The 72,089-nt window shown below is 41.4% G+C and overlaps 2 protein-coding genes across 2 annotated transcripts; both read right to left on the reverse strand.

Annotated features, from left to right (window-relative positions):
- Window positions 1–246: 246 nt before the first annotated feature.
- LOC135489967 (mucin-2-like) lies at window positions 247–33,003 on the reverse strand. Its single transcript, XM_064775606.1, has 2 exons — window positions 30,964–33,003; window positions 247–302 (listed from the first exon to the last, which is right to left on the reverse strand). Exons 1-2 carry the CDS (start codon window positions 32,996–32,998, stop codon window positions 247–249), a joined length of 2,091 nt encoding a protein of 696 aa, XP_064631676.1. The 5' UTR covers window positions 32,999–33,003.
- A 24,168-nt stretch (window positions 33,004–57,171) lies between these two features.
- On the reverse strand, window positions 57,172–59,692 carry LOC135489968 (uncharacterized). Its single transcript, XM_064775607.1, has 3 exons — window positions 59,657–59,692; window positions 59,316–59,481; window positions 57,172–59,181 (listed from the first exon to the last, which is right to left on the reverse strand). Exons 2-3 carry the CDS (start codon window positions 59,469–59,471, stop codon window positions 57,172–57,174), a joined length of 2,166 nt encoding a protein of 721 aa, XP_064631677.1. The 5' UTR covers window positions 59,472–59,481; window positions 59,657–59,692.
- Window positions 59,693–72,089: the final 12,397 nt, after the last annotated feature.

Consider the following 72,089-nt stretch of genomic DNA (forward strand, 5'->3'; position numbering starts at 1 on the left):
CACGCATGGTCGATTAATGCTATAACATCCGAAAATGTTGATAAAGTAATGTTAACTGGCATGTATTTAGGGAGCCAATAACCCACTAATATTAGCTGGCAAGGCACACCTCCAACCAGAGCAGAAATCAATAGAATTTCTGACGGGTGATCTTGGTTTGGAGGGTCTGAAGTTTATGGGACATTGTTTACTCAATCTGTTCGCCACGATTCAGGGCTTAGGTTCGCGTGTGATGTTTGGAAAATGTTATGGCAGTGGATGTTTAATTGAAAATGTCTTAAAATCTTCTGGTGGCGTGTAGCCTGCAATCACAATATGATGAGGTTTAAACGAGATTTGATGCCTTTACTGGCAACAATTCCTGAAAGAGAAACCCCATTCCATTGCGCTATTTCATCAACTGATGGCTCTCAGCTTGAGAAGTAGGCAAAAGGGGCAATCAGCAGCCTTCCTTACAAATGCGGAAACAATCACGGATGATTACTAAGGGATCCACCTGGATAAACCTGTGGGAAGAATACGCCTTCCGGGGTGCCATTAGATTATTTCTCGCCACGGATTGTTAATCGTTTTGACTATTGACGTGTTGACGGGTTGCTGAAGACCAATACTGATTAATGAGTAATCACTGGTATGTGTTTTCAGTAAAAGCACACCTGTGGAAATCGGTGTTCGATGTTCACTTCACTTGCCCTGGAGAGTGACGGAAGGAAGCGATGGCGCGTGCGCAGTCAGGGAGGGCAGCGAGTGTAAGAACGCCTGAATTCCTTAGGATGGATTAACCAGATTCGGCAGGATCTTCTTGACTATGAATTATAATCGTATCCAGCTCTTGAAGTGATGTGATTTGCTATAATAACTTCTGTATGTTCGATGTCATTCCTAGTGTATCGCAGTTTCCCTTACGTTGACACTCTGTTGATGCACTAGCAAGAGTAGGTCGGTACTGATTGTCGTGATCGGAAATGTTTGATAGCAATGTGGTGTATCGCTGGTCCAAGAAGAAATGTATAATCGACTTGTATGTCCTAGGAATCATTCCTCCTAATGTCATGGCTATTGAAAAAAATGGACAAATTTACATCATAGAAACTTATTGTTTCCCTCGAAGATGATCGTGCTGGGTTGACAGTCTTTCTTTAACACTATTTCTCACCTCATCATACGGAACAATAATGCGTGGCTGACAATAATTGGAACGCTGTTCAAAAAGAAACGTCGACTTAAGCAGCTTGATCAAGATAAACCAGGTTCGTGTTGGACTGGTCGCCTTACCAATAGCGAGCATTAAGGACCGTGTGACATTGAAAGGCAACTTCATTTGACTGTGCTAATCTTTTCCATGGTCAAGCCAAAACACTGGCCCGTTCACCAGTGTATTACAATCACGGAGAATAGTGGCTCACAACAAGAGGGGAAAATAAAGATTTGGTTCCAGCGGGAGGATTTAGATAGTGTCAGCAAAATACTGTCCACTGTATATATTTACCAAAGCGCTATAGTAGACGACAGCAAAAAATTAGCACAAGCAGATTCAACCCCGAATATTTCCAGTTCTATGGCACTCGACGTGGATTTGCTGGTTGGTATTTCTCGATGATAGTTTAAATGCATCTGTATATTTAGGTTTATATTGATGAAGCTGTCCTGAATAAGTTTTGAAATCAGTGTTTTTGTCGCCCTACGCCTACATGTAACTAAGGGCACAAATTGTGCTTATATCTACCAAATCTGCTTGAATTGTGATGATTATTGCTCGGGCTGTGTTGTGTAGCATGTACACTAGAAGAGGAAGATGTGACAACAAGCACTTGGCTCAAGGAGTTTCATAACGTGACTTAAAATCCAATGATAAGAGGCAGAATGTCCGCTGTGGTTGCATGTAGACACTGTCATGACTTTCTGCTATGATTATGGTGAAACCATAGCGGACAGTCGTGACAGTGTACTGATTTCACTACGTATTCCATTGTATTCAGGACAGCTACATCAATATGAGTTAACATCTGGCAATACCAACCAGCAAAGTTATTTGATTCTTTTATAAAATCAAAACCTCTGTACGGTTCTGAAGTTTGGGGTGTTTATCTTTGTCGTAAGCCCACAGTTGACCCAATTAGAAAGCAGGTTTATGGTGGGCGTTTTGTCCATGAATTGGTTCATATGAGGTTTTGTAAGTCAGCCCTAGGAGTCCGGCGTCAAATGTGTAATGTTGCTGTTCTTGCTGAGTTGGGACGTCTTCCTTTATCTTATACTATTTTTGTATCAGTTGTAAATTTTATACATCATACTACATCAAAGAATAATGAGTTAGCTCAGTTAGCTATGAGAGCTGAGTTTAAGAATTTGCAATGTGGAATATCCAGTTATTTTGACTTTCCAACTAGAATACTTACAGTTAATAGGGGTTGACTTGGTAGATTTAGATTTAAATGCAATCAACACTTCGTTTGTGGGGAAAATGAGGTTGAAGATTAGGGACTCGTTAGAACGTACTTTGATTGGTGAACTTAAATGCAAAAGTAAGTTGGAGTTATATTCTTCTCTTAAGGTCAATTTCGGAAGAGAACGGTATTTAGATTCAGTGGTTAACGCTAACTTTAGGAGGTTCGTGTATCAGATCATAACTTTGATATTGAGTCTGGGAGGAGGAAGATATCCCCATGGAAAAACGGGTATGTTCATTGTGTACCTCAGGTGCGATAGGGTCGGAGTTTCATGTAATAATTGAATGTGACAGGCATGATATGAAAGAAATTCGAGCTAAAGCTCAGGAGGAAAATTAATCGTATTTTTCGGGGGGGGGGGGTTGACAGTAAACAGATCTTTACATACTGTTTACTGGGTCATGACGTGAGTATGAGTCATATCCTAGGGGCCTTTCTGTGGAAAATTGTGAAATTAACAAAAATGGGGGGGGGGGGTATTTTGAATCTATTATCACAAGAAGTTATTTGGTTGTTTGATTTTTAAATGCATTTGATTTAGATATTTTTCTGATTAATTCATTGATGTTTAGCTTAGTATTGCCTGTTTCATGTATTTACATTGTGCTATCATACTTTATATGTCATGTACCTATGTAAAATAATTCTTACATCTTGACTAATAAAGTTCATTTTAATTTGAATTTAAATTTGAATTTGAAATTCACGTCGAGTGCCATAGAACGGAAAATATTCACTCTTAAATCTGCCAGTGTTTTCAAATTCTTCTTGTCGTCTGCTAGCGCTTTGGTAACCATAGTGGACAGTGCCTTGCTGACACTGTCCGAATCCCTTCACTGTTCACTAGGCCTATACTGAGAGGAACAATCGCCGGCATCGTCTGTTCGATGTCTGACGATCCTCATGTCCCCTTTGTAATGACAATTCAGAACCGCATTTTGTAAATGTCCAGGAAATCGATTGACTGCAGCGGGGAGAGATGATACATGCAGCTGTGACGGTTTCAAGTCGCAGCTGGTTATATCATTACGGTCAAAAATGCGGTGGAGTACAACCAGCAACGTGTAATGAAAAGAAGACTGCAATATCCATCACCATTAACTAATGACTTGATATACTTAAATCAATGCTCCGTGCCGACCCTCCACCTGCTAGTTCACTTGGGATAAACATCGGAAATGGTTTCATGTGACGCCATCAACTAATGGTATTGTCTGTTGCCAATTACTGCGTCTCGCCAATTAGGTGAGCTCAGAGAGGGTAGCAGTGGGGAAGAGAGAGCATGTAATCGATTTGAGCTGTTGTGTGTGTCTGAAATCCCGCTTCGGTTCATAAGACTGTCCTCGGGGGGGGGGGGGGGGGGGGGTACTGTGCCATGACCATTGATGGTACCGGTTTTTACCTCACTCTTACTGGTAGGCAGAAAGGGTTAATGTTAGTATCTTAAGATAATCATTGTGATCTTGAACATTTGCGTTATTTGTATCACGACATTGGTGAGCGTGTTTGCGTCATATGATTGTCAATTGTCAATGAACAAAGACCTTTAATGAGACATTTCAAAGGGGGCGTTATCTGTATGCAATTGGTGCGTGTAACAGGTTTCCCATTCGCTGCACTTTAATTCAGCGTAGGTGTGTGTTTACCATATGAGAATACTTCAATTATATATCACAAATCTGTCAAAAACAAGCAAACGGCAATTTTTCTCTAGTATCAGCGGGCCGGGGAGTCGTGTGTGTCATTTTTATTGAAACGACCACGAAACGAACGGCGTTAGCCATGTCAAATGACGGTAGGGTGTACGTTTAAGAGTAGGCCAAAGTCGTTGGCTATGTTTTCCAGCCATGGCTTTGCATTGGGAGATGAAATAAAAGTCAACCATGCGGCAAGCTCATGCACGCCTGCACTGCTCGAAACGTAATTGTTTTTGAAAATTGCAATTGTTTCGTGCCTGGGTACCCCGGTTGATACAAAGGTCATGGATGATGTTATGAATGTAGCAAACGATTTCTCACGGACTATAGCCAAGTTTCCATCAATGAAGCCAACAATGTAACAAAAAGTACATATTTGAGAGTCCAATTCTCCCAGGCTGAAAAATGGTAAATATTGGGCGACTGCCCGATCTACATGCACCAGCTACGTATCGTACCCGCCTGTTCCTCGGTCTCGCATTGACGATTAAAAAAACGGGGTCACAATTCATCTCGTGAGATAAAAGGCATCCCTCGGGCCGAATTAACTGGTGCAGTTCATTAGCGGTAATGGACCTGGGGAGCACACGTGAGAAGCAAATTTGATGGCCGATCTCAATGGGTTGACCAGCTAGGTCATTGATTGTTGGGAACAAGGATTATATCCTTGGCGCAATTAATCCACCGTGATATTTATACTTCTTGCTCAGCTTCAGCTGGCGATGTTTTACATATAGGGGTGGGGGCGCGGTTCTTGTACTGCTTCCTATGATGTGGATCATCCATGGACGCTGGGTAGTAGGATCAATATATTTATCATATTTCGCCCTGGCAAACGTCATTCTGTCTACCGCAGCCTGGTCCTCCCTTAGTAGTAAAATGCTCGCAATTAATCGCGATTTCCGTTTCTTATTCGCAAGTGTGATATTCACACGGTTTCTAGAAGGAGCAAATAATACTACCACGATCAAGCGAACATGCGCGATTTTAACATTTTTGATATGTAACATATCTGTCAAGGAGTTGCGCGTTGGTAACGCTACGCCAGACAGACATAACGGAGTTTTGATTGGCCACGCTTTTATATAGAATCATGTACATTGTATATTGATCGGTAGAGCAGAGTGGTTGAAGGAGAAAGTAACCAAGATTACGTCCGGACATCGTCCTATCACTCTGTTCATTCCATTGATGCTCCCAATGTCGTGATTGCTATCGAGCGCGCATGATCGGTAAATGGCCTAGTAATAATGACTCAAAGGCAGATGGTGAATGAATGGTGTTGAAAGCTGTAGTTGTCGAATCGCTGATTGTGACTGTGTTCGTTTATTTGTGAATGTACTGATGTTTGGCGAGTAGTGTGAACGAGTGCGCGTTTGTTTCCAATTTTATGATGTTGTTGTCATAAAATTATAGTTATATCGGGTTATTCAATAAAAACGTCCCATGATCTACCTAGTATTTGGCTAATTTTGGGAAGAGGTAAAGATGCATAACCATTATGAATTTCAGCGTGGTAGCTATTTTGACTATACCATAGTCAATAGTAAATAAAATGTATATGTATGTCAAAGGTTGATAACTGGGATGCCGTTTAATGCTCGAATATTACAGAGATATAACTTGACATAATTGTCTAAAGAAATCAGAGAAATTCGAAGTCAATAGGCTTTACTATAAGGACGACAGTCCATGTCTATTTGGTTGTTTATAGCTGGCTTACATGCACTTCTTTCTCATTGGCTGTCAAGACACCCGTAACGTGTAACTAAGAATTGGGCCGCCTACATGATGTCTTCCCATCACATCAGCTTCTGCTGGTCACAATGGGTGAGGTCAAGTATTGGGTTTAACCAGATTTTAAAACCGGCTTTAAGAAAGTTTTAAGCTAAAACTGGTATTTGACCTCCCAACATGTTTTTGGTTAAAACTGTCTTTAGACTGATTTAAGACAAGTTTTAAAACTCTGATAAAACTTTGGAAGTTTTAATCTGAAGAGAGAGCTAAAAGTTTTGCAAAATGCACTACCAAATGTACATTGTCGGTTTTAAGTCCTAGGATTTAAGACTGTGCTGAGGTCAAATATCAGGAAAAAAAACAACAGTCATGTTTGAATTGCTCTACCTGTAATAGTTGCTGTTGCTCAGCAAAGAGGGGACAACTTAGTAAGTAAGCCTGCCGTCAGCGGAGAAACAATAGAGAGGCATTTGAGACTAAACCAGCACATTATGCATGAGAACTGATTCAGCGAATCCTTGAGTTTTAGCCTGGTATTATCTTAGTTATATCTAAGGTTTTATCTCGGTTTCAATCTGGTCTTAATCCTAGGGCAGTTTTATGTAGTCTAATTAGGACCGAGAGTTGGTTTTAAAACGAGATAAACTTGGTTTTAACTCGGTTTTGTCTAAAACCCAATACTTGACCTCACCCAATGTGAACTTGTATGCCTTCTCGGAACACCGGGGTGAAAATGGGTGCGAACGGCGGTTTGAACAGATCTAGACTTCAAGCATGTTTAGTCAGAAAAACTGTCCGTTATTCAAGGACCTTTTTCCGCTGTGATGACGTAATTTTTAAGGATATCTAATCAGATGTCGGCTTAATTCTTTGTCTTAAATACCTCATTTGTCACCGCTGATACACTACACAACAATCAGCATCAATAAGTGTTCAATAAATAACCCCTGTACGTGATCGATACGCTGTGCCCTCAAGATGAAAATACGAAGCATAAAAAGATGATTTTTTTATACTGACATTTTGTGACAGGCAACTGTACAAAATTAATGTCAAATAACTATGCTGAAATTTACATAACATCTTTACGTTATCCATGGTGAGAGATGAAGCATAATCCTTGGTGCATGAGTCTCTGAAAGTTTGGAACGTTTTCACTGAACAACATTATCATCATTAAATAAGACTAAAATTAGAAAAATGCGTTGCTAGCTAGTGTCTGCATCATTTGAAGAACGTTTGAGCGCATGACCGTGTGTGAATGTCTCCCCTCCCCGAACCACATCACTTTACCACATCCAATCTGTCGCTTTCCTTACTTATATCACGGCCACAAATGAAACAATTATGGGTATGAGTAATGACGGCTTCAAATAGCCGTGGTATTTGCATTAGCCAAGAAAGCATTTGTGTCGTGCAGATATCCCGTTTGGTTGTTTCACTTGGCAAAATATATAAATCCGAGAACCAATCATGCTAGGATTACGCCAAATGATGACCCTATTAATACATGTACTTTGATATTTGATGGTAATCTTCAACAGGTGTGTTGGATTTATGCTTCCTTGCCATATATTGTATTATGTGGACCCTTGTGATTGTAACCATAAACTTAATGTTTCAGCACATGCGCTACGACCTTGCTCACCTCTTCCTCAGAGGAAGTCGGCTTTTGGTTTAGTCAGGGCTTCTTATTAAGTGATTCTGCTGACATTTAAAATGTAAAACCTAATATCACAAAAGTTGGTTTGTCATCAGTGCAATTAAAATGCTCTCATATCGACTACTTGCCCGGCTACTTACGAAAAGTTGGTTTTGTCTCCTGTCCGAATATCTCGCCAAGGGATGTATTGTTTTTACTATATATTTTTGTTGACGGATGAAATTATCATATGCAGGTTGAAACAGATGATATCCCAGGGAAAAGAAGAAGCATAAACATTAGCGAGTTCACAGTTAATTAAGGCCACACATTTTTAATAAGTTGGATTACGAAACTTCAGACCCAAAGCATATGTGGGTGAGGCGGGAATAAAATAAAAATATGCTTATTTTTTAATCAATTCTTGCCTCAAATCAAACAAGGGGCACCCAAAAAATAAAAATTAGTTGAAATTGGCCGTCGGGAAAAATACTTTTCATTTCTCTCTATTTTATGGTCGGGAGAACAAAACGTGTGTCAAAAACGGTCGTCGGGATTTATCCAACAAAGAAAAGTGGCCAAAGTTGATAGTTAAATTTTACGCATAGGCAAAATAAGCGGCATTTAGCCAAGCGACACGCTATGCCAGGTAATCAGGGTAAGACTGCTGAACTTTTTGAACCCGGTTCAGGTACTTTAGGCGAAATGTTGTGGTCAATGCGAAGAAGGTGTTTTATAAAACAGGTGTAATTTACAATCCAAGATCGGAGAAGACGTAGTTTGATCGACAAGGTTTGATGAAAGTGTGTTTCTTATGTAATTTTGAAGTTCCTACGTCATAGATACATCAATAATTTATGTAACTCCTCCGAAGCTTGAGAATTGATTACGCCTCTGACTTGATGTTAATAGGGAGGTTGAGAACAGCGACTCTGAAGAACTCTGAAGAAAAAAGATTAATTTTGTATACATTTCGATCCGTATACATAAGGATCTGAGATAAGTCACTTGTCTCAACCTCCATATTGCGAATGGCTTGATTGGCGTAAGCGGTAGGACTGGTTTATGAACCGGGCGACCCTGATCAGATTCGATACTCGACAAACTTTTTTCGTGATTTGTGTTTTTCGTCAAATTAATATTGATATCTATTAATATCATTAAAATCAGCGTACACTGTTTTGTAACTTAATGCAACATATCAAAACAGGTCACATTTTAAGGTTGTACTCCATGATTTTTCGACCACTGTCGTGTCAGTATGCCAACCTGACTATAAATCTACAAATCCCAAGATGCATGTACTCTCGCCAATTTAGGAGGGAACAGTTCTTACCAGCCCATTTATTATCTAACTCTGCAACGCCTCCCCACATAACCATCAACTTTGTTAATTTGATGATCAACCTTTCATTAGTATGTTATTCTCCTCATGAACTTTGACGTACAATGTACTCATATGATTAAACTCTGAAATTAAGAAATTTCATAGTGCGTTTTCCGGGGTATGCTGCCGATCAGTAACAATAAGGGAAAATACGAAATTCAAAATGCCAAGTTGTTTAACTATGATCTAGTTATCACATCCTATTATGTGATTTTATCATATACCCTAAAAATGAAGTGATCCGGCAGACCAGACCACGAAAACCTCCCAAAAATGCCCCAAAAGGCATTTCAACTTCACACAAAATTACGGACAGTGCTCCAGGGGCCGACTTTTATAAGACAACAAAAACCCCACTGCTCTTCATAACTTTGCAGGCTATCTTTTGAGAGAAATGTGCGAACGATGCATGAAACATTTATCGCATGACCTGAGCGTGCAATACAAACGTTCCAATAAAAATATTTTATTCGAGAACATTTCTCGTGCAATCCAGACTCTGAATGTTGAAAGACCGTCGACTTTTACGGTAACCGGAAAAACGCCGACCGACCGACCGACCGACCGACCGACTGACCGACCGACCTTCCGACCTACCAAGGAGTTTCGTAGTTGAGTCACAGGTCTCATAAGTCAATGTGATATATCCAATCCACGATAGCAGGTCACGTGAAATGAAATTGTAAACAAGCGCACGTGCGCTGGTCAAATGACAACAAATGCATGTTGCGCGTTGCAGTTCATGCATTGCATCGGTCGAGACACTCGAGTAGAAAAACTACAGTGCATAGATTAGGCCCAAATCATGTTTTTATATCCACCGACCATGTAGACAAAGCATATCTTTAGAGTATCGTTATCAGTTCCTTACCGCGTGAACTCGTTTTCCCGGTATAATTGACTGGAGATGCTGCTGTCAGACACGTCGGACTCCATCACGTCCATTGCGCTGGGCACTAAACAGATACATGTGCTATAGAGAAGCGAAAGGGATACTGCACTATGACGGTAGGTTGGCAGGTCAGTCGGTCGGTCGGTCGGTCGGTCGGCGTTTTTCCGGTTACCGGGCTACGAGGCGCGAATGGGATGCCGTAAGTGAGTCAGAGTCGGCGAGTAGGTCGGTCGGTCGGTCGGTCGGTCGGTCGGCGTTTTTCCGGTTACCGACTTTTACGTCATTTTCATTCTCAGCCTTTTTTACATTATTGCGTTGGAATTCAGCCAAGTAGCGAAGTCACGACGATGTCATGAGTTTGTGACGTCGTCAACTCAAGCGTACAATCATGTGCGTTTTCTTCGACTTTGTCACGTCATGAGGGATTCGGGTCAACAATAACAAAACTTGCCTTTTTACCTTCATTTTCTTGCTATATTATGGCGATATTTGTGGTATATGATAAACAAAAAACTGCACTCGTTTCTGATCCTGATCGCATTCCATGATTTTCCTTGGCCTGAAAGCTCTCGACCTGCGCTCGGTTGAGAGTTTTCAGGCCAAGGAAAATAATCTCGTGCAATCTGGTTACGAGGATCAGCCACTCGTGCAGTTTTTTATTTTATTTGACCAATCACATAGCGTATAATTACAATATTCCAGTTGCAGTTTGCTTCGGCAGTGATGTAAACAGATTGGTGATCGGTTTTATATCGGTGTTAAGATTTGGGAATTTCGAGTTTTGGAATTTGTAATGTCGCATTTGGAACTTGGAATTCTGTAATTTGAAATAGCTTATTATAAACCGCAAGATGAGGAATGCGAAATCGCGAGGTGACAACAACGTTGAGAGTACCATGCGCCACAGGATGTATTGCAAATATGGAACCTGAAAAGGCAAACATTCATGAAACCAAATCTATAGTAGGGGGCTATCCTTGTTTTGATTTGCCCATTGAAATAGACTCCGCTGTGCAATGTGTGGAATTTTACCTAATTTATAGCCTAGTTTTGATGGTCAGGCTATCCCGCTCTATTTTTAGGGATGACCAGACGTTCACCAAGTGCATGCCCTGTGTTATCGGTCAATCATGTGTAGGCCTATATATGTACCGCCATGTGTTACGGGAAAATAATCTTGATACATGCAGTATCCTGAACCTCGTGGTATTATACTCACAGTATATCTTGATAAGTTGCAAAAACCTTTGTGGTCAAGATGAACATGCAGTTGCATGTAGCCTTTGTATTGTCTTCCCCCTACTATCATTGAATGGAGAAGTAGACAGCAGCATCAGAAATGGTGATTGTCATTGTCCTTGGAAGTAGAAAATCTTGTGGCAGAAAATAATGATTACTTATCTCGTGTTTATCATCTCGGGGTTTATAATAAGCCATTTGAAATGAGTGTTTATCCGGCCCAGGCATTAGATAGATTATTTGACTATCTAAATTCTGATTTGTTCACATCGAGGGGAATGCACGTTGGCAATTTGATTGGTAAGACCTGAATTTCGCATTTGGAATTTGGAATTTGGAATGAGCCTTCTCGGCTTTCGTAGAACAACTTCCTTAGTAAACAAACGTGTAAATGTCGGGACATTCGATAAGGTTTTTCTGGACTTTACGCAAAGAAAGCAACGCAACGCAACTACGAGCGCAACGGTCCCTATAATACACAGCCTGGTCACCCTAGGATCGTGGTTACATGGGGAATTATCATTGCAAAAGTAGGCCAAACGCAAGCTGGAGTCGATCCTAGCACGTACAAGCCATGACATAGAACTCTAGTACATAAGGTTTTATAATATGGACTGGCAGCCGAAGCGATGGAATACTATTTTTAGTTACAGGTGATTCACTAGCAGTTAAAGTGACTATAGCATTCCGCGAAGATGACGTCACTGCAGCTGCTGCCCTCTATTTCCCCATCGCTGAATTACAGGCAATGTCGGACAAACATGCGGTTTCGTAATGGATTCAGGCTTTCTAACTAGGGCAGTTAGATTCAATCTGGCACATGTCCGAGTGTTGGAAATACTACATAATTGTTCAGAATATTTCTCTCTCTGACTCTATGGTATCATTCATGCTAAAAACAATGCAGGGTCAAAGATAATTGACTTTGAAATAAGCTAAAATGCGTAGAAATAAGTGTCGATGTGCGACTGTCACGTGACTAAAACGTCATCAATATCTTATGCAAATGACCTTGTGAGCTATAAATAGTGACTTCGCGGAATGCTATTATCTTGTCATATTAGGTTAGTTTGGAATATGAGTTTGGCTAAGTACATGGTGATGGATAGGTGGCACCAGTATCTAACCGAGCATGTATTTGTCTTAATGGTCATAGAGGACGCTACCGGTGGAAATCACTGGCAGTTAAAGGTAGTTTGTGACATTAGGGTAGTTAGGAATATCAATTTTGGCTGGTTCATGGGGATTGATAGGTGGCGCCAGCATCTAACTGTGCATGTAGTTGCTGTTATGGTCATAAATAGAGGAGCTACAAGTGCAAATCACTGAGACTATTATCTTGTGACATGGGGCAAGATAGGTGGCACCAGCGCGACGAATGGAAGGTATGTTACATATTGAGGTAAACAGGGGGCTGAGACCCGCACCACACCAAAGAGTAAATCTCAAAATGGAACCCATGACTGAAGCACTACGCCACCCCGTTGAAGAAAATATCTCAAAAATCAAACCCATGACCGAAGCACTACACACCCCTATTGAGAAGTAAGAGGTGTAACTATGACCAACGCATTACACCATCCCATTGAGGAGTAAATATCCAGATTCATGGCTTACGTACTTGAGGAGTTAACCCCAAGAATCGAACCCATGACTAAGCATTACACCCTCCACAATATGGAGGTACGGCTATTCTGTGGCCGTGTTAGCCCCAAGCTTATTTTAGGATGGCACAATGGCGGGGTCAAAAATAATAGTCGCTCCCCCCATTACGCTCGTTGCTTTCTTTGCGCAAAATCCACTAAGCCTTCGGAGAGACAGTTGTGATAACGACTGCACGAGCCTGAGTATTGCAACATGCACCGAATTTCTACCAATAGGCTACACTACAGTACAGCATGCAATCAGCTACAATCCAGGCGGTGGAGATACATGAGTCACAATCAAGTGAATCCAGCAGTCCAGTGATCCAGCGCTTTCTAATGGTAGTTGATAAAACTTGGAATCAGTGAAACCATGTTACCTGTGCTAAACAATGGAATCAGTCCTAAAAATGCATAAAAACATGAAATAATGCCATTGGAACCTAAGGTGGTTACGAATCAATATTTGGAGCTTATTTTTACATGATCAGATCGGAATTTGACGGTAGTTTAGAAATCTGTCGCATTTCCGATTCAACAATCTATATTTTAGAACAACCCAGTCATACCTCGCCTCCAGTGTACATTACTAATCTCCCAAATATGGGCATGCACGTCACGACACGCCCACCACACACCCATAATATGGACAAATCAGCGCTCCGCTTACTACGCCACCACATGGGGCCTATTTGAACTACGGAGCGGTGTGATCAGGGTGATACAGAGAAGATTGACTACATCATGCAGTACCGGCTGGCACTTATCCGTACATCATCTTAAACATAACAAGAAACGTATAAGAAGATTTATTACCGAAGGTTTTAGCCGGGTTTGGAGATGAAAAATGAGAACGAATTCCTTCACGGTGAGCGATTTCGTACATTTTCATGTACACATCGAGGGATGTAGAGATATTTTCGTGATGTCACCAGTTCTAAGCGGACACATTTTTTTAGTGATTCCCGTGTACATGTTTGTCCTATCTACCAAGCTTAATCAGAGCATTATATATACAAAATGATTCTTCTAATAAAAACGTTTTATTTTAGTATATGGAATACAAAACAATCACAAAACCTTTCTTTTGCTTTCATTGAAAAGAAATCATTAGATATTTGCAATTGCGGCCCGTCGTGAATATAAGTTTATTTTTAACGACAACAACGCATTTCAAATGCATTCCATGATGACGTCATCCTCCACAAAAAGGTGGTTTCTGGAACTACTGGCAAATTGCTATCAATAAAGTCAGCTGGGACGAGATTGGCAGTTGGAAGGGTATAAATTGTGGAAGGAACGCACCCGATTTCACGCGGTACTTGCACAGTGATTCCACGGTTTAATACTGACTATTCCATGGTTTAGCACAGGTTACCTGGTTTCACTGATTCCAAGTTTTATCAACTACCCTTTCTAATACCCAGGCTAGTGTGCAGTGGACAGTGGACATCGTACATCGTAGGCTACACTCAACAATGTACAGTGTAGTTTACAGTACTACAGTGTTGAGTGTACAGTATATAGTATGTAGTGTAGGCTACGCGGCAATTACATCGAATGTGTATCCATGATTCTTTTTGCCATGGTAATTTACCACAAGAAACATGTTTTGTGTAGAATGTATACAGTATTTCCATCTAGTTATAACTTGTATAAACTTCTGTATTCTCCGTTCTTTATTGTGCATACTTGCGCTGTAGTCGATGTGTAGTTTCAGTAATAGTCAACTCAGAAAAGCCTAGCACACAGGCCGATCTCCTGCAAGACATTGACATTTAACGGGGTATTGGTAAACAGAGAACTCCACAAATGAAGAACTAGAGAACTCAAATGATCGATTAGTTTTGCCTATAGTTCCACTATCGGCTGTAAGGCGGCGCTGTACTTAAGAACAACTTGTAAATTTTTAACTTGTTGTCCTTTCCTTTTGTAGTCCATGCAATGATGCAGAGTCCCTTCACTATCATGATCGGTGTGTAAGGAGATGTAGTCCCAGTGAAGCAGAGTCCCTTCACTATCATGATTGATGTGTAGGCTAAATAGCATTGTAGTTTCAAAATAGTAGAATAAATATTGTAACTTCAGTAAAATTATTTATTTGGAAGTAAAGGTATGAATATAGAAAAGTGCAAAATATCAGTATGCACCATTTCAATCAAATTCACATACATGTAATAACAAAACTTTAATTACAGTGTCAGATCAAAGTCATTGAGCAATCATATTTATTCAAACAGAACAAAACTTTATGATTAAATGTTACCCGGTATAAAATTTAACAACAGCTGACAATATGCAACACTGTCTTTTGACTTCGATGATTAATCTTGTCCAGCAAGTAATTGACAAATTTAGATTTATGTACAGTGATTAAAATCATTGGGCAATCATATTCGGAACCAACATTACAATTTAGGCAAAACTAATCGATCATTTGGGTTTTCTAGTTCTTCATTTGTTGAGTTCTCTGTTTACCAATACCCCATTTAACGTGTGTCATGGCTGTGTTAACGACCGATGCTTTGGAAGATGATCAGATCGAAGAGGAATTTTGTGTTTGGGCATGAGGCCAGCTTTGAGAAGATACACAAGTCTACTGTTATAGGCCTAAAACCCAGGCATGTAATGTACATTTTAAGTCCGCTGTGTGAACTGGATGTTATGTATTCCAACCTACTGTGATACATATAATTCTACCCGGATTGTATTGTTGTTAACTGTCATTTTTAAATTATGAACATTTGAATTATGTTCAGTGGAGGACCTTAACAAATCGGGGCTTAAGGCGACTACAAGCATTTTGACCAGGTACCATCGATAAGCTTAAAGGTGGACGCCATTCCGTTCATTTTATTAGCTCACCTCTTAGCAGATGTGAGCTTATCCCATACCGTGGCGTCCGTCGTCCGTCGTCGTCGTCGTCGTCGTCGTCGTCGTCGTCGTCCGTCGTCCGTTAGCAGGGCACGTTTCGTAACTGTTAGAGCTATTGAGTTGAAACTTGGTACACATGTACCCTTATGTAATGACACCTTGGAGACCAAAGTTCAGTCCGATTCGTTTCATGGTTTGGCCACCAGGGGGCCAAACGTTAAAAGTGAAAATATGCAATATCTCCCTTAATAGTAGTCGGGAAATTTTGAAAAAAATATGGTAGGTACTTCTAGCAAAGGTGCATCATATATCCTCCGGGTTTTTGATTTGACCTCCTTTTCAAGGTCACAGAGGTCAAATGGTGTAAATTGGCCGTTAGGATGTAACGATGGCACGTTTCTAAACTGCAATGACTATTGATACCAAATTTGGTACACATTTACCCCTTAGTCAGGTGATCTCAGGGACCGAAGTTTGGTCCAATATGATTCACCACTTGACCACCAGGGGGCAAAATCCAAAAACCTTAAAAATGTGATTATTCCTTAACTTCTTGCCTGATTGCCACCAATTTGATATCATGGGTACATCTAACCACCATACAGTATATGTCACACAGGTTTTTAATTTGACCTTCTTGTCAAGGTCACAGAGGTCAAATGGCGTAAATTCGCCGTCAGGCCGTAACTATGGCACGTTTCTTAACTGCAATGACTATTGATCACAAATTAAGTACACATGTACCCCTTGGTCAGGTGATCTCAGGTACCGAAGTTTGGTGCGATCTGATTTGCCGTTTGGCCTGCAGGGAGGGGGCCAAATCCTAAATTCTTCAAAAATGCCATTATTCCTAGTAATGACTTGCCCGATTGGCACCAATTTTATATCATAGGTACATCTAATTCTAACAACCATTCAATGTGTCACCCGGGTCTTCTTTGATTTGACCTACTTTTCAAGGTCACAGAGGTCGAATGTACTGTAAATTGGCCATTTTGGGGAAATTGTAATTGCTTGGACCTACATCAAACCTAACACTACATGACACAATACCATGCTCTTTGTCCATCTTTCCTCCACATGAGGTGAGCACAATGGCCCTGGCCATTTCATTGAACATGCATTTTCATGTAGCTCAGGTAGATATGAATTTACACTGCAATAAAGCAGTCTAATCAACTCAAATTTGTTGAAACGTGGCATTTATAGTATTTGTACATCAGTCTATTATACAATCACATTGTTGATTTTAAATTCAGCACGTATTTTACACATTTGACTTTTTTTAATTCAAGTTCAATTGTCAAATTTCTGAACGAACGGGGAAGGCCTTGAATCATGTAAACATAGTAAATACATGTAAATTACCTTGAATTACCTATTATTTATCATACAACTGTATGTGGACAAGCGTGTCACAAGCATATGCCTGTACCGTGCCAACTCTGAAATCGTTCCAACTGTGAAAATAGCGTGCCAACTATGGTATGCCAACTATGAAATATGGATTCTAAAACGAATTAATTGGCCCTACTGTTAATTAACCGACTTTCATGCTCTCGGCAAGGGAGTGTAATTTCACCGATCGGAACTCCGCAAGAATTTATTCACAAATTTGGATTGGTTCCACACATATATACCCCCAGAGAGTTTTAATCGACACGCAGCCTCCCCATCAAGTGCAGAAACCCAGCGGAGAAGTTGACTATCTCTGTTCCTATTGGCCCTAGCTTTGACGAGAGACATCAAGTGGCAATAATAACGCATATAACCTCAATTGTGCTCTTCCAGAGTTGGCATACCATAGTTGGCACGTTATTTTCACAGTTGGAAAGTTTTTAGAGTTGGCACGGTACATACGTCGCTATACAGACAAAACAAAAGTCCTACGTCCTTTTTTATTCAGCGTGAACAAGAAATCTATACTATAATGCGCGTTGTGGCCGCTATTTAGGAGGTAATGTTTGTTTCAAAATTGGGCCTTGGAAATGCGTCGAATTCTTGCAACCTTTGGCTTCGTAGGTCTGGATCATACGTAAGAGTGTCACTGAGGGTGTCATGCGTCGAATATCTTCGTGGTTTTAGAATAAATAACAACTTTTCAGAGAGCACGTCGACTGGAGAGCTCCGCTCATTCTCAAAAGCATACACAAACTTCACGCATATTCTCCCTGCCACATCAGTATTAGCTTCCAGCACGTATGTAGTGCTATACAACCTGGTCCATGGTGCAGGGTATTAGCAGGGAGATTAATGATTAGCCTGTTCTATTTTAGTTCTATTCGAGAAACACTGACCTGAGTGATAAGGCAAATTCTGCAGAGTGGCCTACCGGAACATGCAGTCAGGGTATCAATAAACAGTTATGCCAGGATGGACAAAATATGTACAGTGGCCAGCGCTTGCTCTTTGCTTTATTCTTTACTGACTGATGTTGTCAGTTTGAATTGCGTTCTGCATCTCTGCATGCACCTGGCTTTGGTCCGACATTGGCATTGGGTACGGGAGTGGGTAGGTGATATGCCTAATATGTGAGGGCCTTATTTGGAACAGGACCTGCTGTCACTGGTCTCAATGCATTGTGCAAAATAGCGTACTCCAATCAATCTATTGGGGGTTGCATTTAGATAGCAGCAATAAGTCCCTAAATGCAGTTAATTTTGTGTTTAACCTTTAATAAAACTTCAGTACGTTAGAAATTTAATGTAGCTCAATCATCGTGCCCATTTAACTAATGTATATATGCTAGAACCACCGCACCAGTTGATAGAACTGTATGTTCTGGTGACCACACGAGGCTTATACTGACGTACTGTACTGTTGGAGATATTCCGCCACCTTATGACAGACGTGTACCATGCTAAAATGGCAAGGGTTAAAATGGCAATAATGACACAAATCAATGTAAAAGAGATTACCTTGTTCAATAAAATTATATTTTCGTCACTTTTTGCCGTAGATTTTTTGGGTTTTTTCATTCCATTTCCAAGATAACCTGTCGCGAGCCTAATCCAAAAAGGGACTTAGGGCATAGTACAATTAAGGTGCTTACTTTACCAGGCCGACACACGCACTCCAATCCAGTGAGTGCCTTCAACGCCATCATTCTTACCAATTTATTGGGCCGTGCTCACGTTTTCAGAAACTCCGTATGACATGTTACAACTTGCAGTGCGAGATATAATGACGGGAACATGAAAATTGTTTAGGAACTACGGTTAGGTGTTGCAGGGCGGATGAATACACGGAAACACTTTAAAGACACCTAAACTATATAAAATGATTTAGTTCTTTACTCGCCTTCCAGGTGGCAATACTTTTTAAAGCAAATATTGCCACCTAAGAGTGAAGTGCTGAACTCAAACAACCACTCTTCGAATTGCATATTCTCATGTTTTTCGTGCAACTATTGTTGTTGGAACTTTTCGATGACAAAAATGTGATGTTATCACCTAATTCATCATTTTTACTTTTACTTTGCCCCCGACAACATTTTGGATTTGGCCCACCGCCTAATCTGCTACAACAGGAGCGTCATAAAGCACGAGTTCGTTCGTGCATTTAATAGTACGTGAGCCGCAAAAGGAAATAAAACACATATTGGCAAGTATCAATTATGTTGTTATATAGGGTAGACACAGTGTAAGATGTCGAACATTACATTCATGTACCCAGGTCAATTTTTATGGAACAGCCTCTATATGCAAAATTAGTTATATGGCTTGCCACAGGTGGTGTGGCAAGCTGTCGGCCATCTTGGAATTTCTAAATCTACACACGTTCTAAATTCTCTCCTAAAAAACTAAAACTTTCCAATTTTAAAACAAGACTAACCAGACCATCGGGCTGCAACCTTCCCTTCGTAACTGTGGACCATATGCTAAGTTTATAAGTATATCCCAAGTTAACTCAGTAATTTTAGAGTGGGCCAGCTTGCGGGCCTTGTTTGATAGTATAGTCTGCATGTATAGAAATTCTGCATGCATGTACTGCAGGCGATTTATTTAGTGAAATTATTGTGACGTACATGTAAAGGCAAGACCACCATTGATTTTTTAAGCCTTTTAGCAGTTCAATTGTCAATGTTTGACCGCGACGCGTCAAACACTGCGTGGTGTTTTGTGAATCTGAAATTTTGATATGATGTTCCGGACAGTCGGGCAAGTAAATGGTGAAAAGTAAACTGGTAGTTGACCACGGAAAATTTTTGATAATCGACAAATTAGACAGACATTGATATTTCTACTCTTTTCAGCCAACTGGCAGAAAAATCTCAAAACACGCCCCCTATTACCAAATTAGCAAAATTCGAAATTGATTTTTTCATCAAATAATTTATTTATATCTGCAGACTTGCCACAGCAAATATATTTTCAATACCTCTCCAAATTTGTACTTGATAGTTAAAAACATGCACTCGTCTAATTGATAGGCCTGGACCCTCCAACATATGAATATTCATTGGTGGTATTGTCTCCAATGCTACTGCTGTCATGGAGACCGCCATTGTTGCCGATTATTGTACCTCCAGTCAGAAGCAGACGTTGGATATTCATATTGAGCCGCCTTACGGCGGCATGATTAACGCACTATCCTCGATCAAGTTCAAAGCCAGTTCCATGAACGCGCACCGTGTGAATATATATATATATATACCCACCCTAATTATAATGGCTACATTCAGTACCTACACACTTGTATTAACAAAAATATATAAGGCATTTTTGAAATACACATTATTAGAAATTCTTAAATTTAATTCCGAATTCTAAACGAACTGCTGCTGCTGCTTCGCGTGCACATTTCGAAAGCGTCCTTTTCTACTTCGAAGACCAGTGCATACATAAAATTGCCTGGATAAAATTGCCTGGTCACGCGTACAGAATTATAACTCCATATTTCATCTTCTTATCAAGCATACTACAGTTGCAAATATATTATGGAATGATGAGCTTGGTCTTAAGTCCTAAACTCCTTGACCCATCCTCCATCGTTCCTCCGTAAAAACGGCTCTCTGTGGCATACCTGCATCTCGTGCCAAGCCGATGTTTGCATTCGGATAAAACAGTCTGTGTCAGCTGGTGACATGTTGACAGCGTTTCAGCACCATGGATCTCATAAGATATCAACTATAAGCCGCGGACTATAAAATAGGAACCCCCATCCAGTAGACGGAATTAAGGAAAGAAATTTTGCTCGTGTTTCTAATACTATGAAATACGGACCAGTGTTTACAAAGAACTCAAGATCTGAATACCTAAGTATACGCTGAATTGAATATTTAATACAAGGGGGAAGGTTTTCCCACAGTACGGCATCTGTGAATTCAGAACTCTAGGAACACGGAATTGCTTTTGATTCTTCAAGGTAAAGTTCTTACTTGGCGATATACAGATCAATCTCATCCTCTGCACAAAAGTGTCATAAGTAAAAGCCTCGTCTCTTGATATGATAACGAACCAGATTTATCACAATCTGTGACACAGATCTGTCGTGTCGTTCAGTCCGGATGGCTCCTTGGCGAGTTTGTAGCGTCACTTTTTTATTCTCGAGTTTCTCACTCCACCTGCTACTTCGAAGTTAACAAGATGAAATTGATTGTGGAGTGCCGCAAAGTTCGATTTACTCTTGAATGACGGTGTGACATCTCTATTTGACATGAGGGTTTCAACGTTATGTAAGCGTAGATTACTTTTTCGAAATCATATTGTATTATGAGCCCTGGCTGTGGATAAAGCTCTGTACACACTGACAACATTTTGGGAAACATGTTGGCCAACATGTTGTCCAGGTGCGATGTTATCGAAAATTTGGCCCTGTATACACATGACAACATTCGACAACATGTTGGGCAACTTGTTGTCGAATGTTTCCGAGAAATGAGGATTTTTGAGGGAATATTTTAGAGGGAAATTCATAAACAATGGAAGATTCCAGAGAAGAAGATGTATTGTCGGTGGCTCTGCCATAATTTTACGTATCCTGATTGAAAGACGGCGAAGAAAACGTAAAGATGAGAAAAGAGTGTGGACAAGACCATGGATTTATATGAGACACCAGCATGGGGCAAATTTTGTAGCTATTTCTAGAATAGCAGCTTTCTTTTTGTTCTTGTCTTTATATTCCCTGGATGTTACATCCCATAAACAGGCACAACTTTCCCATACTGCAATAAGTTGTTCAACTTCACTCAGTAACCATTCCTTGCTTGAGGCTGCCATTTTGACTACATCACATGGCTTAAGGTAGATCATGTGATTTGTGGCCTATTTCTGATTGGATAAAACTCGACAACATCATTAGCATCTCGGCAACAAAATTGATTTTGTATTATTTCGACAACATTTGAGCAACATTTGGCCAACATGTTACCGAATGTTTCCGAATGTTTCCGAACTGTACACACTGCCAACATTTTCGATAAAGCTCTGTACACACTGACAACATTTTGGGAAACATGTTGGCCAACATGTTGTCCAGGTGCGATGTTATCGAAAATTTGGCCCTGTATACACATGACAACATTCGACAACATGTTGGGCAACTTGTTGTCGAATGTTTCCGAGAAATGAGGATTTTTGAGGGAATATTTTGGAGGGAAATTCATAAACAATGGAAGATTCCAAGAGAAGAAGATATATTTTCGGTGGCTCTGCCATAATTTGACGTATCCTGATTGAATGAAAGACGGCGAAGAAGACGTAAAGATGAGAAAAGAGTGTTGACAAGACCATGGATTTATATGAGACACCAGCATGGGGCAAATTTTGTAGCTATTTCTAGAATAGCAGCTTTCTTTTTGTTCTTGTCTTTATATTCCCTGGATGTTACATCCCATAAACAGGCACAACTTTCCCATACTGCAATAAGTTGTTCAACTTCACTCAGTAACCATTCCTTGCTTGAGGCTGCCATTTTGACTACATCACATGGCTTAAGGTAGATCATGTGATTTGTGGCCTATTTCTGATTGGATAAAACTCGACAACATCATTAGCATCTCGGCAACAAAATTGATTTTGTATTATTTCGACAACATTTGAGCAACATTTGGCCAACATGTTACCGAATGTTTCCGAACTGTACACACTGCCAACATTTTCGATAACATCGCACCTGGACAACATGTTGGCCAACATGTTTCCCAAAATGTTGTCAGTGTGTAAAGAGCTTAATCGAGTCCCAAAGGCAGCAATGTCGCCATACCCTGAATGCTCCGCCATTTTCATGTCGTCATTATGGTTTGTTTTTTAAAGACCTACTTAGATTTTGTAGTTAGTTCTGATGTTTGGTTTGTATCTGACTGTATCTTTACCGGTGAACCACATAAAGCGCGTAAATCATGTACAAATCGTTTGATGCTGGTAAAAATCGTCGACCTTAAGTCATTTCTGACTCACTGATCAAAGACCGTTTCTGGGGATGCAAGCCAAGCCCTCATAGATATTGTGCGAATTGTCGTTGGATGCCATTCGACATTATACAATCTGGATGGACAAAGGATAGGCGACACCGATTTGTCCAATGATTATTTAAAGCTAAACAGAATAAAATTGAGGCTAGATTCCTTGGGACACCCTAATATAAGAGCAAAGAGCCAAGAGCCAAGAGCCAAGAGCCAATACTCTTTTAAGAGCCAAGTGCCGCCAGGAAAGCCACGAGCAAAGGGAAAATATAGGCAAATGAATATAATTATTATCTTCGGGAGCCCGAGGCCCACAGGTGCTAATGAATAAAGTTTTTTTGTAACCGTTTATGACGTTGTAAGACATCGCCGCCTGGATAGGGGTTGTCTGCAGCCTGGATTTTTTTATCGTACTATCGTTACGCCGTCTGTACAATACGGGTGTACATTGTGCCTGCACTTCATACACTTTGTACAGTCACACGTGTTTGTCATTCGGGCCGTCAAAAATAGATCCGGATGGGGATGCCAACTCCCCAGCAAAAATCGCCGGGGCCCGTATTCATAAAGCTACTTAAGTCAAAGTGGGGCACCTAAAATGCATCTTAAGTTTAAGTGAGGTACTTACTTAAAATAAGTCATATTCATAAATATGCTTAAGTCAGGTGGCCCACTCAAATAGAATCTTAGATTTGAGACACCACCGGGGCAGTCTTAACACTAAGTGGACTGGTTCTTTCAGTTCATTTTTAGCACGGCGCTCATCGGAGATGAGTTTGTTGATGATGGCTTGGCAACATGAAATTGCACACAGGCGTGCAGTTCGCAGGGAAAGGGTTTTTCGTGATCGCCTCCATCCACAGGACTTCTAAAACGACTTATAATTATATCAGCGATATCATTTTGATCGGCAAACATTACTCTTGTGAGGGATGACCACGAATCGGAAACTAGGAGGAATTACGCTGCCTCCTGAGTTAAAGGGCTGTTTCCACCGAACGCGGTTATCGCAGCGATTTGCGATCCGTTTGTCGTTGCGACGGTCGCAGAGGATCACTTTCATGGATTACCCAATAACAGTTTCCATGCACCAGTACAGGGCGATTCAGTCAAATTGCGTCAGCCGCTCCGATCATCGCTGGAAATCACTTTCAGACTGATTTTAATACCAATTAGAATGTTCGTTATACCGCCTTATAATAGTTTGTAAGCCATGCAGAGGCCTTTCTCTTTCTTTGCGTTGGCGAGACACGTCCAAGAGGTAAATATGGCAGCAGTAGACATGAAAGAAAATCTGATTTTGTTGGTAGAGAAAAAGCCAATGCTCTACGACAAACAGTTGAAAGACTCTTTCAATTTCTTGTCCTGGTATATACAAGGCCAAAATCTCATCTAATTCAACGTCTGTTTCTTGCATGTCAGCCATTTGCAAAAACACTTCGGATGTCTCGTTGCGATTACTCGCGAGATTTCCCGTATTCGGTGGGAACTGTAAAGGGCTGTTTCCACCGAACGCGGTTATCGCAGCGATTTGCGATCCGTTTGTCGTTGCGACGGTCGCAGAGGATCACTTTCACGGATTACCCATATTACAGTTTCCACGGGTACCAATCAGAATGTTCGTTCTTTCTTTCGGTGTTATAGCTTCTCGATAGTTCGTATCTTCTTTCATCAAGTCTCCCTCTATCAAGTTCAGGATCTCTCCAAACTGACGTGTACTCATACGGAAATATTGGTGAAACTTGTCTTCGTACGAATAAAGTTCTCTCACAAGCTGATGATACTCCCCGTGTTTCTTTCTCTTCTGAAATATATCATGAACCCATATTCCATGCTGCCTCTTTCGATTTCTTGTCCTGGTATAAAGATACAAGGCCAAAATCTCATCTAATTCAACGTCTGTTTCTTGCATGTCAGCCATTTGCAAAAACACTTCGGATGTCTCGTTGCGATTACTCGCGAGATTTCCCGTATTCGGTGGGAACTGTTAAGGCCTGTTTCCACCAAAACCGCTGCGACCGACGGAGCGATCATCGCGAAGATTTTGTCGATTTACAGCTCCCACCGAATACGGGAAATCTCGCGAGTAATCGCAACGAGACATCCGAAGTGTTTTTGCAGATGGCTGTGTCGTGGCCAGTTGCCGCGAAGACAAGACTAGTATTACGGCGGAGACGGAATTAGGTCAGCGACAGTAACAACGCTCGGTTTTAAGAAGAAAACTTCGTGTTTTCCGTAGAAATTGGTTGAAATCCTCGGGCCAAGAGCAAGGGCTAGAGGAATCTACGTAAATTTTAACAGCTCGCAGACTCGCTGTGCTTATGAACACTGAAACTGGCAAAAACGACTTGTGTACAACTCGTAAATGCAACTGTGAAGTGAAGAGGACGCGAAGTGCTGTGAAAAGACGTAAGGTGAAGGTCAAGGCTCCGTCTCCGATCCGTACCATTTCAAGTTCCGTAATCAACGTGTGTAATCTTTGTACCAGTGTTTCAAACATTAAAGAGATGTTTGTTAATAAAGTCGAGTTGTCGAAAAACGTATAATTTCTAGCCCACCCAGGGTGAACTTCTGACGATAAGGATCGTCAGGCTGAAATGCAAGAAACAGACGTTGAATTAGATGAGATTTTGGCCTTGTATCTTTATACCAGGACAAGAAATCGAAAGAGGCAGCATGGAATATGGGTTCATGATATATCCCAGAAGAGAAAGAAATACGGGGAGTATCATCAGCTTGTGAGAGAACTTTATTCGTACGAAGACAAGTTTCACCAGTATTTCCGTATGAGTACACGTCAGTTTGGAGAGATCCTGAACTTGATAGAGGGAGACTTGATGAAAGAAGATACGAACTATCAACTATGAACTACCAACAAAATCCGATTTTCTTTCATGTCTACTGTTGCCATATTGACCTCTTGGACGTGTCTCGCCAACGCAAAGAAAGATAAAGGCATATGCATGGCTTTATAAGGCTTAGTTTGGCCGTACAAACTATTTTTAGGCGGTATAACGAACATTCTGATTGTTACCCGTGCGGGTAATCGCATTAAAATCAGTCTGAAAGTGATTTCCAGCGATGATCGGAGCGGCTGACGCAATTTGACTGAATCGCACTGTACTGGTGGAAACTGTTATTGGGTAATCCATGAAAGTGATCCTCTGCGACCATCGCAAAGACAAACGGGTTGCAAATCGCTGCGATAACCGCGTTCGGTGGAAACAGCCCTTAAATCGACAAAATCGTCGCGATGATCGCTTCGTCGGTCGCAGCGGTTTTGGTGGAAACAGGCCTGCTTGCGACTCTCCGGTTTACACCTTTTATGCTTGCGGATCATTCCAACAGGTTGTACTGGTGAAACTGTCAACATTTCCCAACCAACCACGAGTCGAGTAATTACGGAGGTAACAACCTCACTGAACCAAATTTCTGAAACAAGATGACACTCCTCAATTATCTGTTTTTATCATCATATTCTTCCATTTCACGGTGTCATCGGTGTGGTCGATCGAATGCATACAGTATTTGGATTCTATGACCTTCGTTTCACGAGTGGAGATATCATAAGACATTGGGAAGGGGATGAGGTCATCCTTAGGGGTATCCATTGCGGCCTCAGCTTGTGACGCCATTTTTGAACCCTAACATTCCCAGGTAACGATGGTACAATTGTGTACAGAAAAATTATTTGTAATTTGCACTATTGAATACCCACGATCAAGGAATAATGAAATAATTTATAGACAGAAATCAACAAGAAATATGACACGGGTACCTGATGTGTCTTTTGAAGAAGATAAGTGTGACACTCAAACTTTTAGCGATTTTACGTGAAAACAAGTAAGTGTTCGATAGCATTTGGTAGGCCTACCGTCGTCGGCAAAACATGAAAGAGTTTATATTATATGACTGGTGGTTGCCTGATCATACGGCTCTTGGTCGATCAGATCACCTACATAAATTTCAAAGATCACATGACCTGCTATCGCGTATTGGATATAACATTGACCAGTATGACCGTCTAGATGGCGCAGTGATAGGTAAGTATGTACGCCTATCTGTCCAGTAAAAGGTGATCGTGGCTCTTGGCTCTTGGCTCTCAGTTAAGGGTATCCCAGATTCTTTTTGGATATGCTAATTTATTCAACTTGCAAAATCTTGAGCATTTTTATCTGCACATTGACATTCGCACAAAGTACAAACAAAATAAAAAAGAGCAATGACAGGTCACCTTTCAGTCCCACGACCTGGGATTCTCCTGTCCACAGTCTATTGAACTTCTGACTAATCACACGGTCCTCTATTCCTTCGTATTCTCCTTTGCTGTGACTCCTGGTCTGTTTAAAGGCACATTGAAATATATTGAAAACCCTCACAAAATCCCATGTATTGTAAATTGGATATCTGATGATGAATCTGGAATGTCTTTTAACCGACGGTCTTGTCTCGCAAGAGATCAAGACGCAAGTGATCGATTGCCTTTGCTCCCCAGCTAAATGTCTTAGACCATGCGGAAATGACTCTACAATTTCCTAGAAACTGTAACTGGCAGAGGCAGGATAAGTTAACTTCCTGTGCAAGCTCTCTCTCTAGCTGATCATGCCATAGGCTTCAACACCTACACATCACTTCTAAAGCTGTTACCAACTGATACCAATCTGGAGTTTCTTAGAAGTTTTAAGAATAAATGATAGCTTGGGTCCAGTTGGGATGGTTGTTTGTGATAAAAATATCCTGACATGTTGGTAAAAAGTGAACTCACTAACTGTTAAGTTTCATTTAACTGATATTAAACTCACTGCAATATTAGATAAGGTGATTTGAACATGAATATTGGATGATAATGGACACATTCGTTAATTGTGCCCCGTCACATATGCATTTCGCCTATACATCAATTTCATAGTAAGAGTTCAGGATAGGCCCGGAAGGGTTTCACTTTATTTACAATACGATTTCTTTTATCGAAGCTACATCGTCAATTGATCTAGGCTAATAGACAGGAAAATTTATCAACCACACCAAAAGCATTGATAGAAATAGTGGTTAGGTAACAAGTGATCAGGTCAATCCTAACATCGAAACGTTCTAGCCAATCACAATGAAGGAACCTTGGCCTGCTCGATGCATATTATATAATACTGGGGGCGGTCATGCCTCAAGTTACTGAACCGGACCTATATGCATAAAACATCTTCGCCTTTAACTTAGTTTTTCACTTAAGGTCGCCTAAGATTTCCTAGCAAAGGAAATTACGTAAGTGGGAGGCATTATAACCTATTTAAGGTAATACTTATGAAATAATTTATCATTAGGCTCAAGTTTTTTCCTTTTCTCCAAACGTGGTCAGTTGCACGATGATACCTTTTATGCAATAGCTCCCAACCAGTAGAAATTGCTGTCTCAAATCAATGTTGGCTAAATTAAGGCAGGGTTCTTGCATAATGATGTATGAAGAGGTCATCAATACAAAAATTGTCCTAGTAGTATTCTTTAAGGATCATTCACTACCGTGAGTTGAATCTGTACAGGCTAATACAGCTAGGAGCATGGCTTTTCTCAAAAAGAATTGCGCCAGGCAACCGAATTCAAATTTGCTGGGTACCTTACGGAAGGGTAGGATTAAAGGAAAATACTTAATTATTTCCCAAGTTAAGATGTATTATGCATATCACTTAAGATAAGGAGCCTCTTAAGGTTAAAACTTACATTTAAGGAAATTTTCACACTTAATATGCGCGCTTTATGCATACGGACCGAGGTCATAGATCGGTGAGTGTAGAGTATATTATAAGCCTATAAATAAAAATCCGGGAAAAATATATCCCTGTCAAAGTACTCGACGCCATATTTCAAAAGAGTGGTTGAGTCCGCAAGTACGGGCCGTCGGTCTACAGATGACAACGTGCCAGGCCAACTGTTGCACTGGCAAGGCAACAGCGCAACAATTGCAAGATCATTCTACTCTTTGCCAGTGCCTCCTCCGCCAACCCAAATCTGACAATAGAGGAACACATTTTTAGAGTATGCACACTTATATAAATAAATGATAATTGTCACCGTACGTTTGGTTTTCGAACTCGTTCTGTGGTCCTCTTGTGTTCATTTCGGACATTTGCATCCCTCCACCGACTTCGTTAAAATAGTTACTGCCCATGAGCGCCTTTTGGTCGATGTTGCGTCCTTCGACTAAACCGGCCTCGTCGTCAACACATTTGGGAGAATTTCTGTTGAAAAGCAAACAATAACAAATTCAATTAGCCTTGTGACGTACGATCATGTTAGGTCTTAACGACCTGCACTGGGCCTACTCATTTTGTCATTATTGCCTATGCTCACAAATAAGTTAAGCCTTCTAATGGTTTAAGACTGCTAATACGAGCAATGCATTAAGTCCGCTACTGATAGCGTGATTGGGAATATATATGTAATGTATAATTTTACTGCTTAAGTGAGATATCAAGGTTACATAATACTTTAGATATTTGGTGAGTATATTTAATCCAGGAATATCTTATAAACAACTTTTGATATAGATGTTATGTTTAAAAGCTATGGTATAACAGAATTAATGTGGCCAGTTGACCATTCGAACAAGGCAAAGTCGCATTCAAAATCGCCTAAATCTAAAGTCCTCAGCACGTTGCCTGATCTCTTACCCAGTTCAGAATAATGGGCAAAATCGATGATTAAGTTATACACGTTTTTCTGATTTAGTTACTGCTTTTGGTAACAGTTGGCAAATAAAGAGGCCAGGCTGGAGATTACAGTGGTTAGTCCTCTGTATCTTTTTTTCAGTTGCAAAAAGAATGGTTTCCATCTCCGGTGAGAACAGCTTTCACCTCCGGTAAGAGTATTTTCATCGGCGATGAGGAATCGAAAAATGACTAAACCTATTACCAAAAAATATATGATACTACTTACGAGCCCCCGTGGGAGATATACCAATACCGTCAGCAAATGCATTAATGGGGCAAATGGTGGAATGATGAAGTCATCGTGAGATAATACACGCGTTAGCAAAAGAAGACTGAGATCCTGTCAGCAAGTAAATGCTGAGCAAAATACACGGCAAATAATAGATGGAGATACTGTCAAATTTTCTCTCTCATCAGCTAAGTAACTTGTAACTCTTCTATTTACCCCGAACTCTTCCTTTTCACAGCGATAATGGTAAGGGTGATGAGAAGAAAAAGAGCAAGACATCCTCCAGCTATTCCAAAAGTCAGTTTGTCTATAAAGTAAAATGTAGTTAACAGATAAGAAAGACAATGGAAACAGGCTTTACAACTATAGTCGGCTTCGGAAGGAAATTTCTATGTTCTTTAAATTTCGGCCGCTGTGCAAAAACTGCTCAGCCAATTATGAGTGCGGTTTTTATGATTCCAAGAAGATTTTCACATTTCAGTAACCAAAGTTACAAAATAGAAAGTTTGGCCGAAATCTTCAGTTCATTTTCTTCCTTGTATTTCTCCAAGCGTTTGGTTTAATTAAAAATACCAATGTCTATGGACTCTCATTATTGTTGTGGATGGCAAGTTACCCATAACTACTTCAGATCTTTGGCGCTGTGTTATGCAGACTATGAGGTGTATACATGTAAAATGATTTTGACTGCCTCTTAAGATTTATCACTGCTTTGTACATTAGTGTATGTTTATGTCGCAACTTTATAGCTTTGCAAAAGAGACTGTGGCAATAAGTCTCCTTCAAGCAGAAGGCCAGATTCCGGTATACCGGCTACGTATAAGCACCAGCACCTAGAGAGACTAGCACTCAATCCATATGTATGCTTCCTGCCAGTGGACTTAGCGACCCATAGCTAGAGCACATTCTGCATGACTGTCTTTATAGATGGAGATAAGGTAGTGCTTTTCGACGGAGCTATAACCTCTGGGAAGAAGAGATCGAAAATGATCGGTCCAACAAGAAGCTGATTTCGTCACAGGCACCTGAAGATACAATAACTAGTGGCCGAAAAAGATAAAAGCTCTTACTTTGTTCCAGAAACGTTGCAGCTTCTGATCCTCCGGTTTCTGCAGGTTCCAGACCTGTTTGATTTGTCGTACCAGAGGTTGCCATCGATGTCATATTTTGAGCTGTATTCATAGTTACAGAAGAAGACAGTCCATTTGTAAGAGTTGTCGAGGATTCGACAGTTGTTGTAGTTGTTGGCATCGATGTAGTTGTGGACACCGTCGTAGTTGTGGGCATCCGTGTAGTTGTTGGAATCGTAGTAGTTGATGGCATCGGGGTAGCTATTGGCATCGTTGTAGTTGTTGGCATCGTAGTAGTTGCTGGCATTGTTGTAGTTGTTGGCATCGTTGTAGTTGTTGACATCGTTGTAGTTGTTGGCATCGTTGCAGTTATTGGCATCGTAGTAGTTGCTGGCATTGTTGTAGTTGTTGGCATCGTTGTAGTTGTTGACATCGTTGTAGTTGTTGGCATCGTTGCAGTTGTTGGCATCGTAGTAGTTTTTGACATCGTTGTAGTTGTTGGCATCGTTGCAGTTGTTGGCGTCGTTGTAGTTGTTGGTATCGATTGAGTTGTGGGTATCGTTGTGATTGTTGGCATCGTAGTAGTTGTTGGCATCGTTGTAGTTGTTGGCATCGTTGCAGTTGTCGGCGTCGTTGTAGTTGTTGGTATCGATTTAGTTGTGGGTATCGTTGTGGTTGTTGGCATCGCTGTAGTTGTTGGCATCGTTGCAGTTGTCGGCGTCGTTGTAGTTGTTGGTATCGATTTAGTTGTGGGTATCGTTGTGATTGTTGGCATCCTGGTAGTTGTTGGCATCGTTGTAGTTGTGGGCATCGTTGTAGTTGTGGGCATAGTTGTAGTTGTTGGCATCGTAGTAGTTGTTGGCATCGTAGTAGTTGTTGGCATAGTTGTAGTTGTTGGCATAGTTGTAGTTATTGGCATAATTGTAGTTGTTGGCATCGTTGCAGTTGTTGGCATCGTTGTAGTTGTTGGCATAGTTGTAGTTATTGGCATAATTGTAGTTGTGGGCATCGATTTAGTTGTGGGTATCGTTGTGGTTGTTGGCATCCTGGTAGTTGTTGGCATCGTTGTAGTTGTGGGCATAGTTGTAGTTTTTGGCATCGTAGTAGTTGTTGGCATTGTTGTAGTTGTTGGCATCGTTGCAGTTGTCGGCGTTGTTGTAGTTGTTGGTATCGATTTAGTTGTGGGTATCGTTGTGATTGTTGGCATCCTGGTAGTTGTTGGCATCGTTGAAGTTGTGGGCATCGTTGTAGTTGTGGGCATAGTTGTAGTTGTTGGCATCGTAGTAGTTGTTGGCATCGTAGTAGTTGTTGGCATAGTTGTAGTTGTTGGCATAGTTGTAGTTATTGGCATAATTGTAGTTGTTGGCATCGTTGCAGTTGTTGGCATCGTTGTAGTTGTTGGCATAGTTGTAGTTATTGGCATAATTGTAGTTATGGGCATCGATTTAGTTGTGGGTATCGTTGTGGTTGTTGGCATCGTTGTAGTTGTTGGCATCGTTGCAGTTGTCGGCGTCGTTGTAGTTGTTGGTATCGATTTAGTTGTGGGTATCGTTGTGATTGTTGGCATCCTGGTAGTTGTTGGCATCGTTGTAGTTGTGGGCATCGTTGTAGTTGTGGGCATCGTTGTAGTTGTTGGCATCGTTGTAGTTGTTGGCATAGTTGTAGTTATTGGCATAATTTTAGTTGTGGGCATCGATTTAGTTGTGGGTATCGTTGTGGTTGTTGGCATCCTGGTAGTTGTTGGCATCGTTTTAGTTGTGGGCATCCGTGTAGTTGTTGGCATCGTAGTAGTTGATTGCATCGGGGTAGCTATTGGCATCGCTGTAGTTGTTGGCATCGTAGTAGTTGCTGGCATTGTTGTAGTTGTTGGCATCGTTTTAGTTGTTGACATCGTTGTAGTTGTTGGCATCGTTGTAGTTGTTGACATCGTTGTAGTTGTTGGCATCGTTGCTGTTGTTGGCATCGTTGAAGTTGTTGACATCGTTGTAGTTGTTGGCATCGTTGCAGTTGTTGGCATCGTAGTAGTTTTTGACATCGTTGTTGTTGTTGGCATCGTTGCAGTTGTTGGCGTCGTTGTAGTTGTTGGTATCGATTGAGTTGTGGGTATCGTTGTGACTGTTGGCATCCTGGTAGTTGTAGGCATCGTTGTAGTTGTGGGCATAGTTGTAGTTGTTGGCATCGTAGTAGTTGTTGGCATCGTAGTAGTTGTTGGCATAGTTGTAGTTGTTGGCATAGTTGTAGTTATTGGCATAATTGTAGTTGTTGGCATCGTTGCAGTTGTTGGCATCGTTGCAGTTGTTGGCATCATTGTAGTTGTGGGCATCGATTTAGTTGTGGGTATCGTTGTGATTGTTGGCATCCTGGTAGTTGTTGGCATCGTTTTAGTTGTGGGCATAGCAGTAGTTGTTGTAGGAATCATTGTAGTTAATGGAATAGATGTAGTTGAGGGAATCAATGTAGTTGATTGAGTTGTTTGCGCTGATGGAATTTTTGTAGTTGAAGGTGTCTTCGTAGTTGACAAAATGGTTGTAGCTGATGGAGTCTTTATTGGAGATGGAGTCGTTGTGGTTGAAGAGGTTGATGGAATGGTTGTGGTTAACGGAATCCTTGTGGCTGATGAAATCCTTGTTGTTGATAGAGTCGATGTGATTGATAGAATCGTCGTACTTGACGGAACTTCTGTAGTTGACGGAGTCGTTGTAGTCGATTGAGTCATTGTGTGTGATGAAATAGTCGTAGCTGATTGGGTTATTGTAGTTGATGGAGTCGATGCGGTTGATGTGGTTGATGGAATTGCCGTAGTTGATGGAATTGTTGTGGTTGATGGAATCGATGTAGCTGATGGAATTGTTGTGGTTGACGGCTTCGTTGTCGTTAATGGAATCGTTGTAGTTGATGGAATCGTTGTAATAGGTCGCATCGGTGTGGTTGTCGGCGCTGTTGTAGTTGTAGGCAATGCAAATGTTGTAAAAATTCTTGTCGATGTAGCCAATGATGTAGTTGTACTTGTAGGCAATAATGCAACTGTTGGTGTTGTAGTTGCCATAGTAGTTACCCCGCAAACCGTGTCAGTGACCGTTATGTCATCAAGTGCAGTATCACCCCGAATGCTGGTGCCTCTCACTGCTTCAAATATAATTTGTGTAACAGTATCTCCAAGATCGATTTCTTGACATTTCCATGAGTTTCCTTGATCCCCTATGAAAAGAAATACAGGTGATACGAGTAATTAATTTAAAAGGTTACACTAGAAGGAGGCTTTTTCCGACTCATTAACGGTATCTCTAACTTTTTCCTAATTCATCCGACTTTGTCAAAAAGATAGGATTTCCAGAAAACCTGTGAAATAATACTAGGGCTTCCCAAAAAACAGGCCATTAAAGATCAAAGGCCTTAGTTGAATAGGTTCGATCAGGTGTGATGCAAACACACCCAGAGTGACCCTAACTGTAAATAGTAATTAGCTCATCTCTATGAACCATTTGCATGTCGCACATGAGTACATCTTGGTTGGCCCATTCCATGTTCAAGCAGGGGAGGCTTTTACAAAATAGGCCTAATTTGATATGGTAAGAAACAATGACAACACTGAGTTTATATACATTGTATATATATATTTGGTTTTACGTATATAAGAACAATTGGTTATATTAAATCATAATCTGGAACATTCAGAAGTTATATTTAAGATGCACTGTCTCTAAAGATCAGGCAATATGGAAAAAAAATTTCCATGGCATTCTCGGACTTGGACTTTTTTGGCGCCAATCATTTGGTTCATGAATAAATAAATCCATAATATTCATCCGTAAAGGTTTCATGCCAGTGGCTCAAGGAGAATTGGTTATTAAGTGAAAATGGGAAGTGCTAATATATACACAATTGACCGTCGTTTGGTTTAGTTCGGAAATTTCCGCTGATTGCCGAAGTCATTGATCAATGAGAGGGTTTCTTTTTATTTACATCAAACACGTGGCCTAGAAATCACGCGTTTGGGAATCAAGTTGTAATTAATCAATTAAATTAAGTTTTTTGAAGCGAGAACACGCAGCAGGTTGCCCCACCCCCATCACCGTCCCTAAAAACCGGTGCCTATTTGAGATCCCGGATAATTAGACAGTTAATGTTACTTGCCCATAATGCAGTAATAAAGAGATATAATAAATCGGTAATTATAATCTGTAGTAATGATTGCAGGCTTATTATTAACTGCGAGATGCGGAATGCGAAATTGCGAGATGCCAACCTCGGTGAGAGAACCATGCTCCACAGCATGTTTTGCCAATATGGAACCTGAAAAGGCGAACATTCATGAGACCGAGGCTGTAGTAGTGAGCTATCCTTGTTTTGATTAGCCCATTGAAATAGACTCCGCTTTGCGATGTGGATTTTAACCTAATTTTGGTCAGACTATGCCAGTGCTATTTTTAGGGATGACCATACGTTCACCTGATGCATGCCCTGTGTTATCGGTCAATCATGTGTATGGTGACTTGTGCCGCCAGGCGTAACGTAAAAATAATTGCTACAGGCAGCATCCTGAACCTTACGGTATTATACTCCAATTAACATAACCGGAGTATATCTTGATAAGATGCAAAACCTTTGTGATCAAGATGAACATGCAGTTCCATGTAGCCTTTGTATTGTTTATGATCGGCTCTAATATCATTGAATGGAGAAGTGGACTGCAGCATCAGGAATTGTTATTGTCATGGTCCAGGGAAGTAGAAAATCTTGTGGCAGAAAATAATGATTACTCAACTCGCGATTTCACTATTTCTCATCTCGCGATTTATCAAAAAGCCGTGATTGCACACCACATCCTTCCATTCCCCCCACCACGGGTACTAACCAGGTGGGTTAACCTAACTCTCTTATTCATGACCACATCTTGCGCAGTAGAAATTATTCCCGCCAAAAAACTGGAAATTTCTCGTCCAGCAGCCTAGTTTGTCTCAGCACCGATAGTGGCGCTCCTCGGTTCCGAAGTTGCATTATGATGATGAGCCAAGCCAAACGACGAGCAATTACCACTTCCCAAAAACTAGCGTGGCGTAGCCGATTGTCACCACTTGGCCCCTTTGCTGATCTACGATATGGTGCTTATTCTTAAACCACACAACGGGACAATGCCAGTATGCGCTATTACGATTAAAATTATTGACTGTCACCTTATGTACTCCAGCATTTCAATAATCTTAGAATATGTATATGCCACTGTCACAACAAAAAATAGCACCATGCTTGATAGGCAGCTGATGGCCTAGAAGATGTGCAGATGCCATAGCAAATTCAACCTTAAAACTTTTGACCGGGAATGGAACACCGTCGCATGATCATGAACAACATGCGGGGATCCTAACCACGCTGCCTGCGAAATACCTGTAGTCGCGTTGTACAGTTGTATGATATTTACCTTTTATACTCCATTTTTCTTTCCCAAAGCCTATACTATTTTCGTACACATTCAAACGTTTCGAGTTATCGTTTCCATACATGTGGTAACAGAACGTTAAGCACCGAGCACTGGTAGTGACAGGGATGGCGATCCTAACCTTCCTACCAAACCGCGCCCCCGGGTATGAGGCATCAAAGTATATGTAGTAACCTATAAGATATAAAAAGACATTGAGATGCCATATAGATGAACAGACATACAAGTCAATACGATCCTGTACTGACTACTACACTCATTCACAGAATTTTCGAAATTTTCGTCGGGTCAAGTCTGTCTAAACATGCTAGACTATAGCCATGAACATGGACAAATTGACAACTTTTACCATCAAAAAGGTATCGTATGAACGCGCTAAATGGATGTAAAGGTGACTGCATTTGCTGCCATGATATGCCACGCCTAAATCAAGGTTGGTCGAAGCCTATTCAAAGCGAATGCGTATCTGTGATTCCGAGCGCTGAAATGGTATTCGATAAGGATGAAAAACAAAACCCACAACCGGTATCTAGGATGGCGCACGCCGGTTTGCATTGACAGGGAGTATATGTCTTACCGCTTCCAGAAGTATGATCCGATGGAACTCCATAATCTGGTTTAGATGTACCAGTCGATATGCCTGTTTTCACGGTCCAATCGTAGTCATCATCTGTTGCTTGCACCATCCCACAGATGTTGTTGGCGTCAAAATTACATGAGAATAAGATGGACCTTTGTTGCATTGGTCCCGACGCTGCTATGGAACCAATGCACCACACAGCTGAAGGAACAACGGAATATACCGCTCACAGAAAAAAAGATCTTACAAAAATATAGTAGAAAGACTCGCTTTCATAAAGAGGCCTCATTGTCGAGAAGAGCATTGTTAGTAAAGCGTCGTTGATTATAACTGGTTTGAATAAAACTTGGATTTTATCACATTTTGTTCCATCCTTTTAAACATGTTTTAGCATCTCGACCTTTTACCTTCGTCTGACGTCCTCATATGTGTACAATCATTAAATCGTATGATTTAATGATTCTCTTTCAGGCTTGACAGTATTAACATCTCGAAAGAGTAAGTCCCAAAGAAGCCCTTTCATATAGCCTGCAGGACACATTTGTCGGGGGTGTTGTTATCGGGTGGCGGGGGGGGGGGGGGGCAAGTGGCCATGATTTTCGACGAAACATTTCAAAAAGTGACTCTGTCTGTGCATATTTAATCCACATCTATATGTAATGATAAATTGCACACCAGTCATTAAAGCATTTTGATGTCTTCGCCTGTACTCGCTGGCGGTAATCGTGAAAGTCCGGAAAGCCGAAAATACAGGCTTGACAGTATAATGGATACGCCGTAAGCTCGTGCGTATCTTAGTCACCGAATTACTAGTATGCTCCATTCAATGCATTGTGGGTACGTATAGTTCGCGCAAAATATATAAGTTATCAGATGCTTAATCTATAAAGTAATATTTCTATCGTCTTAGGATTGGGTTAGAAATTTTCTTTTTCGCCTAACTCTGTGGCAGGAAATCTCATTCAAACGTTCGAAAGAGTAGACTTATGCATGGCAGATTCTCCTTCAAGCAAAAAATATCACCTGACAAAACTCGTAACTTATGCCACGGAGAGTGTCATTGGATGTGTCGATGGTAATAGGGTCATGGTATTATGGTGATGAAGTCGTAATAGTGTTGTCAATGATATAAATCCACATATGAATTATTTTTGAGTTCTTTTCATTGATGAGTATTGCCACTGGACTAAAACCTGTTGTCAGTTAAGGGGGAATGAGGAATAACATATGGATAGAACTAACAAGTCATAGCAATTAAACAACATAGTTTAGATGTACAAGTTATTTTTTTCTGGGATGTATGTTAAAAAAACTTTTTTTCCGACCCTCAAAATTTGTATAGGTGGCGCCACCCGTTTTTGGGGGTCGCGGCATGTCGCGACTCATTTTTTAGATTTTCCAGCCTATTTTCTTTATCTTTCCATAGAACTTTATGAAATAAACAGCAAAAATCAGTCTGTATGAGCTGAACAGATTGATTGGAATGGATTATTCTTATCATTCCTGAGCAATTAATGAAAAATAGAAACTCAAAAAGTTTCTGACCCTCCTCCAGAAACACCCCCCTACACCCCTTGAGGTCATAATTTTGAAAAATCCATTCCATTCAATCTGTCTCAAGCAACATACTGAACATTTTGAGACTGGTTGGGCCAATTTCTATGGTGTAGTTCTCACAATATTCTGGATTGAAATGCAGGATGCTGTAATGTCAAGGCTTTTGAGAAGGAATTGTCATACCTTAGAATGCACCAGCTGCATATGTTTTACCCTCTTTAGCTTTGTTCTTTTCGTTTTTCTTCATTCTTTTCCTTCTCTTCTTGGCTCTTTCTATCTTGTACTCCTCACTACCTTTGAATGCTGCTTGATACACCCTTTTTCTGTCCTTTTTGACCATGGTGTCCTTGGAATACAGTATCATGCCCATGTACATGTCCACTTGTACTAGCACTAGCGGTTAGCCCAGTTTCATTAGCTACACTAACTGCACCAGTTCTCACATTTGGTTCATCAGCAGGGGCTGCAGTACTAGTCACTACATTTGTACTTGCCTTCTGCTTGCTCGAAAGATTGTTCTGAAACCCCCTCCTTTTGCTTTTCTTGACACTTTTCTTGTCTCCCATCTCAACTTACTTTCTGGTTGAGATGGCTAGCATGTGCCATGGTAGTTGCCCCGCCAGTCAGAAGATGGCAACACTGCGTCTGGACACTGGTATTGAAGCTCTGTCAAGGAGGGTACAAGCTTATACAAGCTTAGGGTTTCTTAGGGATTCGTTTCTAAGGTTGCTGGGAGTCAAGGGATCATTTCCTTCAATTTCCGCATGTCGCGAGGGTGTCGCGGGGTGACGAAAACAATTTTTTTGAGGATTCAGTGTGTTTCCAGCCACAAATAGTGCTAGAATGCTTTACCTAACATCATTCCTCAATGGAATATGGCAGTTTCTTTTAATTTTAATTTTTTTAATTTAAAAAAAATGTATTCCTCATTCCCCCTTAATTTCTCCTTTTCAGAGTGAGGATGACCATAACAATTTTGATGAGACCATGACAAGTTTTCGCAAGATGTTCCTGAATTGGCTTGACACTCCGCAATACCAAGTGTTGTCCACATATAAAATAATTATTTCAAGTTAAGTAGTTTCCTGGAGAAAAAAAGGGTCAGATTTGTCTTATGTTCACCCCCAAATAGTCCATTCAAATGGTCTTTTGGATTGTTAATTCTCAAAAATCTGTTTGAAGCACTGAAGGGTTACCTATAAACGGAGGTGAGAAGCATTGACCTACGTTTTATAAGGTACAATTCACGATGGAAATAAATCTCTCTTATGATGGATTCTGTCATTCCAAGCATGCCTCCCCAAACCATCTTGCGCGCGGTAGTGTAGTGACTCGGATCTCTGACTAGCGGTCACTGGTTCGATCTCCACTGCCGGCCCTCCAGAGCGGCCTTATTGCCTTACATGCCTAACTCCATCCAGGTGTATAAAAGTGCACAAGTCGCAAATGCTGAAGTTGTAGCCCTGGTTGGAGCAGCTTATCTGTTTTCTACTGAAAGTTTCAGTTAGACTGGAGAAACCGGTAAATGTAAAGCGCTTTGAGAATGTTCATGAAGCGCTATATAGGAACTTGCATTTACTTATTACTTTATTTATCTATCTAGGCCATAACTGACCTGAACTACAAAAGAGAGGCAAAAAACATCGCCCAAGACATGCTAGAGTGAACGAGCTGGCCAACATGACCAATAAAGTTAGCAGGAGAGGCACCTACCTACGAATAATAACATTTTATCCATCCTCGCTTCGCTGATTCAAAAACACCTTTTACTAAAATGATTTATGGTAAACAAAAGGCAACATTTCCATTGAGCGAATTCATTAAAAATTAATTTGCCTAAAACTGATAAATAAAGGCGTTGTAGAACTTATTTCCTGGTTCACGCTATACACGCCTATCACATCTATCAGATATGAATGAGGTCGTTGAAGGTCCAGGTCTATCGTACCGCTCCTTTGGTCATTGGAATACAACCTGACTATCTAATCAATCTAATCATGATGATCAAAATGCAAAATGATATTTATCATATTTACAACTGCCCACCCATATTTTATGCAACAATGATAATGTTGAAATGATATTACAATGTATGTTCAATCATGATCAGAGCCACAGTTTATGAGCTTTTGAAAATCTGCCAACACAAATATCCACCCAGTAGAGGTTTTTCAGGAAAGTGAAAAGCCATCACACGTTGTAACAAGCTCAAAAACCAATCGGGATTTTTCATTTTACCGCAAAAAATCGGTATGTGGTGCATAATTATACTCTCTTTTACACATAAAGAGGTCAGTCCTTATAAACCTGGTTATACCAAACACTATTCATGTTGGAAGGTCAAATATTCCAATAAAAGCCCTATATTAAGCCTGGTTGGTCAGAAATTCATGTACATGTCCATAAGATCAATCAAAAGATAAATAACTACCTGTAGTAATAACCACATTTGGAAATGTACAATTCTAGCAGCCAATTTAACATAGAATTGGGCTGTGTTACCTGTTAATCATGTTTTCTGTACACTCTTGGGACTGATATCTTAATGTGCGAAAGAGACTATGTTTAAAGGTTTTCAAATACTCATAAAAAAACCTCAGTAATAAGAGTGCACAACTTGGCTCCTACTGGTTGTATTAAAATGAACACTTGAACCTCGCGATCAATATAATGATACCGGCGACACAAAAACATTATCAACTTTCGATTTTAAATAACACCCAAAACATGTTTCGATGTTTTACCAAATTTCTACCACATATAGCTGAAATCAACACTTTTAGTTTTCAGTTAGTTTGGTCACCATACCTTTGTACGTGTGCGCAACTACATGTACCGTATGGCATTTACATTTTCAATGCTTTTGAGCGTACCGCGATACGCAAATACGGACGGAATATACTGTCTTCTCCCACTTAACCGAGCGCGGCTGAATCGTAAAATGACGAAGTCCAAATGAATAGGTATATTTTACTGGTGGCAGGCGAACATCAGAAAGAACAGCCACAGCTGATTATTGACTCCCTTTTCGTGGGCAATGCCAATGCCTTCCACGTAAGTGGATAAAAGACATGAGTATTGACATGGGGTAGTCCTGCACTGAATGAATAACATACAATACAACTAGCGTCCTCATTTTATGCCTATAATGTTGGTTGACCAGAAATTTCTAATCTGGCGTCTATGATTAAGCCGGCTTCATGGGTCTGCAGAATGTCCCAATAAAGAAGTCTTGCTGTCAACGAATAAATTAAGGAAGAAGATCACAGATTTGCTTATCAATTTACCAATCAATTTTATTATCCAAACGGGGTTTATACGTCATCATCAATAACATCATCATCCGCTTCGCCTTCCGAAAACTCAATCCCCTCAACAAACTGCTCAAGCTGATCATTTACCATCTCTGTTGTGTGACCCTTTCCCAGCCGAGGCTGATCATGATCATCCCGACCACTTCCCGCCTGGTGATCCGCTCACAATGTCCTTGATCATCGGTGTGGCAGATTTTCCACACTTTCCAAATGGTCCTCATGTAACACTTGAAGCTCCTGTTAACGGTCAAGCAGCGAAGTACATCGTCCTGGGATAAAAGTGTCTGTCCCATTATCTGCGGTGATTGCATCACGAAACTGCTGATTTCGATGCGCCGGATACCTGTCTAAAAGTAACAGGAACGTGGCCCCTGCTACAAATGGCACAATCAGGGCCTGCAACAACTCGATTAGCGATTGGTGTCGTGCCCAACCCTGTGGACTACCAGTTACCTGGAAAAGCAAACAGTCAACAAGCATGAACATTTACAGTACTTTTCTGAACAGTAAGACACGCACAATATTTTGGTTGCATTCATGACAAACCTACAACAATTTTAGTCATAGAAGTTCTGATTTTCCTAAAATATACTACCATTAACTAGAATGTCTCACCGTCAACGACAACACTGATGACGTCAGGTACATATCCTGTACTACAACCACGGACTTGTATTCTAAGCCAATACTCACTCGCACATTGTCTGGAGCACCCGCCTGAAGCTGCCGAATGACGTCACCATCTGGTGCCAAGCCTCTGAAGTTGACCTCGGCGTCCTTTTCGTCCGTCTGTCGTAACTACTAGAGTCACCGTGCATCCAAGGTTTGGGTTGCCTTGAGATGATCTAATGCCAACATTCTGAAACCCAGTCGCTTCCATTGTTGATCGTGGCACCATATCAAACAACACGAACGTCTCATTCATGTTCATGATGACATCAAAATCGGCGTCTCTGATGAGGTCGGCAAACTCCCCCAGGTAGTCTGCAACCAACACCTGGGCATTGTCAGGTAACCCCCTTGAATCTTTGGTCTTCCTTGGATAGCTGATTTGTTTCCTGAAATGGAATTTGCATATTATTAAAATGCATCGAATACAATCCATTCCGTACGTTAAGGCCGATCCATGCAACAGAGGAATAAAGCTCACCTTTCCATAAAGTTGCTAAGCCAATGTGCAGATGCATGGAAAAGGTATCGCAGGGGTCTCTGTTCTTGTCTTTCGGTCTTCGTTTCGTTCGGAAGCTCTGCCCACCATTGCCGAAATTCTCTTCCAGCTTGCCCTTTCATATCCTCACCGGAAGGGAAACCAAGTCTTCGGCGCTTAAGGAACCAGCTGTTCAAATTGTTTTCACTTTCGGGCCTGTATGCTGAGATAAAAAAGCTAACACGTTTAACATCTTAGGAAATATTGATTGGCGATGACCACAGGTATGAACGAAATGTTAGTCCTAGGAATAAAGATCCCAGGAACAATAATACTGATATTGTTAAAGGAATGGTCAGGGTCAATCGCTTTGATGTATCATGCGACTTATTCTTCCGTCCATGACACAGAAGCGGAATTATTCCAGTCGGTGTAGGTCAACAAAGAAGGAAATTCATTTAGCGAGGAATAGATTGCAGTTGCCGTTGTCTCCTCCGACTTTTATGGTCTTGAGTTGATCTATCTCTGATGGCAAACAAGTCATCATGTGTGCTTATCCATCGTCTAAATGTCTGCGGTGCTATGCGGTGGTGTCTAGCAAAGGATGTCGCAGTTTCAGCATGACGTAATCCTATAGCATGCTCCAATCGGTATGTCTCGAGAAGGTCAATCTTCTGATCGAGACTGTAGCTTTTCTGGTGCGTCGTCGTCGTCGTCGTCGTCGTCGTCGTCGTCATCATCATCATCATCAGTAGTATCAGGGTCAGGGCTGACAACATCATCTCCATGTTCCATTTCATACGTTAAGATCATCAAGGTGCCTGCTAGGCCTACCCACAAAATCCATCGGATTGCGTGCATCATACCAGAATAACGTGGTCAAAGCAAGATGGCAGACAACAATTATGAAATTTGACCCGAAAGTGTATGGCATGATATATGTTGCAATATTCAATAAAAATATTTTTCATGCAATATTGATTTTTGTTCATTCATCGTTTCATTTTTGATGCAATATTACACTTTTTTATGCAATGTTAAAATTTCCATTCAATGTGTGTTTATATTTGATGCAATGTTACATTTCTTTATGCAATGTTTACTCGATAATTGTTCATTCAATATTTCATATTTGATGCAATAATTCACTTTTTTCATGCAATATTCAAATTTTCATTTGATGATTGCCCGGATAATTGTTCATTCATCGTTTTATTTTTGATGCAAACTTACACTTTTTTCATGCAATGTTCAAATTTTCATTCGATAATATGCATTTAAAATTTCATTATTGCATGAAAAAAGTGAATTATTGCATCAAATATGAAATATTGAATGAACAATTATCGAGTAAACATTGCATAAAGAAATGTAACATTGCATCAAATATGAACACACATTGAATGGAAATTTTAACATTGCATAAAAAAGTGTAACATTGCATCAAAAATGAAACGATGAATGAACAAAAATCAATATTGCATGAAAAATATTTTTATTGAATATTGCAACATATATCATGCCATAAAAGTGCCCTTTATTGGATTTCCCCCAAAAGAAAACGAGTCCGTCATCGATTAGATAAAATAAATTCATTTGAAAGACTCTGGATTGGTCAATCATTTACATGGACTTGTAATAGACTTACGTAACTTCAATAATCATCACTCTGACTGCAGGGATCACTGGCCCTGGCCGCGACCAGGCGTTATCAAATTGACAACATTGACAAGGTTGTCTTGCTATAACCATTGGTCACTATAATTGGCCGTCATATTGAATGTTTGCAGCCCACCGGTAAAAAGCTACAGACTGCCATGTTTCTGGACTGAGTCTTTTTCGAGCCATTTTCCTGGCGCTTGGTTGAGTCGGAGAAGACAGTATAATCTGTTTCCTCACGTATACCGTCTTTGGGCGCCATATTAAAGAGGCCCTACTTGCAGCCCACTACCATTGGTCGTTGGATTTAAGATGAATTGAATGGGTTGTATTACCAGACAATCGTGTTTGGGCTTTATTCATGGCGCGACCGAGGCGGAGCAAATGGACAATTCCCACTCATCATGTGGGCAAAGAAAAATCACCCTGCATGTGGTGAACCCTATTGCGTACCCCACCCAATGTATGAACACTGTTATTTTGTATTAGCGGTATAGGAAGACGGTATACGTGAGGAAACAGAGTATATTCTAAAACCTTAGATACAAGGAATGAGGCTCCGCCCCCAATCATTACAATGGAGGAGGGATTCTAAAACCCAAAAATCAATTCTAAAGAAACGACACAATAGGGCCTGATATAACTAGTGATGTTGATTTCGTTTCACTGTCAATGTCAGCCAAGATCAGAGTAAGATTATAACCCATGCGACTTCATTGGCCCATGCAATTGATAAAATAATAATACCTGACTTATTGGCCCAAGCCCATTCAAACCATTGTAATGATTGGGGCGGAGCCTCATTCCTTGTATTCGAGGTTTTAGAGTATACAGAAGGCTACCCGTTTCTGTCCAAGACATCAAAGAAAAGGCGATGACCGTATATGAGTCGAGGCCTGGTGGAATCAGCTGCCGGAAGAACGGATGAGGAAAGAATTAATCCAGTCTAGACCTCATCAGCACGAGTTTCACGCATCTGTTGGATGGGTTGAACGGTTTATGGTCAGAGAGAAAATCTCCCTCCGAAAGGTGAACAAGAATAGTACGACTGTACCCGCCGATGCCGCAAACCGCGTCCAAGTCTTTCGGGACAAAGTAATGCAAACCATCGAACAGTTTGACCTTGCCATGAGGTTCCTCTTCAACATGGACCAGACGTTTTCAATTTTCGAGTTTCGCCCGATGTACACAGCTAACGACAGAGGGGCAGGTTCGATTGATGTTCGCACATCCAGATCAAATACAAAATTGGGCTTCACAGCTATTCTGGCTATCACTGCGACAGGAGGGAAATTAGCTGCAGACGTTATGTTTCAACGGAAAGGTTTCATCCGTCAGCTGCCGCGCTGCAGGAAGAGGAACTGCCGGCCAACGTGGTCGTTACGTCATCAGCCGCAGGTTGGATGAAAGATAAAAAAGGGACAGCTCGGCATTGGTTAGACAAAGTCTTCCATCCTTACCTGACCACAGAGCATGCAGATCTCTTTCTTTTCATCGTTGACCAGTATCGTGTACATCGTACAGAAAACTTCGGCATGGCAGTTACACAGATGGAAGGGATGCTAGATTTTATCCCTGCAGGCTGCACATCCCTTGTGCAACCCCTAGATCTGACCGTGAGGATCAAGGTATTTTAGAACAACCTGAGGAAAAGGTGGAAGTCGTGGAACAGACAGCACACCGGCGAGGAAGGGAGTTGTGAACGTATCGGTCTGCGTAACGTACTTGACATAATCAACAAGGCATGGGATGACGTACTTCCAGAGGTTGTTGAAAAAGGATTCGAACTGGCCTTCAGGGCTGCCCCCGTTGAGGAAGGGCCACATCAGCAACTGAATGATGAGGAGGAACCGGGACTGGAGTTTATGAAAGTTGGTGACGATGAAATGGAAGTAGAATTGGAGTAAATGTGCCCTGTGTTGGGATGGACGTGGTCTCGATAGAAAACCTGCACTAGCTGACTAATCTGTGAGAACTTTAGATAAAACATCTAGAATCCTATATGGAAGTAGAGATGGACTAACTGGTGTTGTGATGGACTTGGTCTCAATAGAAAACGTGCAATTGTTTACTAATCTGTGAGAACTGTATTTAAATAGAACATCCAGAATAATAATCGCTGCTTTTTCATTTTCTTGCATGATGAGTCATCATAGTCTACAGTGTTCATTGTTTTCCCGACATTATCCCGTCATTCTGATGTCGCGTCACATGCGAATATGCATGGGCATGCCGCAGTTAGCAGGACTCGACGCTACAATACTTAGTCCGGCTCTATCATCAAGTCTCGAAAACAATGACAAATTTCGGCGTGCAACGCTTATAAACCATCCTGTACAGTGCCACCTCATGGCGTTCCCGTCATGACGAAGCACTGCAAGGATCAATTACATGTACTCATGGTCTGATCAGTTAGGCCTTCAACTGGCTATCAACTAAATCCATTATTCTCCCCGGCCGGTCTCAGCATAGGCCTGCCAAATGCATTTTACGAAGGAGGCGCCGGCCTCGCCACTTTATAATGAAGGTGTGTTAGAAAAAAAGAAATTAGAGTATGTATTGTTATCTAATCGTGTTGTCCACTCGTCGTATTGGCCATAACTATAGGGGGAGACCAATCTTTACCTTTCCGTCCATCCTGGGGAAACTAACTCTCTGGGATCGTAAGGAGAAACTTCCACACGAGAAGTAGATACGATACGTACTTTCGTTTATTTGACTCCTACTTGACTATCCGAAATCATAATAATAATCGTATTTCCACCTTCAAGGAAAGGGCATATATACAGGAACCAACCAATCAGGGTGCCGAATAGGGGCTGCAATACGCCACTGCAATGCAGCATAAAGCGTCATCGCTGCGTCACACAGGTAGGCCCGCAATGCGCCCGGGCAATGCGCCACTGACTGGAACATTTTGCAGCCAATGAAGGGCTAGCATTATGGCGCATTGCGGCGGGGGTATCGCACCTGAAACTACCTGTAGACTATTTCGGTCCTGCATACATGCTACCTGTTCCTTAAAGGTACGATAAGCAATGACAACAACCTTTGTACACAATACGATTACAGTATGTTTGTTTATTTCGTACACAATAGGACATCTACAAATATTGTGTAAAGTACATGAACATCAAACCTTAAGTGCAGCAATATTACAGCTTACAATAATTTTCTAAATTAATAAAAACGTGGTGCAGCAAGTTTTTTCAACGGCAATTACAAGGACAGGAGCCCAGGATGTGTGTCAAGGATGTCGGAAAACCTCAAACTTCCACCACTGGAGTCCAGACGGAAACAAAACCGCCTTTGTCTAATGTACAAAGTAGCGGGGGGGGGGGGGGGCGATGATACCTGCACTACCGTCCGAACAGTTCCTCACCGAGATCAGAGGGAAACGGAAAATCATCCCCAAGAAAACCGGAGATTTCGCCACATCAAATCCCATAACGAGGCACTGCAGGCATAATTCTAGAGCGTACGCTTTATCTAAATCCTCTACTGACCAATATAAACATTCATTCTTCGTCGGAACCGTAGCTAACTGGAACCTGCTACCCGAAGAAACGGTAAATTCGGAAACCCCAGAGGTATTCCGCTCGAGGCTTCCCACCACGGAGGGAAGTCACTAGCGCACGCTCTCTCTCACCCCGTCCATACAAAAGCCAGAATTGTTCGCTTTGGGCGTAATTGACAGTAAACAGTAAAGAGTAATTCGTGCAGAGAAAATCTGTAATATGTCCTACTTCTTCCTTTGATAGTAAATGATCACCAGACTCCCTCAATGTTAGTAACTCTCGGATTTGCTGTGTGGTTCGATATGCGGCAGTGTTCACATCAACTCTTTTTACAATAAGATACGACTAATTTATGCGGTCCACGTCATATTTACAAAATCCGTATTACCGGCGAATTTGGAGAGACTCACATAATGTCCCCCTTGTTTAGCTTACAGTATGAGCCCTAAAATTATACATAAGCATGCCGTATAGTAAATCTGAATTATAGCAAAAATGAGATCGATCGACCTTATACATCAAACTATTTGTTAATATTACAATACAATGGATCCTTAATTAAATATGAACTCGTCCAAATTAAGAATTGTTCCTGTTGTTCACTTTGTTCCATGTGCTTTGTACCGTGTACACATAATGTTCTAGTAAAATGTTGCACTATTGTTCAACTGTCCAGGAACCCCATTTTACTGTTTGACATATTGTTTCAGTAGTACTGAACCATATACTGTAGTTTCATGAAAATAACACCACTTCGGGATATTCAAGGCCCGGCCTCTTCTCTCGAGCCTATTCACCAGAGGTAACCAATGAGTGACTTCGCTGGCCCTTGTGATGGCTCAGCCGAGCTGTCACGGTTGCGCTAAACCACTTATTACCGCAGCCCTATTGCTTCGAAGTGTTGTGGGCCTACTGGTCGATGAGTGCGCATGTGGAATGACGTAAATGGTAAGGCCACTCGCCGACCGTTTATACAGGTTGTCTCATAAAACTGAAGCACCTTTTAGATTGATCCAAACCCCCCAAAACAAAAAAAGTCCTTATTGAAACTCTGAAGAAAAATCTACAAATGCTTGCATTAGTAAAGCAAAGTGATATTCAGGCAATGATAGTAGTCACGAAATTCCGAAGAAAAACGAGGAGCTCATCCTCTGTTCTACAACCCTCTTTTTTGATTTAGACTCCCTAGGCCTACGTGGGAGAAAACAGAATCGAAGTTTCTAGGATGTGTGGTTTTCTTGAGGAATTCTAGTGCCTCCTAGGCCTATAAATGAAGCCCCACTGAGGGTACCCACATTGCAGACAACCTGTGCGACAATGGATGCTGTAGAGCTGCTGAGAAAACGACGCCGGCGCTACACCGTTACAGAAAATCTTGCCTACCTGAGAGACCAGAAGGAGGCACTGGTGAACGGTACGGTGCGCAGTATGAGAGAGTTCTCCGCCCACTATAACATCCCCTGGGAGACGTTTAGAAGGTGGAATCTCGAGGACCTCGAGCAGAAGCAAGAAGAAGGGCATGGCCAGAAGAAGAAGATGATGGAGCCCCGTGATCCGTTATGGCCACAGGTTGAGGGCCAGCTTTACCAATGGCTGCAGCAGATGAGAGAGCGTCGCCTCGCAGTCTCCGTTCTCGACATTCAAGATAAGGTGTTGGTAGTGTGGAAAAGCTGGTGGAAAGCAAAGCTGGTGGAATGAGTTAGCCCAAGATGTCAGAGAAGGGATTCAGCATTGTCGCCCTCAGCTATGGGATTTCAACGCATCCATAGGCTGGGTGGAGTGCTTGATGAAGAGACGCCACGTGTCCCTACGGAAGGTGACCAAGGATACAACGACCATCCCCGCTGATGCTGCTGCAAGGATCCTGACCTTCCGAGATGCGGTTACTGGGAGAATCGATCGTCTTGATATACAGATGCGGTTCTTCTTTAACATGGACCAAACCTTTGTCCTGTTTGATATGAGAACCATGTACACGGCCAACATCACGGGGGAGAAGGCCATAGACGTCTGATCATCCAGGTCCAATACTAAGCTGGGATGCACCGTCACCCTCTGCATCGCAGCCTCTGGAGCAAAGTTGCCGGCGCACATCATCTTCCCCAGAAGAGGTTTCGTCCGGGTGTTTGCAGCCCTCCAAGACAACCCACCAGCAGATGCAAAGATTACCCTATCGGAAACTGGTTGGATGAGTGAGGAAACGGCGTACAACTGGTTAGATGAAGTCCTATCACTCTACGTCACCGACAACGAGACCGACCAGTTTCTGTTAATCGTCGATCATTATCAGGTCCACCGGACAGAGAACTTCCGGAAGAGAGTCCGCGACATGAGAGGCAGCCTGGATTATGTACCTGCTGGTTGCACATCCCTCGTACAACCGTTAGACGTTGCAGTCATGAAGTCCTTCAAATGTCACGTACGGCGACAATGGAAATCGTGGAAGAAGGACCACACGGACGAAAGAGGAGACTGCCCTCACATCGGCCTGAGAGACGTGACCAACATCATCAGAGATGCCTGGGATAGTGTTAATGAGGACGTTATCGTCAACTGATTTGAAGCATCGTTTCGACCAAGGCCAATCGAAGCTGGACCACATGCTATCTTGGAGGAAGAAGAGGAGACTGCTATGGATGGACCAGAGTTCGTGAATGTAGTCGAGGAGGACATTGTGATGGACTTGAATTGACTGTGGGTGTTGTGAATGATTGTGGGTACGATTCTGAAAGCTGGACAATCTAATAATGTGTATCTTTAGCTTTGAAAATAAATTGAATCGGGATTTGCATCGTTCTTTTTTATTCCTTCACTGATCACTTCGGACAAGACTGTACATTCAGAGGGATGTTCGTTTTGTTCTCCAGATATGTGACGGACAACTTCTCATTCTTACCAATTTCGCACTGCAAAGTATATTTGAAAGCCCGAAGCTGGTAAGGAATGATGAGACCCGAAGACATGCTTCATTACCTCCCTGAGCAGTGCCTCACTTTGAAAGGGCAGGTCAGTCCCTAAAACCAGCAGAAGCCAATATGTCAGTTGGACTTTTTTCATGGAAACCCTGTACACTATCAGCCATTAGCACTGGGACACCCTTTACACTACCAATGACGATTAGTTGAAAATGTTCTGGGACACTCAGTACAATGGCCGAAGGCCCGATCCCATTATCCCATTCATAGGAGACCTACGAATCGGTTTCAACAACCCAAACAATAAGGATTGGACTCGAAACTGAAGTATATTGGATATGAGGCCTGGACAACCCTCTCTGGAATACCAGCCAATGATCGGCCTTCTCAACAGCTCTGTTCGCCACCCTATGCGTCAGGGGCGGCGACACCGGCTGTTAATGAAGTGGTGTTATTTTCATGAAACTACAGTAAATACAGAGCAAAGTATTGGCAGATGAACCAAACCTGGACAGCTTGTTTTGAACTTAGCATGAGCAGCCATAAGGATATTTCCTCATAACAGTATTAAGGTTACTGCGATACTAGTAAATCAACCATAAACCATGCTGTAAATTAACTGCTAGCATGAACCATGCTGTTTCTAGCAAAATGATGAAACACTACAAAATACACATTCAAATATTACCAGTAAACAATCAAAATAATGTAACATGACACCAAAAATATCCTAGAACTTATGAGTTCTTGAAGTATCAAAATGTTTTAAAGTATACTTAGTGGAATTAGATAGTTATGATGTCTTTACGGTAAACCCGTAGTTTTCCTAACACACTTCCTTCAAGCTCTATATACATTTTTATTGAGATGTTGTGTCCCAGAACTGGAAGCCATACAGACAGGTTGCAAAACTCTTAAAGAGAGTATATCGAATTTTTGCATTGGCATGTCCGCAATACGCCATCACCTTATTAGTTTTGTTTGTAGAATTCATTTATACCAAGGTCCACTCTTCTACGCTGTACATCCGGACCTAACAAAAATCCAAGGTGAACCTCTGATTCCACTGCATCTAACCTATTTCCGTCAAACATTATGTAGTCTACTCGAATATCTATAAAGCCTTTGGCAAACACAAGAAATTTGCTATTTTTTTTAATTGAAAGTTATCTTATAATCTAACGAGAATAATTTGTCAATTTTTAACATCTTTGGGATATCTCTCATTGAGGATCGTGACCGTATGGATGTTGCGATTTGTCAAAAGATTTGATATATCCGAGCTATATAAATACAAAAACAATTGGTTACTGTTTGCTTGTACGTGATCATCAGCAGCCTATTAGAAAACGAATGTAAGGGGCTAAGCGGTCCCTCTCGCAAAACCCTTACAATTACACCTCGTTTGTTATGCCTCGGAGTATTTCGACAGCTAAAAATTCCCTTATTGCGACGTGGTTCAAAGAATGTGATAACGAAATAAATGATTGGATATTGATAACATTTAAACACTTCTGAAAATGTTCACAGTTGCAAAAGACGAAATATCTGCACGGGGATGCCCACCGGGAGAGGTTCCATCTATATCGATGTATATCTGATAGCCTTAGGGCCCCCCCCCCCCCCCCCCCCCCCCCCCCAGTCCGACGTATCATAATTCCGACAAAGGAAAATGATTTTGAAAATGTGCCACAATTCCGACATCCCGATTTAAGGCGAAATTTTTCATATGCTCCGAAATTGTTAACTTTGACTTCACCACGAAGCTAAAAACAATGTGAACCGTTTGGTACAAAAATAAATACGCAATATACAATAATGGTGAACAGAGAGCCGTTTGAAACAACAGTGCGCCATTGATGTCTTTGACGTATTTCCAGTGGGACCGGCGTCAAAATCGGCCGTTTTTATCACGTCTGGTATCCTATGGCAACGAAGGTGGCCCTCTGGAAAATCTTGTCAGATTTCCCGCACATATTACTAAGGAATACCTAGATCGTCTCAGAAGCAACTGTATGCGACATTCTTGGAGACCAGCGCAGCATTCTCGAAAAGTTAGCAAGAATTTACAACTTGAACGTCAAGGTGCACCTGTGTTTGTTGCAGTCTTCCCAAAAGGTGGACACTGTTGTGGCATAAGGTATGGATTGCCTTGCCCAAGGCCTAATCAAATCATATTTCTATGTGGCATATTGAATAAATGATTTTCTGGATACTTTAATTTTGGGATGAGAACATGTTCATTTTACAATATTCACGTGGTATTCTGCACAGTTGTGGCGTTCTATATATTTCGACTTATGGGATGCTGAGTATGACAAAATTTTAGCAAAATGTCAGTGAACATCTGATCGCGGTTTTTAGTGATTTGGGGGTCTGGTTTGAAATTTTTTGTTTAGGGTGGCCTCAAGTGCTCGGAGCCAATCCTTCGCTAAACACTGACTTGTATTCGTTAAATATAAGAGATGAGTTCGTGTAGAAAGATGTGATCACGGCCTTTCCAGTGGGGTACAGCGCAAATTGGCCATTCTTTAAAAAGCGCCTTCAAAACGCATTTTGAGATTGGCGTTATTCGCAATAGAGAGAACATCTTCACGTTAGGCACTTTCGGGAAAACGGTTGAGCGTAACCCAAGTCCGACATCCTACAAGGTTCCTACGTGAAACACTCTAGTCAATGCTCGAGAAAAATGCGATAAAAAATGTAGTTTAGTCAGCTCATTTTCGAAATATTTTGATTTTTGTCCAAAACAGAAAAAACCCATAAAACTGGAGAATGAAACAGCTGATCACCCGGCGGACACACACACTCCAATCCAGTGAACGCCTACCCCGCCATCATTACGATAATGTTTTAATTCTTAAACCAATCTATTGAACAGTGCACCCGGTTTCAGAAAGTCTGCATGATATGTCCCAACTCGTCTAGGTGCTGGTTCAGTGCTACATATAATACGCAGCATGAAATCCAAATTTTTTTAGGAACCACCGTTAGGGGCTGCAAGGCGAATGCATCATCGGAAACACTTCATAGGCACAAAAGTCCGTCATTCAGAAAACGATATCATAAGTCCGAGGTGGCATAAGTCCGACATCTCACAAGTCCGACGTTCAAAGAAAGGTATCATAAGTTCGAAGTACCATAAGCCAGACATCTCATAAGTCCGACAATAAGTCGTCATCCTTGGAATTTATTTGAAATTAATGTTCTCAGCAAAGAACACCAATGACATCATCAAATCTCATTAAAATAAAAAGCGGGAAAAGGGTAATGCTGTGGATGACTGCCCTTCAACTGACTTCGAATGAAATGGCCGTAAGTTGTTGGTGATTACCAATGGTGTTGAGCACATAAAACCCGAGACACAAAGGGATGACCCCGTAAAAAGCCATGCCCGAATTCTGGAGCATGATTTCTTCAAAACGCGACGATTATTAGACAATGCGAACGTGTCTTCTGTTGACAAAATGTCAAGATATCGCAAGTTTTGCCAACACTCTTCAGATAGCTAGTACCAAACTAACCTAAATGTGTTCCTTAGGCATTGTATTCGACTCGATCTTGAACAACTTTTTGGACCAATTGGAGAACTAGAAATATCAGCCTTTATTTCTTAAACTGCTTAAAAACTTTTGTTTATACAATACATAGACGTCGGACTTGTTGGGTGTCGGTCTTGTGAAACGTCGAACTTGTGGGATGGCGGATATATGGGATGTTGGACGAATGGGTCTTCGGATTTGTGGGACGTCGGACTTGTGGGATGTCGGACTTGTAGAGGGGAGGAGAATCTTGCCTGATCAAAGCGCCTTTGGGATATCATGATATTAACCATATACATGTATCCACATAAATCAATCAGGGGTTTCAAGGAGCAACCAGAAGGCGCTCACTTGAGGAACAAAGCAGCGACTCGTGGTCGGCCAGGAATCAAACCTACGCCCCCTTGATCATGAGGCCGAATCTTTTCTGCTTTGGACACGCAGGTGAATGGCTTTACAACAACGTGTCCATGACCATGCAATCATTGTCCGCCGGTTTGAAGGCATCATGTGCAGCGCTATGTTAACCCAGCCAAATGCAGAAGTGACATAGAGCTACAATGGTTTGATGATCATTAACATTCGTGCAGAAATTAGAGCCTTTCAGCCAAGTCGAATCTCCTGCCCGTGTAACGTATCCCTACAGTTTTGCGCACGACGTCATGAGTTTGTTTAGTTTGGACAAGCGATATCGTATCAGTATACGGAAAAACGAAATATGTCTATGCGGGAAGCAGTATATACGTGTGATATTGAACAATTTAACTTGCATTTGCAGCTAAATTGAGACTTCTATCATCGTGTACGTTTTGACGTTGCTGAAAGTCATTATTAAGGAGTTTTCGTAAAGCCCCCGAAACGTCCACGTGAATGCCTATCCTATTGTTCGACTTCGTTATCACGCATTACACTGTCTCTCACCCAACACGTGTCGCTACTGCCCACGTTTGGACACCTCAGGCAGGATCACCAGCCGCACCACAGGCAGGTCGTACAACACAAAGAACAACATCTGTTTTCAAAGGTAGTATATAAAACTTGGAATCAGTGAAACCATGTAACCTGTGCTGAACCATGGAATCAGTCCTAAAAATGCATAAAAACATGAAATAATGCCATTGGAACCTAAGGTGGTTACGAATCAATATTTGGAGCTTATTTTTACATGATCAGATCGGAATTTAACGGTAGTTAAGAAATCAGTCGCATTTCCGATTCTATATTTTCAATTTACAATCTTTTTATTACAATCTATATTTTAGAACAACCCAGTCATACATCGCCTCCAGTGTACATTACTGATCTCCCAAATATGGGCATGCACGTCACGCCACGCCCACCACACACCCATAATATGCACCAATCAGCGCTCCGCTTACTACGCCACCCTACGGGGCCTAATTGAACTACGGAGCGGTGTGATCATACAGGGTGATACAGAGAAGATTGACTACATCATGCAGTACCGGCTGGCACTTATCCGTACATAATCTGAAGCATGACAAGAAACGTATAAGAAGATTTATTACCGAAGGTTTTAGCTGGGTTTGGAGATGAAAAATGAGAACGAATTCCTTCACGGTGAGTGATTTCGTACATTTTCATGTACACATCGGGATGTAGAGATATTTTCGTGATGTCACCAGTTCTAAGCGGACACATTTTTTTAGTGATTCCCGTGTACATGTTTGTCCTATCTACCAAGCTTAATCAGAGCATCATAGATACAAAATGATTCTTAGGAATTAGTCGCAGATCCGTTTTAATATTCCATATTTTGGAAAAACCCAAACGTCCTCCGGGTGACCGGCTAGTGACCTAGGCTTGGTAAGGTCCGTATAGGCCTACCCCTGATGTCACTAGCCGGTCACTAGGCCTACCCGGAGGACTGTTTCACCATTATTTCAAAGAGCCTGCCAATAAATAAAGATACAAGAATTCCCATTTCTTTTACAAGGGAAGCCTTTATTTTAACAATGTAGACATCTTCAGCATACGTCCTGGAACCCTAGTTACATTGATTATTGAAATCAGCTCAACCCAGATATTCGATGACGTCATCCTCCACAAAAAGGTGGTTACTGGCACTACTGGCAAATTGCTATCAATTAAGTCAGCTGGGACGAGATTGGCAGTTGGAAGGGTATAAATTGTGGAAGGAACGCACCCGATTTCACGCGGTACTTGCACAGTGATTCCACGGTTTAGTACTGACTATTCCATGGTTTAGCACAGGTTACATGGTTTGACTGACTCCAAGTTTTATCAACTACCGTTGTCAAAGCAATAATGTCATTTATTGCATCCAATGTAACAAATGCAACATGCAGTATGTGGGCGAAACGAAACAGACCATGATATGTCGTTTCCAGAAATACTTCTACAATATAACCAAGCGCAATCACGCATTACCAGCCATTATAATCAGTCTAAAATATACTTGACAGGAGGCGTAAATGTCTCCATTTTAAGTTACAATTTCCACAAAGTGGGTGTTAGTGAGTTAGGTGATCGAAACACTAGGCAAATGATACTACAGTTATACTGGATAGGAATAATCAGGATTAAATGAATTGTCAAATTCGGTTACGTCTTTGCCCCGGAATAGAATTCTTTTAATCACAGATTTTTGAAGCCAGTTCAGTCTACTTTGCGTAAACTTATGATCGAGCTTAAAATACTTCTTAATGAACGCGTAGTCCACGGTGTAGGTTTTATTTTTCTTCAGATTGGGCTTTCCATGAATCCTCCATTGCAAATTTGGCGAGGTACTGTTCAACAACGGATTCGGCTTTCCATCGACTATTAGCAGAAGGGCCGATAGCAGAAATTGTAATTGAGTGGATCGGTTGTTATCCACCTTGTATTTAGTATTGCCCTTATGACCTGGTCTCGAATTGGCACTATGAAGAACATTGTACTGATACCTGCTTGAGCTATACAACATGTTGGCCAGACCATTATTGATAACACTCGATGCCCACCAGGATTGAGCTTCAAACTCAGTACTGTAGGGCAGTAGGAAAGATAATGTATCACGGTGATATGCTACCATCATTGCATCAAAATGGTAGTTTGTATTAACGAGTGACGTCTTGTTATAGAAATGATGTCCTTGCAGTGTGTAATATGGATAGCTGATTGCCGGCTCGTGAGCGCCCAAGAACTGTTCAAAGCACGTCCACACAACGTCGCTATTGCAACCGCGTTCACTTTTCCACCTACGACCATCATTACTGAACGACAATGTAGTGTCGTCGTCGAGAAAGATGAAATAGTTATAGCCCTTCTTCGACATTCGACTCCCACGTTCAACGGCGTGTTCCAGCAGAAGATTCCTCCCAGTGGTCCACGTGCTATTAGGCCAGTATAAATCGCCAGACTCCGACGAGTATGTCAGCCATAGAACATCCCGATTTGAGTTTGACACAAGTTGATCGAGCATCGTGACGCTTGCGCCTTGTATTAAATACACGTAGTCTTTCGCAACTTTCACTGGCGGAAAGGTATAGCCGACACATTCCAAATCACGTATCCAGGCAATGGCTAAATCGATATCTGTCCGCCCGACAATATCGATTTGGTAGAGCTCTGTGTAAAGATCGATCATGTTCTGCGCCAACGAAACGGTTTTCGGGATCCAGTTCACCAGGAAGTTGATCAGTCGGCTGGTTTTATAGTAGACATCAATTTCATTGTGAAAATCAACCATATACGAATGCGCGTTACGGATTTGATTGACGTATGGCGGACCGAAAGCGATGTGACCGTCGGTGTCCCAGACTAACCGTTGCGTAAAATATGACCGCCAAATATCCGACACGCGCCCGTCTACACTTGCCGGCAGGAGCAGACCCCAGAAGGCGAACTGTGCATGCATCGTTGCCTGGGCGTTATAGGGCGACATGATGAAATGCGGTAGGGCGTGATACTTCTCCACCATCTCGAACTGAAAAGGAATTTTCTGCGTCAGTCTATAGATGGCGTCCACGTCGGGGTAGGTTTGGGCTAAATAGTTGATCACCGCGATCTTTTCCGGCTTGACGGTACCAATCACTTTCATGTTTTTCGTGTTTGAATCCTTGATTTTATCCAGTGGCAACCCCCTCGGCCAAAAGGTTGTGTTGGGTTTGATATAAGGAATGTAGGGATTGTACACGTGCCCGGCGACCTGTATCAAATCAAATTCAATCGAAGAATCCAGAAGCGGCTCTGACTCCGGAAACTTCGGGAAGATGTCATTGTCGGTGTCGTAGATCCACTTGGCCCCGTTAGCCACGGCGTACATGAAGCCAATGTTTTTGCGACTGAAATGATTCCATGGAATATGCTGGCAGATATGGTACGGACAGCGCTCTTGCCAGGCAACGTCTAGAAAGATCAGATTGGGAAATGACGGAACTACTGTGATGGGGCCCTTATTGTCACTGACCAGTACCAGACACCACTTTGGCATCTTCAGTAGGTCTTTCACGGCGTCGGTCAAATTGAAGGTCGTCGTGACCACCACCCATTTGTCGCAGGTCATTTGAGCCCGATGCGGAGTTACCTTGAAAGAATAAATCAATGATAAGTTAATCAAACTGGTTCGTATTTACAGTAAAAAATGGTGAGTACAAAATATGAAAATATCTTTAAGAACAGCACAAATAAAAAATAACATACTTCAAGTATCAAGCGTACCTTATCATATGATTTCGTCTTTCCAGTATGCCTGTCTGAAACAGGTTCGAAGCGCTGGTGTACTTTGCCATTGCCGAATTTCAGGATCCAGTGGTTGAACACGAAAAAGATCAAAGTGACGTAAACCAAAATTCGAAGGACAGTTTTGAAAGACATCAGGGAGTCACTACAAAATACAAATAAAGCATATTGATATAACCTGTCCGCAAGCACATGCATCTTAGAACGATAAAACGTGTGGGGATTCGGACAGTGTCATGAAGGCACTGTCCACTATCATGACTATGGTTACCAAAGCGCTAGTGAACGTCGGCAGTCAAATTGAAAGCGCAGGCACTCACAAGTATCCAGAAACGAATATTTCCTGTTCTATGGCACTCGACGTGGATTCGCTGGTTGGTATAGATAATAATTTGAACACATATGTTTAGTTTTATATTGATGTAGCTGTTCTGAATAAATAGAGAAATAAGCGTTTTTGAAGCCATACGCATAATTTAGGTACAAACTACGCTTATTTTAACATAATTATCTACGTGCTGCGTTGTGTAGCATGTACACACGAATATGCATACTCTTTTGTATGCGTTAATCGGTTGGCCCGCGAAACGGGTATTAATAAACAGAGAAACAGAGAAACGAAGAAATCGAGAACTTCCCCCATCGACTAGTTATAGGCCTCGTCTCCCAATGCATTGCTACACAAAATCAGTACTTGTGTGCCAACAGCCATTTTGTTTTGTTCAAAATGAAGTAGCATCAATTCAAAACAATTAAGGGGCGTATAGCCATGTAGCAAATCCTTACCCAGCTTGGACAGTTTTGACTGTGTATTAGGTTATTAAAACCAAGAAAACAACCACTAAAAACCAATCAACCAAGACTTTAGTTGGGCAATTTTAGACCTGGTAACCTCGTCCCTCCTGCTTGTTTGGTCCTGGGGACGAGGCTTGTTTCGTAAGGCGGGTAGCGTCTGGCAGGGCAACAGAGTCGAGAATATCGGAGATGAAATGCTTTATTTCTCACGTCGGACTACGATCTACTGTTACACCGGGTAGATCTAAAATACAGACTTTGCTAATTAAGACTGGACTATGCTGAATACTCAACAAGGCTGAAATGAGATATGAAGTGGGGGTTCGCCGTGCCAGGTGTACATCGGTGCTTTGAGAAGGGACGCAGATGGGAACCATTTTACTGACACTTCTCTTAATAACTGAATGGTTTCATTTTCCTATCCAACCAGTAAATAAACGGTCTTAACTTCTGCACTGGACATATTATACACCTCCAGAAATGCACAATCACTCTGTCTGCAATGTGGAATTAGCATACTAGAAGGGCCTTCTGTGCTAGCATATTAGTCTATTTTCACGCCGTACATTATAGACATATGTTTTAAGGCCTAACTACTCGATATGGGAAGTTCTCGATTTCTTCGTTTCTCTGTTTCTCTGTTTATTAATACCCCGCGAAACTTGTTCGAATGGAAAGTCGTTGAATATCCCGGTTGTAGGTCTAGTTAAGTTGATTACGCATCTCTCAATACAACACCATGTCAATTCTGCTGGTGCACCATGTGGGAGCGGTCAGAGAAAAAAAAAACTCTAAGTCGTAGATTCGGCAGCAGTAGCAGCAGATTTACTGTAAATAAGGAAAAGCACAAATAAACACAAGTACAAATAATTGACAAAGAATGCAAATCACAAGATGATAACAAGATCTTAATCACAGGACAATCAGAAAAGGGGACCAGAGACCAGAGACAATTATATAGTAAACACTTTCTTGTTTAGATATAAAAGGTGTAAAAGATATAAAGGGTACCAGAGAAGGTTATACACAAGCCGGAGAAAATCTCGTGAACATAAAACAGAAAATCCAAATTTAAATGAAGTTTGAGACCAGAGACAAGATAAGGACACAACGTCCCCTGGCCGGTTTTACAGTATCATACAGGACACAAATTCCCCACCACATGTTAACAAAAACATCACCTGACTAAACTATTAGATCAGGGAGACACAATTTAAATAACAAAGAAGGACAGTCCTTCAGGGCTCACCCCAGTTGACCTTTAAAGCAATATTACATAATACAACATGGTGTGGGCCTACACACAACTGAAAATGCTGGTGAGGACAACAGGCAGGAGAGGCACTGAATAAATCCTTCCTAACCAACTAAATACAGTACAAAATATAATTCAAATGGCCTAAATAGCTTCTACTCATATTGTGTAAACTTACCAAGCGTTAGAGGGCTAAAAATGACTGCTCCTCACAGAAATAAAGACATAGTAAGAAAGATAAATCTAGAAAAGGACTTGAAATGTTGAACTAAAAACAGAATAGAAGGCAGAAAGGGGTCTTCCCAACCAAAAACAAGGACTAAAGTGACCTGGAATCCAGAGATGGGACAGGGAACCAGTTTAGGGTTCCATGTCCCTTACAAAGTGCTGAAGTGTGGGAAATTTAAACTGAAAATGTAAAATGGCCATTACATACCGGCTCCCTAATTGTGTAGTGTTACACAATTACAATAATAGCAACAACATTTTAAGTTTGCACCAAACAAATATCGACCGGAGACCAGAGACCACTCAAACACCAGAGACCAGAGATCACTCAACATGAAATCTGTAGTTAAGGACAAGATATATACAAGTACATGATATTACAAACAGCAAGCTTGCTTAATACTAAAGTGATCTTTAGGAACCAACAACTCACTGAAACCTAGTGAGTGATACAATGTTAAAGAAACGATAATAAAGCAAAGGGACGAACTTGTCCAATTTTGGGAAGAAAAACACAAAATGCAAGGTTCCAAAACATCACCATTAGACAATCAATTTAACCTCAACATAGAATACGATCCCAAATACCAAAATAATAGTCCCAGATAACCATGGCATAAACAACTACTTGCACAAGGCAACAGCGATAAACTTTAGTTCAATGCTACAATTTTCAAATGTCTCAGAAACCACTAATTCACAAACATTGCCCAAGAAGATTGATCAGATCTCCAAGAAACAAACCATAACTTAGTTGATAACAGAATCTATAGACGCGCGTCAAATATAGTTCACCACCAAACTAAACTTTTCTCTAACAGACATACCGAACAGTAGATTGAACCTAGTCTAACCAAAACATTTAAACATTATAGGTTATCAAATTAAACTCAATGCTCATAAACTGTGAGTCTTCACAAAACATTCAAGTACAATACAATATAAGGTATAAGCATTTATTACAACACTCTTAAAAACACCACTACCCAATTTAGAGATTTAAAGTGTCCTGGATATTTCATCCTTCAATCAACCAACGTGTTACTTAGTCCATTTCTAAGATAACGCACAGTTTTGTGATTGGCCTGACCAAGATACCTCCGCACCACGAACATTTTCTACGGCATATAGACATTCACGAAGAAATATTGCGTAATCGTCAAGCCCTCTTGGATTGTCCGCTCGAATGCTCGGCCAAGCTAGTGCCCTTTTTACGTACGCCTGAGATACAACATCAGTCTCGCCATATCTATCTTCGAACTCCTCGGACACCGCTATATACCCCAGTTTAGCGTCAAGGTTGGAATACCCCCTCACGATTCGGTGGGCTTCACCTATTGTATATTGCGACAAATAGTTCATTCTCTCTTCGTATGAATCCGTGTGGGCACTTATCCTGGCATTGAACTGTCTAATGAATTGCGTGTACTCCATAGGGTTTCCACTAAACTTGTTTAGCTCTGAGGTTGGCCTTTTTAACTGCCTCGCTATAGCTAGCAAACCACTGTTATCTTCTTGGGCAACCTGATCATCAGATGGGTGAGGACGCGCCAGGCTTGGCATCTTACTGTCTGTGGCCTTAACGTTCCGAGGTTTAAAGTCAGGTTCCTTGTTTCTATGAACGGGGACGTCGCCTGGTGGCAACACAGGGTTTTTAGCAGAATATCGAGCGTGCAGATCCGTGGCTGGCAAATTGGGATTAAGAGACCCTGCGAGAGTGGGGGTACGCTTACGGTCTGCAGCATCCTTAGAAAGAACAGGAACCATCTCTTTTACGTGTGTACTCTCCGGTGTATCCGCAGAACTGGTACTGGTACTGCTTTCGTGTTCGAATTCTTCAAGAACTTTTGCCTTTGCGTCACATACGGCTATCTCAGTCTTGATGTTGAATTCTTCAACCTCCATATCAAAGTCTAAACGTTTTCGCTCCAAAGATCTCTTCTTGTCAAGGGTAGCAATTCTAGCCATCAGCTCGGCCCTTTTCGTAGCCTCCTGCATCCTGGATTGGCTGGCATCTGACTTTCTGGAACGCTCACTCTTGGATCTGACAACTGACCGTGGTTTGGGAATATCGTGTGCTAGCAACCACCTTTCAACCTGGTCCTTACACTTGGTGAATGTTTCATTGTGAACCAGAAAATAATGCGCAGTGTCCTCTATCAGATCGTCTGGAGTTAACATGGCCTGATATTCCTGGTTAAACTGCAGAAACTCCTCATAGCTCGATAACCAAACAGAATACTCCTTCCTTACAACCTCCACTGGCACATCCGCAACTAACACATGTTCGTTTAACTTCGCAGTGACGATCCTTAATATACGACACGAATCACGCCGACGTTTTTTCCTAACGTCTAAAGTATTCGCTAATCCTTTAGCCGTTGGTTTGCGGTCCCTCGTCGACCTCCGCATTCCTCCTGCAGCTCCCTCTGGCTGCTCCTCAGGTTCCGTCATAACGATGTTGAAGAAGTGCTCGAAAGTAGAAGTGATCGGAAGAAGAAGTGCGTAAATCCTCGAAAATCAACGTAAGGTAGAAGGACAGGAACTGAATCTTGAAACTTGAAACTTGAAACTTGAAACTTGTAACGCTTGTAAATGATGTGGGAGCGGTCAGAGAAAAAAAAACTCTAAGTCGTAGATTCGGCAGCAGTAGCAGCAGATTTACTGTAAATAAGGAAAAGCACAAATAAACACAAGTACAAATAATTGACAAAGAATGCAAATCACAAGATGATAACAAGATCTAAATCACAGGACAATCAGAAAAGGGGACCAGAGACCAGAGACAATTATATAGTAAACACTTTCTTGTTTAGATATAAAAGGTGTAAAAGATATAAAGGGTACCAGAGAAGGTTATGCACAAGCCGGAGAAAATCTCGTGAACATAAAACAGAAAATCCAAATTTAAATGAAGTTTGAGACCAGAGACAAGATAAGGACACAACGTCCCCTGGCCGGTTTTACAGTATCATACAGGACACAAATTCCCCACCACATGTAAACAAAAACATCACCTGACTAAACTATTAGATCAGGGAGACACAATTTAAATAACAAAGAAGGACAGTCCTTCAGGGCTCACCCCAGTTGACCTTTAAAGCAATATTACATAATACAACATGGTGTGGGCCTACACACAACTGAAAATGCTGGTGAGGACAACAGGCAGGAGAGGCACTGAATAAATCCTTCCTAACCAACTAAATACAGTACAAAATATAATTCAAATGGCCTAAATAGCTTCTACTCATATTGTGTAAACTTACCAAGCGTTAGAGGGCTAAAAATGACTGCTCCTCACAGAAATAAAGACATAGTAAGAAAGATAAATCTAGAAAAGGACTTGAAATGTTGAACTAAAAACAGAATAGAAGGCAGAAAGGGGTCTTCCCAACCAAAAACAAGGACTAAAGTGACCTGGAATCCAGAGATGGGACAGGGAACCAGTTTAGGGTTCCATGTCCCTTACAAAGTGCTGAAGTGTGGGAAATTTAAACTGAAAATGTAAAATGGCCATTACACACCATAGCCTTTCTTGTAGCGAGTAGGCCTTGAAGAAATGTGACTATATGAAGTGTGTGGCAAACTTGGGCGCAAGATGCGGCGTTCATTGATCAAGGGAAAACTTTGTCTTCATTTTCAACATATATTGAAACAAGTATACAACAGTTAGGGTTAACAAACACAGTGCACGAGCTTTAACGGTTCTTCCACGAATAAGTTCCTATAATGCCTCGATTCCAGTACATATATCGTGTCCGTGAGTTTCAGAGTATTCCACGCGGACGTTGGTTTTGTGGTGGTGAACAAGCTGTATAAGAGAACAAACCAAGTCTTAATCAAACTGTTACAAGACACCTATCTACGAAATGCGAAATAACCGACCGAAAATGGGAAATTCCGACGTTACTTACGTGGTCCCAGGTCTTTTTTTATCAGAATATACAGCCAGATCCCTGTCTGGTCTAACACAGCCAAAGGTCTGCACGCTCGGCCTCTGTCAACATAACTCAAGCACTATAGGGCCTAGGCCTAGCAAGCCTATAAACATGGTTAACAGCATTACCTAATCATATTGATCATATTGACTTAGGTATTAACCACCTATGCACAATAGGGTTTCTACTTTCTACTATTTTGTCACATTGCTCCCCTCAAAAGTAATTACAGAGTAATTCTATCTTTACACAAAATATCAGTAAATCTTACAATCCAAAGTTCATGTCTTTTACGATCTACTAAGACATCATCAAATCTCACATGTCCATGTTTCTTACACTCTACTCAGATAATCTGCCAGTAAGTTATCAACACCTTTGATAGACTTCACAGTGAAAGTCCAATCTTGCAGGAACATTGACCACCTCATGACTCTAGCATTCTTCATCCGCTGTCAAAATCCTTGACAACAACCGATGCTAACATTTCAGTTTTACCAGGATCTTCCAACTTGGAAGTGACGTCACCTGACTTCATGTCATTCTGAACCCCGTACAATTGTACAATGGATGCCAACACATCATCTTGATCGTCTGGACCAGAGTCATTCAGGTTCTTATGCCCCTTTTCAGGCCGTTCAATGTACGGTTTTAACATGTTGACATGAAAGTTCTTCACCTTCCTTCCAACTTGGATGGTGTAATTTACAGGACTAAATTTCTCTACAACTGTGTAGGGACCACGCCATTGCAATAAGAGCTTATTCCTCTTCACTGGAAGCAACAACAAAACTTTTGACCCAAACTTGAGTGACTTTGGTCTAGCTTTGCGATCGTAATACATCTTTTGCCTCTGTTGGGCTTTACACAACGCCTCTTGGGCCAATTTACATGTTTCTTGCAATCTTTGCTTCAAGTCAACTACATATTTGTACACCGGTTTGCTTTCACTCTCATAATCATCTTGGGTCCAATATTTCTTCAACAACTCCATCGGACATCGGACCTTTCTACCAAACATCAACTCAAATGGGCTATACCCAGTACTCTCTTGCTCTGTTGAACGATAGGCAAACAGTACCGCTGACAAGTACCTGTCCCATTCCTTGGGGCACTCACTACACAGTTTTTTCAGAATCGTTTTTAAAACACCATTGAAATGTTCTACTAGCCCGTTACATTGTGGATGATATGGTGTTGTTGCTACATGCTTAATTGACAACAATCTTTCAACCTCTTGCATGACCTCAGATAAAAACTGGGTCCCCCTGTCCGACTGGCACTCCTGTGGAAAACCTAGTCTTGTGTAAATCTCTAACAATGCCTCAGCTACAGTGATGGTGTCTATCTTTTTAAGCGCTACAGCTTCTGGGTACCTAGTTGCGTAATCAGTGACCGTTAGGATATATCTATGACCTCTCTCTGAACATGGTACAATTGGACCAACCAAATCAACTGATACACGCTTGAAGGGCTCTTGTATAACAGGCATACTGATCAATGGAGCCTTGCCTTGTCTACCCTTGGGTGCTGTCTTCTGGCATATATCACAAGACCTAACATGTCTGATCACATCTGTGTTTACACCGGGCCAATAAAAGTTAGACAAAACTCTTTCTGTTGTTCGCCTAATTCCACAATGACCACTCATCAAACCTTCATGAGACACAGTAAGAACTTTTAATCTTTGCTGCTCAGGCACCACCAATTGTTTCACCGGTTTTTTACCACCTTTAGGCGTCAACACCCTGTATAAAACACCTTTTCTTTCCTCAAACCTGACTACACCACTTTTGGTTTCACGTGCCTTTTCAATACCAACTAACTTCCAATACTTCTCAAGTGAAGGATCGTCCTTTTGGTTTTCAACTACAACACTCTTTTCAACAGTTTCACCGCATGATACCAACAATGGTTTTACTGGCTGCTTGTTTGCCTTGGCCTGATGACGTGTCACTACAGCCGCACCGGTTTCAAGATCATCACTCAAACTACTCTCAACCAAAGGTTCGGTATTCTTTATGTCTACATCAAGATCTACACTTTTGGTTTGCTCAGTCTCATTGTTACACCCAACACTAGCGCCATCTTTTGAGTTACCCTCACTATGTTCACCAATGTTCACTAGTTTTGGCGTATTTCCGATAATCAAATCAAAGACTGGCGTATTTTACCATTAAAGCTTCAACTTTTCCTTGAACATAATCACAATCGATGTTGACTACCGCTACTGGTAAACGTCGTACAGTGCCATCTATTAGCATACAATCTTTTAACTCTCCTGTCAATTGCTCTGGTTGGACTAATTTAGAACTCACAACCACGCTGGTACAACCTGAATCCCTCATTAAAACAACCTCGGTGTTATTCACACTCCCTTTTGACAATGGAAAATTCAAACATCCGCAGACGGTTACCCCCTGGTCACATTCACAATCATGTACCAGATAACTTTGACCGTCCCTTTCAAATACATTGGGCAAATCTTTCTCATGACCTACATCTCTAAGAACTTCACTTATACAAGCACTTGCCTTGTGAACAGTCAAACAGCTACAACCTGGGTCTTTTTTTAACTCAACAGCAACGGAACCGAACTCGGTTTTCTTGGGACAATTTTTCAATACATGATCTGGACTATCACACTTGAAACAACGCCGCACTGAGGATTTTTGGCCTTCTGAACTCGAACCCTTCGCCTTGTCAGCCCGAAACCAACAGTCTTCTTCTTTGTGATTCCCTTTCTTACAATACCCACAAAGCTTTTGGTTCTCAGTCTTAGCTACATTTGAATTTGATTTTTGAATTTTCTTTTTTTCTTTGCTCTCAAACATAGTACCTCCATGTGCATCAAGATACCGCTGTGTGGCCTCTGCAAACTCGACCATACCACGTATTTTCTTTTCCCTAAGATAAGCCGCAAGCTCCGGATAACATCGCCTAAGAAACTGTTCCCAAACCATCAAACTTTGCAACTCATCATATGTTTTTACAATCTTGGTTGATGCCACCCACTTGTCAAACAACCGTGAGATTCTTGTCATGTACTGGGAAGGTGTTTCACCAACCTCAACCTTGGTTGTGAAAAACTGTTTCCGGAACTCATCTTCTGTTAACAAGTACCGTCTCAACAAAGTCTCTTTGACTTTATCATAATCTTTTTGTTCTGCATCTGACAACCCATAGAAAGTATCAAGAGCTTTCCCCGCCAACAGTAAACTCAACTGCAACGGCCAATCAGCTCTCTTCCACTTTCTGAGCTCAGCATAGCTCTCAAACCGGTTGATATAGGAGTCAAATTTGTCTTTCTCCTCATTGAAAACAGGTAATTTTGATTTACCCACTGAAACACTGCCATTCAGTTTTTCTCTTTCTAATTCTAATTTCTGTTCTTCTAGCTTAAGTTTTTCAAACTCTAATTTCTCTCTCAATGTCCTTTCAGCCTCTCTCAATGTCCTTTCACCCTCTGCATCATGCATCTTTGCCAAAGCAATTTCTCTTTCAGCCTGTGCCTCTTTTATTTTCTCTCTCTCCAAAGCACGTTTATCACGTTCTAAGTTCTGCTGTTCAACAGTATATTTCCTCAGTGTCCCCGTCAAGGCCTAAGGTCTTACCAGCTGCGACACTCTCTGCCACTTCTGACATCTTGTTTCTATTCTACCCTAAAACCACTAAGAACATGAATGCACCAAGATTATATGTTTCAAATTCAAAGTCCCAATACGCCAATGATCAATGGTAAGTGTACTAAACTACACTCAACTCGCATCACTTTATTTACTCCCTATTTGCCTCCGAAAGTTTCCGGGCGAGCCCCCAAATGTGGCAAACTTGGGCGCAAGATGCGGCGTTCATTGATCAAGGGAAAACTTTGTCTTCATTTTCAACATATATTGAAACAAGTATACAACAGTTAGGGTTAACAAACACAGTGCACGAGCTTTAACGGTTCTTCCACGAATAAGTTCCTATAATGCCTCGATTCCAGTACATATATCGTGTCCGTGAGTTTCAGAGTATTCCACGCGGACGTTGGTTTTGTGGTGGTGAACAAGCTGTATAAGAGAACAAACCAAGTCTTAATCAAACTGTTACAAGACACCTATCTACGAAATGCGAAATAACCGACCGAAAATGGGAAATTCCGACGTTACTTACGTGGTCCCAGGTCTTTTTTATCAGAAAATACAGCCAGATCCCTGTCTGGTCTAACACAGCCAAAGGTCTGCACGCTCGGTATGTGTCAACATAACTCAAGCACTATAGGGCCTAGGCCTAGCAAGCCTATAAACATGGTAAACAGCATTACCTAATCATATTGATCATATTGACTTAGGTATTAACCACCTATGCACAATAGGGTTTCTACTTTCTACTATTTTGTCACAAAGTGAGCAAGGCCTCTGTGGGCGCATGTTTGCATTACATTCCTCGTTTGCAGACGAAACCAAAATGATGTCCGGCGTGAAATTTCTAACACCCCTCCTCATTCTGAACAATTTCGTATTGCCTATGGATAATGGAGTAGATGATGATGTTGATATGACCCGACCTCCTCGCCGTTACCGATCATACTCTCTAGAAGAAAAAATCCGTCTATTGGATGACTTCAATAATGAAAACATAGGGCACTCTAGTGGTATTTCATCGGCTCAGTTTGCAAGGGACCATAACATTCCCCCGACTACTTTGCGTCGATGGCTGCTAAAACAGGATGAACTCCGTGAAAGACATCATCAAGTCACCAGTAGGCAGTCGCAGAGGCGTCGGCAGAGACAAAGAGGCATTGGTAAGTGCTACTTTAGCCCATTCATCCCCCGCCCGGCATGTTTGAGTTGTCAAAGTTGTCACCACATTCCATTTTGCATGATCCTCAGAATCACTGTTTTTCGATGATTTATCCGTCAGCTTCTTGGCTTCAGTGAAAAAGGAGATGCGGCAGCAGTGAGCAAATGCTTCATCCATTTGTCATACAAGGTGAATCAATGGTTAGGGTTCGTTGGAATATAGTTAAGCAAATCACTCCCTTTCAGCACTCTGGCCAGAGGTTGACAGATTTGTGCGTGAGTGGGTTGAGACCAGGCGACAACGAGGAGTACCACTCTCGGCGAAGACCTGATGATTCAAGCCCAATGTTCATTCCTGGCGTGGTGGGATGAGCTTCCCCAACAGCAACAACTGGAATACCGTGAGCATCGGCCTCAACAAGCTGAATTCAGGGCGTCCAAAGGTTGGCTGACCGCTTTTCTCTCCAGGAATGGCATAAGCTATCGGAAGCAATGTAAAAAGTGCTCAGCTATCCCACAAAACGCGGATGAACGTGTTGCAAATTTTCGGCAGCAAGTTGCCCAGACTGTTGACAAAAAGGGATAGACCTTGTCATTAATATGAATGAAACTTTTTCACTTTTTGACATGGCATCACAGTACACATACAACGCTAACAAATTGAAGTGCGTACTTCTCGTGGTAACTCAAAATTAGGATGCACTGTCACATTGGGTATAACAGTAAATGGCAGGAAAATGCCTGCAAGTGTCATCTTCTAAGGCCTAAGGGCAGACGGCGCAGAAATTGAGGGTTTGAGGGAAAATGCTCCCAAGAACGGGTCCTAAACGGGTTGGGCCAACTGGCAGACTCTTCTTTCATGGGTGAACGATTGTCTTATTCCCTTTGTAGGGGACGAATTTCCATTCATGTTGATATGGGACATGTTCCCAGCCCATCGAAATGTACAGGTGCAGCGTCACATTGAAGATGCGCCGGGTTTTGTAGAGATGGTCCCAGGGAGATGTATCGCTGGTTCAACCCCTTGATCAAACAATTATCCGATCTTTTAAAAGTAACATGCGAAGAAGGTGGAAAACCTGGGAAATCGACAAGAATGATGAAAATGGTCGTTGCGAACCTATAAAAATACAGTTTTGCAAATCATCAGTCACTCCTGGCCATGGGCCCCCATAAATGAAGAGGCAGTCTGCACGTCCTGGCGTGCATGCAGCTGCTGCAACCTGATAACCACCCGTTCCAGAACACGTTGACGAAGACATCGTTGATTTCGATAACGTTTTTTTCGAAAATGCCGAAGACGATGGTCTTTAATTTATAGATTTATATGAAGATTTAGACCATGATTTGGCATAAACCTACCATGCCCTGTTAACAATTATTCTCACGTGTGGAAATCCTGTGACGAATGGTCAAAGTTTCAAGTCTACTGAACCTGGATATTCAACGACTTTCCATTCGAACAAGTTTCGCGGGCCGACCGATTAACGCATACTATACAGTATGTGATAGCAAGCACTATTGGCTCAAAGTGTTTCATGAAGTGACTTAAAATGCAATAACAGAAGGCAGACTGTCCGCTATGGTAACACTTGTAGCATAAAGGAATAAATATAAAGGTCCCACTTAAAATTACGTATTTGGGGCGTTTTCTTCACATTATTGTAAAGCAATCAGTCATATCATGTAGAATCTCCACTGGTTTGGTATCGAAATACATGTAAATATATTGATTTCCTCTAGCGAA

Source organism: Lineus longissimus, chromosome 6, assembly GCF_910592395.1.
Source record: "Lineus longissimus chromosome 6, tnLinLong1.2, whole genome shotgun sequence".
Taxonomy (NCBI): Eukaryota; Metazoa; Nemertea; class Pilidiophora; order Heteronemertea; family Lineidae; genus Lineus; species Lineus longissimus.

Bases quoted from the DNA above. Each gene is read 5' to 3' on its own strand.
- LOC135489968 (XM_064775607.1), bottom strand. From the start codon at position 59,471: ATGTCTTTCAAAACTGTCCTTCGAATTTTGGTTTACGTCACTTTGATC. The intron at 59,182-59,315 runs GTACGCTTGATA...TATTCTTTCAAG, and splicing joins AGACGAAATCATATGATAAG to GTAACTCCGCATCGGGCTCA.
- LOC135489967 (XM_064775606.1), bottom strand. From the start codon at position 32,998: ATGTCAAAAACTACTACGATGCCAACAACTGCAACGATGCCAACAACT. The intron at 303-30,963 runs GTAAGAGCTTTT...TTGTGATTGCAG, and splicing joins TGCAACGTTTCTGGAACAAA to GCTACACGCCACCAGAAGAT.